A 72,089-nucleotide genomic window follows, 5' to 3' on the forward strand; every position below is an offset into this window, starting at 1 on the left:
TGCCGGAACCACCTCTCAGATATGCCAGAGCCACGTGCCACTGACCCCGGAAGCACCTGCCGAGCACGCCGGAACCACCTGCTCGACTCGCCAGAACCACCTGCCGATCACGCAAAAAACACCTGCCGGCTACGCCACAACCAGTTGGTGAACACTTTGGAATCACCTGCCAGGCTTGCTGGAACCACCTGCCGGTCATGCCAAAATCACCTGCCAACTACACCAGAACCGCTTGGCGGACGCTGCGGAAACACCTGTCGGGCCGGCCGGAACCACATCTCAGACGTGCCAGAACCATGTGCATGAGATGCTGGAACCACACCCCGAACAGACGGAAAACACCTGCCAGACCCGTCTGAACAACCTGCCGAGCACGCCGGAGCCACCTGCTCGACTCGCCGGAACCACCTACCTGACATGCCAAAATCACCAGCCGGGTATGCCAGAACCACTTGGCGGACACTCCGGAATCATCTGCCGGACATGCCGGAATCAGCTCTAAGACACACCAGAACCACGTGACGGAGACGCCGGAATCACCTGCCGAGCATGCCGGAGCCACCTGCTCGACTCGCCAGAAACACCTGCCGGACACGCCAAAATAACCTGCCAGGTACGCCAGAACCACCCGGCGGACACTCCGAAATCACCTGTCGCACATGCCGGAACCACCTCTCAGTCGTGCCGGAAGCACGTGCCGGACACCCCGGAATCACCTACCGGACAGACCGGAACCACCTGCCGAGGACGCCGGAGCCACCTGTTCAACTCGCTGGAACCACCTGCCGGACAGGCCAATATTAAATGCTGGCTATGCCAGAACCACCTGGGGGACGGTCCAGAATCACCTGCCAGCCATGGCGGAACCACCTCTCAGACGTACCAGAACCACCTGCCGGAGAAGCTGGAAACACGTCCTGGACAGTCTGGAACCACCTGCCGGCCAAGCCTGAACCACCTGCCAAGCACAACGGAACAACCTGCCAGACACGCCAAAATCACCTGCATGTTATGCCAGAACCACTTGGAGGAATCTCTGGGATGACCTGCCGGGCATGCCGGAACCACCTCTCAGACGTGCCAGAACCATGTGGCGGACAGTCCGGAATCACCTGTTGGGCATGCGCAACCACCTCTGAGACGTACCAGAACCACATGCCGTGCAGGCTGGAACCACCTACCGGACAGACCGGAATCACCTTTCGGGCATGCCGGAACCACCTGTCAGATGTGCCAGAAACACGTGCCGGAGACGCCGGAAGCACCTGCCAAGCACGTTGGAACCACCTGCTCAACTCGCCTGAACCACCTGCCGGACATGCCAAAATCACCTGCCGACTATGCCAGAAGCACTTGGCGAACACTCCGGAATCACTTGCCGGGCATGCAGGAACCACCTCTCAGACATGCCAGAACCCCGTGCCAATGACCCCGGAAGCACCAGCCGAGCACGCCGGAACCACCTGCTCGACTCGCCAGAACCACCTGCCGATCACGCAAAAATCACCTGCCGCCTACGCCACAACCAGTTGGTGAACACTTTGGAATCACCTGCCAGGCTTGCTGGAACCACCTGCCGGTCATGCCAAAATCACCTGCCAACTACGCCAGAACCGCTTGGCGGACGCTGCGGAAACACCTGTCGGGCCGGCCGGAACCACATCTCAGACGTGCCAGAAACGTGTTCAAGAGATGCCGGAACCACACCCCGAACAGACGGATACCACCTGCCAGAACCGCCTGAACCACCTGCCGAGCACGCCGGAACCACCTGCTCGACTCACCGGTACCACCTCCCTGACACGCCAAAATCACCTGCTGGGTATGCCAGAACCACTTGGCGGACACTCCGGAATCATCTGCCGGACATGCCGGAACCAGCTCTCAGACACAGCAGAACCAAGTGCCGGAGACGCCGGAAGCACCTGCCGAGCATGCCGGAGCCACCTGCTCGACTCGCCAGAACCACCTGCCGGACACGCCAAAATCACCTGCCCGCAACACCAGCACCAATTCGGGGACAAGCCGGAATCACGTGAGGGGCATGCCGGCACAGCCTCTCAGACTGAACCTCGTGCCGGACACCACAGAACCACCTGCCGGACAGACCGGAACCACCTGCCGGACACGCCGGAAACACCGGCTCGACCCGCCGGAACGACCGCTGGACATGCAAAATCACCTGCCGGCTACGCCGGAAACACTTGGCGAACACTCCGGAATCACCTGCCGGGCATGCCGGAACCACCGCTCAGATATGCCAGAACCACGTGCCAATGACCTCGGAAGCACGTGCCGAGCACGCCGGAACCACCTGCTCGACTCGCCAGAACCACCTGCCGGACACGCAAAAATCACCTGCCGGCTACGCCACAACCAGTTGGGGAACACTTCGGAATCACCTGCCGGGCTTGCTGGAACCACCTGCCGGTCATGCCAAAATCACCTGCCAACTACGCCAGTACCACTTGGCGGACACTCTGGAAACACCTGTCGGGCCGGCCGGAACCACATCTCAGACGTGCCAGAACCATGTGCATGAGATGGTGGAACCACAACGCGAACAGACGGAAAACACCTGCCAGACCCGTCTGAACAACCTGCCGAGCACGCCGGAGTCACCTGCTCGACTCGCCGGAACCACCTACCTGACATGCCAAAATCACCAGCCGGGTATGCCAGAACCACTTGGCGGACACTCCGGAATCATCTGCCGGACATGCCGGAACCAGCTCTCAGACACACCAGAACCACGTGCCGGAGACGCCGGAAGCACCTGCCGAGCATGCCGGAGCCACCTGCTCGACTCGCCAGAAACACCTGCCGGACACGCCAAAATCACCTGCCGGGTACGCCAGAACCACCTGGCGGACACTCCGAAATCACCTGTCGCGCATGCCGGAACCACATCTCAGACGTGCCGGAAGCACGTGCCGGACACGCCGGAATCACCTACCGGACAGACCGGAACCACCTGCTGAGCACGCCGGAGCCACCTGTTCGACTCGCTGGAACCACCTGCCGGACAGGCCAATATAAACTGCTGGCTATGCCAGAACCACCTGGGGGACGGTCCGGAATCACCTGCCAGCCATGGCGGAACCACCTCTCAGACGTACCAGAACCACCTGCCAGAGACGCCGGAAACACGTCCTGGACAGTCTGGAACCACCTGCCGGCCAAACCTGAACCACCTGCCAAGCACAACGGAACAACCTGCCAGACACGCCAAAATCACCTGCGTGTTAGGCCAGAACCACTTGGAGGACTCTCTGGGATGACCTGCCGGGCATGCCGGAACCACCTCTCAGACGTGCCAGAACCATGTGGCGGACAGTCCGGAATCACCTGTTGGGCATGCGCAACCACCTCTGAGACGTACCAGAACCACATGCCGTGCAGGCTGGAACCACCTACCGGACAGACCGGAATCACCTTTCGGGCATGCCGGAACCACCTGTCAGATGTGCCAGAAACACGTGCCGGAGACGCCGGAAGCACCTGCAAAGCACGTTGGAACCACCAGCTCAACTCGCCTGAACCACCTGCCGGACACGCCAAAATCACCTGCCCGCTACACCAGCACCACTTCGGGGACAAGCCGGAATCACGTGAGGGGCATGCCGGCACAGCCTCTCAGACTGAACCTCGTGCCGGACACCACAGAACCACCTGCCGGACAGACCGGAACCACCTGCCGGACACGCCGGAACCACCTCTCAGATATGCCAGAACCACGTGCCAATGACCCCGGAAGCACCTGCCGAGCACGCCGGAACCACCTGCTCGACTCGCCAGAACCACCTGCCGGACACGCAAAAATCACCTGCCGGCTACGCCACAACCAGTTGGGGAACACTTCGGAATCACCTGCCGGGCTTGCTGGAACCACCTGCCGGTCATGCCAAAATCACCTGCCAACTACGCCAGTACCACTTGGCGGACACTGTGGAAACACCTGTCGGGCCGGCCGGAACCACATCTCAGACGTGCCAGAACCATGTGCATGAGATGCTGGAACCACACCCCGAACAGACGGAAAACACCTGCCAGACCCGTCTGAACAACCTGCCGAGCACGCCGGAGCCACCTGCTCGACTCGCCGGAACCACCTACCTGACATGCCAAAATCACCAGCCGGGTATGCCAGAACCACTTGGCGGACACTCCGGAATCATCTGCCGGACATGCCGGAACCAGCTCTCAGACACACCAGAACCACGTGCCGGAGACGCCGGAAGCACCTGCCGAGCATGCCGGAGCCACCTGCTCGACTCGCCAGAAACACCTGCCGGACACGCCAAAATCACCTGCCGGGTACGCCAGAACCACCTGGCGGACACTCCGAAATCACCTGTCGCGCATGCCGGAACCACATCTCAGACGTGCCGGAAGCACGTGCCGGACACGCCGGAATCACCTACCGGACAGACCGGAACCACCTGCTGAGCACGCCGGAGCCACCTGTTCGACTCGCTGGAACCACCTGCCGGACAGGCCAATATCAACTGCTGGCTATGCCAGAACCACCTGGGGGACGGTCCGGAATCACCTGCCAGCCATGGCGGAACCACCTCTCAGACGTACCAGAACCACCTGCCAGAGACGCCGGAAACACGTCCTGGACAGTCTGGAACCACCTGCCGGCCAAACCTGAACCACCTGCCAAGCACAACGGAACAACCTGCCAGACACGCCAAAATCACCTGCGTGTTAGGCCAGAACCACTTGGAGGACTCTCTGGGATGACCTGCCGGGCATGCCGGAACCACCTCTCAGACGTGCCAGAACCATGTGGCGGACAGTCCGGAATCACCTGTTGGGCATGCGCAACCACCTCTGAGACGTACCAGAACCACATGCCGTGCAGGCTGGAACCACCTACCGGACAGACCGGAATCACCTTTCGGGCATGCCGGAACCACCTGTCAGATGTGCAAGAAACACGTGCCGGAGACGCCGGAAGCACCTGCAAAGCACGTTGGAACCACCTGCTCAACTCGCCTGAACCACCTGCCGGACACGCCAAAATCACCTGCCCGCTACACCAGCACCACTTCGGGGACAAGCCTGAATCACGTGAGGGGCATGCCGACACAGCCTCTCAGACTGAACCTCGTGCCGGACACCACAGAACCACCTGCCGGACAGACCGGAACCACCTGCCGGACACGCCGGAACCACCGGCTCGACCCACCGGAACGACCGCTGGACATGCAAAATCACCTGCCGGCTACGCCGGAAACACTTGGCGAACACTCCGGAATCACCTGCCGGGCATGCCAGAACCACCTCTCAGATATGCCAGAGCCACGTGCCACTGACCCCGGAAGCACCTGCCGAGCACGCCGGAACCACCTGCTCGACTCGCCAGAACCACCTGCCGATCACGCAAAAAACACCTGCCGGCTACGCCACAACCAGTTGGTGAACACTTTGGAATCAACTGCCAGGCTTGCTGGAACCACCTGCCGGTCATGCCAAAATCACCTGCCAACTACACCAGAACCGCTTGGCGGACCCTGCGGAATCACCTGTCGGGCCGGCCGGAACCACATCTCAGACGTGCCAGAACCATGTGCATGAGATGCTGGAACCACACCCCGAACAGACGGAAAACACCTGCCAGACCCGTCTGAACAACCTGCCGAGCACGCCGGAGCCACCTGCTCGACTCGCCGGAACCACCTACCTGACATGCCAAAATCACCAGCCGGGTATGCCAGAACCACTTGGCGGACACTCCGGAATCATCTGCCGGACATGCCGGAACCAGCTCTAAGACACACCAGAACCACGTGACGGAGACGCCGGAATCACCTGCCGAGCATGCCGGAGCCACCTGCTCGACTCGCCAGAAACACCTGCCGGACACGCCAAAATAACCTGCCAGGTACGCCAGAACCACCCGGCGGACACTCCGAAATCACCTGTCGCACATGCCGGAACCACCTCTCAGTCGTGCCGGAAGCACGTGCCGGACACCCCGGAATCACCTACCGGACAGACCGGAACCACCTGCCGAGGACGCCGGAGCCACCTGTTCAACTCGCTGGAACCACCTGCCGGACAGGCCAATATTAAATGCTGGCTATGCCAGAACCACCTGGGGGACGGTCCAGAATCACCTGCCAGCCATGGCGGAACCACCTCTCAGACGTACCAGAACCACCTGCCGGAGAAGCTGGAAACACGTCCTGGACAGTCTGGAACCACCTGCCGGCCAAGCCTGAACCACCTGCCAAGCACAACGGAACAACCTGCCAGACACGCCAAAATCACCTGCGTGTTATGCCAGAACCACTTGGAGGAATCTCTGGGATGACCTGCCGGGCATGCCGGAACCACCTCTCAGACGTGCCAGAACCATGTGGCGGACAGTCCGGAATCACCTGTTGGGCATGCGCAACCACCTCTGAGACGTACCAGAACCACATGCCGTGCAGGCTGGAACCACCTACCGGACAGACCGGAATCACCTTTCGGGCATGCCGGAACCACCTGTCAGATGTGCCAGAAACACGTGCCGGAGACGCCGGAAGCACCTGCCAAGCACGTTGGAACCACCTGCTCAACTCGCCTGAACCACCTGCCGGACATGCCAAAATCACCTGCCGACTATGCCAGAACCACTTGGCGAACACTCCGGAATCACTTGCCGGGCATGCAGGAACCACCTCTCAGACATGCCAGAACCCCGTGCCAATGACCCCGGAAGCACCAGCCGAGCACGCCGGAACCACCTGCTCGACTCGCCAGAACCACCTGCCGATCACGCAAAAATCACCTGCCGGCTACGCCACAACCAGTTGGTGAACACTTTGGAATCACCTGCCAGGCTTGCTGGAACCACCTGCCGGTCATGCCAAAATCACCTGCCAACTACGCCAGAACCGCTTGGCGGACGCTGCGGAAACACCTGTCGGGCCGGCCGGAACCACATCTCAGACGTGCCAGAAACGTGTTCAAGAGATGCCGGAACCACACCCCGAACAGACGGATACCACCTGCCAGAACCGCCTGAACCACCTGCCGAGCACGCCGGAACCACCTGCTCGACTCACCGGTACCACCTCCCTGACACGCCAAAATCACCTGCTGGGTATGCCAGAACCACTTGGCGGACACTCCGGAATCATCTGCCGGACATGCCGGAACCAGCTCTCAGACACAGCAGAACCAAGTGCCGGAGACGCCGGAAGCACCTGCCAAGCATGCCGGAGCCACCTGCTCGACTCGCCAGAACCACCTGCCGGACACGCCAAAATCACCTGCCCGCAACACCAGCACCAATTCGGGGACAAGCCGGAATCACGTGAGGGGCATGCCGGCACAGCCTCTCAGACTGAACCTCGTGCCGGACACCACAGAACCACCTGCCGGACAGACCGGAACCACCTGCCGGACACGCCGGAAACACCGGCTCGACCCGCCGGAACGACCGCTGGACATGCAAAATCACCTGCCGGCTACGCCGGAAACACTTGGCGAACACTCCGGAATCACCTGCCGGGCATGCCGGAACCACCGCTCAGATATGCCAGAACCACGTGCCAATGACCCCGGAAGCACGTGCCGAGCACGCCGGAACCACCTGCTCGACTCGCCAGAACCACCTGCCGGACACGCAAAAATCACCTGCCGGCTACGCCACAACCAGTTGGGGAACACTTCGGAATCACCTGCCGGGCTTGCTGGAACCACCTGCCGGTCATGCCAAAATCACCTGCCAACTACGCCAGTACCACTTGGCGGACACTCTGGAAACACCTGTCGGGCCGGCCGGAACCACATCTCAGACGTGCCAGAACCATGTGCATGAGATGGTGGAACCACAACGCGAACAGACGGAAAACACCTGCCAGACCCGTCTGAACAACCTGCCGAGCACGCCGGAGTCACCTGCTCGACTCGCCGGAACCACCTACCTGACATGCCAAAATCACCAGCCGGGTATGCCAGAACCACTTGGCGGACACTCCGGAATCATCTGCCGGACATGCCGGAACCAGCTCTCAGACACACCAGAACCACGTGCCGGAGACGCCGGAAGCACCTGCCGAGCATGCCGGAGCCACCTGCTCGACTCGCCAGAAACACCTGCCGGACACGCCAAAATCACCTGCCGGGTACGCCAGAACCACCTGGCGGACACTCCGAAATCACCTGTCGCGCATGCCGGAACCACATCTCAGACGTGCCGGAAGCACGTGCCGGACACGCCGGAATCACCTACCGGACAGACCGGAACCACCTGCTGAGCACGCCGGAGCCACCTGTTCGACTCGCTGGAACCACCTGCCGGACAGGCCAATATAAACTGCTGGCTATGCCAGAACCACCTGGGGGACGGTCCGGAATCACCTGCCAGCCATGGCGGAACCACCTCTCAGACGTACCAGAACCACCTGCCAGAGACGCCGGAAACACGTCCTGGACAGTCTGGAACCACCTGCCGGCCAAACCTGAACCACCTGCCAAGCACAACGGAACAACCTGCCAGACACGCCAAAATCACCTGCGTGTTAGGCCAGAACCACTTGGAGGACTCTCTGGGATGACCTGCCGGGCATGCCGGAACCACCTCTCAGACGTGCCAGAACCATGTGGCGGACAGTCCGGAATCACCTGTTGGGCATGCGCAACCACCTCTGAGACGTACCAGAACCACATGCCGTGCAGGCTGGAACCACCTACCGGACAGACCGGAATCACCTTTCGGGCATGCCGGAACCACCTGTCAGATGTGCCAGAAACACGTGCCGGAGACGCCGGAAGCACCTGCAAAGCACGTTGGAACCACCAGCTCAACTCGCCTGAACCACCTGCCGGACACGCCAAAATCACCTGCCCGCTACACCAGCACCACTTCGGGGACAAGCCTGAATCACGTGAGGGGCATGCCGGCACAGCCTCTCAGACTGAACCTCGTGCCGGACACCACAGAACCACCTGCCGGACAGACCGGAACCACCTGCCGGACACGCCGGAACCACCTCTCAGATATGCCAGAACCACGTGCCAATGACCCCGGAAGCACCTGCCGAGCACGCCGGAACCACCTGCTCGACTCGCCAGAACCACCTGCCGGACACGCAAAAATCACCTGCCGGCTACGCCACAACCAGTTGGGGAACACTTCGGAATCACCTGCCGGGCTTGCTGGAACCACCTGCCGGTCATGCCAAAATCACCTGCCAACTACGCCAGTACCACTTGGCGGACACTGTGGAAACACCTGTCGGGCCGGCCGGAACCACATCTCAGACGTGCCAGAACCATGTGCATGAGATGCTGGAACCACACCCCGAACAGACGGAAAACACCTGCCAGACCCGTCTGAACAACCTGCCGAGCACGCCGGAGCCACCTGCTCGACTCGCCGGAACCACCTACCTGACATGCCAAAATCACCAGCCGGGTATGCCAGAACCACTTGGCGGACACTCCGGAATCATCTGCCGGACATGCCGGAACCAGCTCTCAGACACACCAGAACCACGTGCCGGAGACGCCGGAAGCACCTGCCGAGCATGCCGGAGCCACCTGCTCGACTCGCCAGAAACACCTGCCGGACACGCCAAAATCACCTGCCGGGTACGCCAGAACCACCTGGCGGACACTCCGAAATCACCTGTCGCGCATGCCGGAACCACATCTCAGACGTGCCGGAAGCACGTGCCGGACACGCCGGAATCACCTACCGGACAGACCGGAACCACCTGCCGAGCACTCCGGAGCCACCTGTTCGACTTGCTGGAACCACCTGCCGGACAGGCCAATATCAACTGCTGGCTATGCCAGAACCACCTGGGGGACGGTCCGGAATCACCTGCCAGCCATGGCGGAACCACCTCTCAGACGTTCCAGAACCACCTGCTGGAGACGCCGGAAACACGTCCTGGACAGTCTGGAACCACCTGCCGGCCAAGCCTGAACCACCTGCCAAGCACAACGGAACAACCTGCCAGACACGCCAAAATCACCTGCGTGTTATGCCAGAACCACTTGGAGGACTCTCTGGGATGACCTGCCGGGCATGCCGGAACCACCTCTCAGACGTGCCAGAACCATGTGGCGGACAGTCCGGAATCACCTGTTGGGCATGCGCAACCACCTCTGAGACGTACCAGAACCACATGCCGTGCAGGCTGGAACCACCTACCGGACAGACCGGAATCACCTTTCGGGCATGCCGGAACCACCTGTCAGATGTGCCAGAAACACGTGCCGGAGACGCCGGAAGCACCTGCCAAGCACGTTGGAACCACCTGCTCAACTCGCCTGAACCACCTGCCGGACATGCCAAAATCACCTGCCGACTATGCCAGAACCACTTGGCGAACACTCCGGAATCACTTGCCGGGCATGCAGGAACCACCTCTCAGACATGCCAGAACCCCGTGCCAATGACCCCGGAAGCACCAGCCGAGCACGCCGGAACCACCTGCTCGACTCGCCAGAACCACCTGCCGATCACGCAAAAATCACCTGCCGGCTACGCCACAACCAGTTGGTGAACACTTTGGAATCACCTGCCAGGCTTGCTGGAACCACCTGCCGGTCATGCCAAAATCACCTGCCAACTACGCCAGAACCACTTGGCGGACCCTCGGAAACACCTGTCGGGCCGGCCGGAACCACATCTCAGACGTGCCAGAAACGTGTTCATGAGATGCTGGAACCACACCCCGAGCAAACGGATACCACCTGCCAGAACCGCCTGAACCACCTGCTGAGCACGCCGGAACCACCTGCTCGACTCACCGGTACCACCTCCCTGACACGCCAAAATCACCTGCTGGGTATGCCAGAACCACATGGGGGACACTCCGGAATCATCTGCCGTGCATGCCGGAACCAGCTCTCAGACACACCAGAACCAAGTGCCGGAGACGCCGGAAGCACCTGCCGAGCATGCCGGAGCCACCTGCTCGACTCGCCAGAAACACCTGCCGGACACGCCAAAATCAGCTGCCGGGTATGCCAGAACCACCTGGCGGACACTACGGAATCACCTGCCGCGCATGCCGGAACCACCTCTCAGACGTGCCGGAAGCACGTGCCAGACACGCCAGAAACACCTACTGGACAGACCGGAACCACCTGCCAAGAACGCCGGAGCCACCTGTTCGACTCGCTGGAATCACCTGCCGGACAGGCCAATATCAACTGCTGGCTATGCCAGAACCACCTGGGGGACAGTCCGGGATCACCTGCCAGCCATGGCGGAACCACCTCTCAGACGTACCAGAACCACCTGCCGGAGAAGCTGGAAACACGTCCTGGACAGACTGGAACCACGTGACGGCCATGCCTGAACCACCTGCCGAGCACGGAGGAACCACCTGCCGGACACGCCAAAATCACCTGCGGGCTACGCCAGAACCACTTGGACGACTCTCCGAAATGACCTGCCGGGCAAGTTGGAACCACCTCTCAGACGTGCCAGAAGCACGTGGCGGACAGTCCGGAATCACCTGTTGGGCATACGCAACCACCTCTGAGACGTACCAGAACCACGTGCCGTACACGCCGGAACCACCTACCGGAAAGACCGGAATCAACTTTTGGGCATGCCGGAACCACCAGTCAGATGTGCCAGAAACACGTGCCGGAGACGCCGGAAGCACCTGCCGAGCACGTCGCAACCACCTGCTCAACTCGCCGGAACCACCTGCCGGACAGGCCAAAATCACCTGCCCGCAACACCAGCACCAATTCGGGGACAAGCCGGAATCACGTGAGGGGCATGCCGGCACAGCCTCTCAGACTGAACCTCGTGCCGGACACCACAGAACCACCTGCCGGACAGACCGGAACCACCTGCCGGACACGCCGGAACCACCGGCTCGACCCGCCGGAACGACCGCTGGACATGCAAAATCACCTGCCGGCTACGCCGGAAACACTTGGCGAACACTCCGGAATCACCTGCCGGGCATGCCGGAACCACCTCTCAGACATGCCACAACCACGTGCCAATGACCCCGGAAGCACCTGCCGAGCACGCCGGAACCACCTGCTCGACTCGCCAGAACCACCTGTCGGACACGCAAAAATCACCTGCCGGCTACGCCACAACCAGTTGGGGAACACTTCGGAATCACCTGCCGGGCTTGCTGGAACCACCTGCCGGTCATGCCAAAATCACCTGCCAACTACGCCAGTACCACTTGGCGGACACTCTGGAAACACCTGTCGGGCCGGCCGGAACCACATCTCAGACGTGCCAGAACCATGTGCATGAGATGCTGGAACCACACCCCGAAGAGACGGAAAACACCTGCCAGACCCGTCTGAACAACCTGCCGAGCACGCCGGAGCCACCTGCTCGACTCGCCGGAACCACCTACCTGACATGCCAAAATCACCAGCCGGGTATGCCAGAACCACTTGGCGGACACTCCGGAATCATCTGCCGGACATGCCGGAACCAGCTCTCAGACACACCAGAACCACGTGCCGGAGACGCCGGAAGCACCTGCCGAGCATGCCGGAGCCACCTGCTCGACTCGCCAGAAACACCTGCCGGACACGCCAAAATCACCTGCCGGGTACGCCAGAACCACCTGGCGGACACTCCGAAATCACCTGTCGCGCATGCCGGAACCACCTCTCAGACGTGCCGGAAGCACGTGCCGGACACGCCGGAATCACCTACCGGACAGACCGGAACCACCTGCCGAGCACGCCGGAGCCACCTGTTCGACTCGCTGGAACCACCTGCCGGACAGGCCAATATCAACTGCTGGCTATGCCAGAACCACCTGGGGGACGGACCGGAATCACCTGCCAGCCATGGCGGAACCACTTCTCAGACGTACCAGAACCACCTGCCGGAGAAGCTGGAAACACGTCCTGGACAGACTGCAACCACGTGACGGCCATGCCTGAACCACCTTCCGAGCACTGCGGAACCACCTGCCGGACACGCCAAAATCACCTGCGGGCTACGCCAGAACCACTTGGACGACTCTCCGAAATGACCTGCAGGGCATGTTGGAACCACCTCTCAGACGTGCCAGAAGCACCTGCCGGACAAGCTGGAAACACGTCCTGGACAGTCTGGAACCACCTGCCGGCCAAGCCTGAACCACCTGCCAAGCACAACGGAACAACCTGCCAGACACGCCAAAATCACCTGCGTGTTATGCCAGAACCACTTGGAGGACTCTCTGGGATGACCTGCCGGGCATGCCGGAACCACCTCTCAGACGTGCCAGAACCATGTGGCGGACAGTCCGGAATCACCTGTTGGGCATGCGCAACCACCTCTGAGACGTACCAGAACCACATGCCGTGCAGGCTGGAACCACCTACCGGACAGACGGGAATCACCTTTCGGGCATGCCGGAACCACCTGTCAGATGTGCCAGAAACACGTGCCGGAGACGCCGGAAGCACCTGCCAAGCACGTTGGAACCACCTGCTCACTCGCCTGAACCACCTGCCGGACATGCCAAAATCACCTGCCGACTATGCCAGAACCACTTGGCGAACACTCCGGAATCACTTGCCGGGCATGCAGGAACCACCTCTCAGACATGCCAGAACCCCGGGCCAATGACCCCGGAAGCACCAGCCGAGCACGCCGGAACCACCTGCTCGACTCGCCAGAACCACCTGCCGATCACGCAAAAATCACCTGCCGGCTACGCCACAACCAGTTAGTGAACACTTTGGAATCACCTGCCAGGCTTGCTGGAACCACCTGCCGGTCATGCCAAAATCACCTGACAACTACGCCAGAACCGCTTGGCGGACACTGCGGAAACACCTGTCGGGCCGGCCGGAACCACATCTCAGACGTGCCAGAAACGTGTTCATGAGATGCTGGAACCACACCCCGAACAGACGGATACCACCTGCCAGAACCGCCTGAACCACCTGCTGAGCACGCCGGAACCACCTGCTCGACTCACCGGTACCAGCTCCCTGAAACGCCAAACTCACCTGCTGGGTATGCCAGAACCACTTGGCGGACACTGCGGAATCATCTGCCGGACATGCCGGAACCAGCTCTCAGACACACCAGAATCAAGTGCCGGAGACGCCGGAAGCACCTGCCGAGCATGCCGGAGCCACCTGCTCGACTCGCCAGAAACACCTGCCGGACACGCAAAAATCAGCTGCCGGGTATGCCAGAACCACCTGGCGGACACTACGGAATCACCTGCCGCGCATGACGGAACCACCTCTCAGACGTGCCGGAAGCACGTGCCAGACACGCCGGAAACATCTACCGGACAGACCGGAACCACCTGCCAAGAACGCCGGAGCCACCTGTTTGACTCGCTGGAACCACCTGCCGGACAGGCCAATATCAACTGCTGGCTATGCCAGAACCACCTGGGGGACAGTCCGGGATCACCTGCCAGCCATGGCGGAACCACCTCTCAGACGTACCAGAACCACCTGCCGGAGAAGCTGGAAACACGTCCTGGACAGACTGGAACCACGTGACGGCCATGCCTGAACCACCTGCCGAGCACGGCGGAACCACCTGCCGGACACGCCAAAATCACCTGCGGGCTACGCCAGAACCACTTGGACGACTCTCCGAAATGACCTGCCGGGCATGTTGGAACCACCTCTCAGACGTGCCAGAAGCACGTGGCGGACAGTCCAGAATCACCTGTTGGGCATACGCAACCACCTCTGAGACGTACCAGAACCACGTGCCGTGCACGCCGGAACCACCTACCGGACAGACCGGAATCAACTTTTGGGCATGCCGGAACCACCAGTCAGATGTGCCAGAAACACATGCCGGAGACGCCGGAAGCACCTGCCGAGCACGTCGCAACCACCTGCTCAACTCGCCTGAACCACCTGCCGGACACGCCAAAATCACCTGCCCGCTACACCAGCACCACTTCGGGGACAAGCCGGAATCACGTGAGGGGCATGCCGGCACAGCCTCTCAGACTGAACCTCGTGCCGGACACCACAGAACCACCTGCCGGACAGACCGGAACCACCTGCCGGACACGCCGGAAACACCGGCTCATATCCGCCGGAACGACCGCTGGACATGCAAATTCACCTGCCGGCTACGCCGGAAACACTTGGCGAACACTCCGGAATCACCTGCCGGGCATGCCGGAACCACCTCTCAGATATGCCAGAACCACGTGCCAATGACCCCGGAAGCACCTGCCGAGCACGCCGGAACCACCTGCTCGACTCGCCAGAACCACCTGCCGGACACGCAAAAATCACCTGCCGGCTACGCCACAACCAGTTGGGGAACACTTCGGAATCACCTGCCGGGCTTGCTGGAACCACCTGCCGGTCATGCCAAAATCACCTGCCAACTACGCCAGTACCACTTGGCGGACACTGTGGAAACACCTGTCGGGCCGGCCGGAACCACATCTCAGACGTGCCAGAACCATGTGCATGAGATGCTGGAACCACACCCCGAACAGACGGAAAACACCTGCCAGACCCGCCTGAACAACCTGCCGAGCACGCCGGAGCCACCTGCTCGACTCGCCGGAACCACCTACCTGACATGCCAAAATCACCAGCCGGGTATGCCAGAACCACTTGGCGGACACTCCGGAATCATCTGCCGGACATGCCGGAACCAGCTCTCAGACACACCAGAACCACGTGCCGGAGACGCCGGAAGCACCTGCCGAGCATGCCGGAGCCACCTGCTCGACTCGCCAGAAACACCTGCCGGACACGCCAAAATCACCTGCCGGGTATGCCAGAACCACCTGGCGGACTCAACGGAATCACCTGCCGCGCATGCCGGAACCACCTCTCAGACGTTCTGGAAGCACGTGCCAGACACGCCGGAACCACCTACCGGACAGACCGGAATCAACTTTTGGGCATGCCGGGACCACCAGTCAGATGTGCCAGAAACACGTGCCGGAGACGCCGGAAGCACCTGCCGAGCACGTCGCAACCACCTGCTCAACTCGCCTGAACCACCTGCCGGACACGCCAAAATCACCTGCCCGCTACACCAGCACCACTTCGGGGACAAGCCGGAATCACGTGAGGGGCATGCCGGCACAGCCTCTCAGACTGAACCTCGTGCCGGACACCACAGAACCACCTGCCGGACAGACCGGAACCACCTGCCGGACACGCCGGAACTACCGGCTCGACCCGCCGGAACGACCGCTGGGCATGCAAAATCACCTGCCGGCTACGCCGGAAACACTTGGCGAACACTCCGGAATCACCTGCCGGGCATGCCGGAACCACCTGCTCGACTCGCCAGAACCACCTGCCGGACACGCCAAAATCACCTGCCCCCTACACCAGCACCACTTCGGGGACAAGCCGGAATCACGTGAGGGGCATGCCGGCACAGCCTTTCAGACTGAACCTCGTGCCGGACACCACAGAACCACCTGCCGGACAGACCGGAACCACCTGCCGGACATGCCAAAATCACCTGCCGACTATGCCAGAACCACTTGGCGAACACTCTGGAATCACTTGCCGGGCATGCAGGAACCACCTCTCAGACATGCCAGAACCCCGTGCCAATGACCCCGGAAGCACCAGCCGAGCACGCCGGAACCACCTGCTCGACTCGCCAGAACCACCTGCCGATCACGCAAAAATCACCTGCCGGCTACGCCACAACCAGTTGGGGAACACTTCGGAATCACCAGCCGGGCTTGCTGGAACCACCTCCCGGTCATGCCAAAATCACCTGCCAACTACGCCAGTACCGCTTGGCGGACACTGTGGAAACACCTGTCGGGCCGGCCGCAACCACATCTCAGACGTGCCAGAAACATGTTCATGAGATGCTGGAACCACACTCCGAACAGACGGATACCACCTGCCAGAACCGCCTGAACCACCAGCTGAGCACGCCGGAACCACCTGCTCGACTCACCGGTACCACCTCCCTGACACGCCAAAATCACCTGCTGGGTATGCCAGAACCACTTGGCGGACACTCCGGAATCATCTGCCGGACATGCCGGAACCAGCTCTCAGACACACCAGAACCACGTGCCGTAGACGTGGGAAGCACCTGCCGAGCATGCCGGAGCCACCTGCTCGACTCGCCAGAAACACCTGCCGGACACGCCAAAATCACCTGCCGGGTATGCCAGAACCACCTGGCGGACACTACGGAATCACCTGCCGCGCATGCCGGAACCACCTCTCAGACGTGCCGGAAGCACGTGCCAGACACGCCGGAAACACCTACCGGACAGACCTGAACCACCTGCCGAGAACGCCGGAGCCACCTGTTCGACTCGCTGGAACCACCTGCCGGACAGGCCAATATCAACTGCTGGCTATGCCAGAACCACCTGGGGGACAGTCCGGGATCACCTGCCAGCCATGGCGGAACCACCTCTCAGACGTACCAGAACCACCTGCAGGAGAACCTGGAAACACGTCCTGGACAGACTGGAACCACGTGACGGCCATGCCTGAACCACCTGCCGAGCACGGCGGAACCACCTGCCGGACACGCCAAAATCACCTGCGGGCTACGCCAGAACCACTTGGACGACTCTCCGAAATGACCTGCCGGGCATGTTGGAACCACCTCTCAGACGTGCCAGAAGCACGTGGCGGAGAGTTCGGAATCACCTGTTGGGCATACGCAACCACCTCTGAGACGTACCAGAACCACGTGCCGTGCACGCCGGAACCACCTACCGGACAGACCGGAATCAACTTTTGGGCATGCCGGAACCACCAGTCAGATGTGCCAGAAACACGTGCCGGAGACGCCGGAAGCACCTGCCGAGCACGTCGCGACCACCTGCTCAACTCGCCTGAACCACCTGCCGGACACGCCAAAATCACCTGCCCTCTACGCCAGCACCACTTCGGGGACAAGACGGAATCACGTGAGGGGCATGCCGGCACAGCCTCTCAGACTGAACCTCGTGCCGGACACCACAGAACCACCTGCCGGACAGACCGGAACCACCTGCCGGACACGCCGGAACCACCGGCTCAACCCGCCGGAACGACCGCTGGACATGCAAAATCACCTGCCGGCTACGCCGGAAACACTTGGCGAACACTCCGGAATCACCTGCCGGGCATGCCGGAACCACCTCTCAGATATGCCAGAACCACGTGCCAATGACCCCGGAAGCACCTGCCGAGCACGCCGGAACCACCTGCTCGACTCGCCAGAACCACCTGCCGGACACGCAAAAATCACCTGCCGGCTACGCCACAACCAGTTGGGGAACACTTCGGAATCACCTGCCGGGCTTGCTGGAACCACCTGCCGGTCATGCCAAAATCAGCTGCCAACTACGCCAGTACCACTTGGCGGACACTGTGGAAACACCTGTCGGGCCGGCCGGAACCACATCTCAGACGTGCCAGAACCATGTGCATGAGATGCTGGAACCACACCCCGAACAGACGGAAAACACCTGCCAGACCCGTCTGAACAACCTGCCGAGCACGCCGGAGCCACCTGCTCGACTCGCCGGAACCACCTACCTGACATGCCAAAATCACCAGCCGGGTATGCCAGAACCACTTGGCGGACACTCCGGAATCATCTGCCGGACATGCCGGAACCAGCTCTCAGACACACCAGAACCACGTGCCGGAGACGCCGGAAGCACCTGCCGAGCATGCCGGAGCCACCTGCTCGACTCGCCAGAAACACCTGCCGGACACGCCAAAATCACCTGCCGGGTACGCCAGAACCACCTGGCGGACACTCCGAAATCACCTGTCGCGCATGCCGGAACCACCTCTCAGACGTGCCGGAAGCACGTGCCGGACACGCCGGAATCACCTACCGGACAGACCGGAACCACCTGCCGAGCACGCCGGAGCCACCTGTTCGACTCGCTGGAACCACCTGCCGGACAGGCCAATATCAACTGCTGGCTATGCCAGAACCACCTGGGGGACGGTCCGGAATCACCTGCCAGCCATGGCGGAACCACCTCTCAGACGTACCAGAACCACCTGCCGGACAAGCTGGAAACACGTCCTGGACAGTCTGGAACCACCTGCCGGCCAAGCCTGAACCACCTGCCAAGCACAACGGAACAACCTGCCAGACACGCCAAAATCACCTGCGTGTTATGCCAGAACCACTTGGAGGACTCTCTGGGATGACCTGCCGGGCATGCCGGAACCACCTCTCAGACGTGCCAGAACCATGTGGCGGACAGTCCGGAATCACCTGTTGGGCATGCGCAACCACCTCTGAGACGTACCAGAACCACATGCCGTGCAGGCTGGAACCACCTACCGGACAGACCGGAATCACCTTTCGGGCATGCCGGAACCACCTGTCAGATGTGCCAGAAACACGTGCCGGAGACGCCGGAAGCACCTGCCAAGCACGTTGGAACCACCTGCTCAACTCGCCTGAACCACCTGCCGGACATGCCAAAATCACCTGCCGACTATGCCAGAACCACTTGGCGAACACTCCGGAATCAGTTGCCGGGCATGCAGGAACCACCTCTCAGACATGCCAGAACCCCGTGCCAATGACCCCGGAAGCACCAGCCGAGCACGCCGGAACCACCTGCTCGACTCGCCAGAACCACCTGCCGATCACGCAAAAATCACCTGCCGGCTACGCCACAACCAGTTGCTGAACACTTTGGAATCACCTGCCAGGCTTGATGGAACCGCCCGCCGGTCATGCCAAAATCACCTTCCAACTATGCCAGAACCGCTTGGCGGACACTGCGGAAACACCTGTCGGGCCGGCTGGAACCACATCTCAGACGTGCCAGAAACGTGTTCATGAGATGCTGGAACCACACCCCGAACAGTTCAGATACCACCTGCCAGAACCACCTGAACCGCCTGTTGAGCACGCCGGAAAAACCTGCTCGACTCACCGGGACCACCTCCCTGACACGCCAAAATCTCCTGCTGGGTATGCCAGAACCACTTGGCGGACACTGCGGAATCATCTGCCGGACATGCCGGAACCAGCTCTCAGACACACCAGAACCACGTGACGGAGACACCGGAAGCACCTGCCGAGCATGCCGGAGCCACCTGCTCGACTCGCCAGAAACACCTGCCGGACACGCCAAAATCACCTACAGGGTATGCCAGAACCACCTGGCGGACACTACGGAATCACCTGTCGCGCATGCCGGAACCACCTCTCAGACGTGCCGGAAGCACGTGCCAGACACGCCGGAAACACCTACCGGACAGACCGGAATCAACTTTTGGGCATGCCGGAACCACCAGTCAGATGTGCCAGAAACACGTGCCGGAGACGCCGGAAGCACCTGCCGAGCACGTCGCAACCACCTGCTCAACTCGCCTGAACCACCTGCCGGACACGCCAAAATCACCTGCCCGCTACACCAGCACCACTTCGGGAACAAGCCGGAATCACGTGAGGGGCATGGTGGCACAGCCTCTCAGACTGAACCTCGTGCCGCACACCACAGAACCATCTGCCGGACAGACTGGAACCACCTGCCGGACATGCCAAAATCACCTGCCGACTATGCCAGAACCACTTGGCGAACACTCCGGAATCACTTGCCGGGCATGCAGGAACCACCTCTCAGACATGCCAGAACCCCGTGCCAATGACCCCGGAAGCACCAGCCGAGCACGCCGGAGCCACCTGTTCGACTCGCTGGAACCACCTCCCGGACAGGCCAATATCAACTGCTGGCTATGCCAGAACCACCTGGGGGACAGTCCGGGATCACCTGCCAGCCATGGCGGAACCACCTCTCAGACGTACCAGAACCACCTGCCGGAGAAGCTGGAAACACGTCCTGGACAGTCTGGAACCACGTGACAGCCATGCCTGAACCACCTGCCGACCATGGCGGAACCACCTGCTGGACACGCCAAAATCACCTGCGGGCTACGCCAGAACCACTTGGACGACTCTCCGAAATGACCTGCCGGGCATGTTGGAACCACCTCTCAGACGTGCCAGAAGCACGTGGCGGACAGTCTGGAATCACCTGTTGGGCATACGCAACCACCTCTGAGACGTACCAGAACCACGTGCCGTGCACGCCGGAACCACCTACCGGACAGACCGGAATCAACTTTTGGGCATGCCGGAACCACCAGTCAGATGTGCCAGAAACACGTGCCGGAGACGCCGGAAGCACCTGCCGAGCACGTCGCAACCACCTGCTCAACTCGCCTGAACCACCTGCCGGACACGCCAAAATCACCTGCCCGCAACACCAGCACCACTTCGGGGACAAGCCTGAATCACGTGAGGGGCATGCCGGCACAGCCTCTCAGACTGAACCTCGTGCCGGACACCACAGAACCACCTGCCGGACAGACCGGAACCACCTGCCGGACACGCCGGAACCACCGGCTCGACCCGCCGGAACGACCGCTGGACATGCAAAATCACCTGCCGGCTACGCCGGAAACACTTGGCGAACACTCCGGAATCACCTGCCGGGCATGCCGGAACCACCTCTCAGATATGCCAGAACCACGTGCCAATGACCCCGGAAGCACCTGCCGAGCACGCCGGAACCACCTGCTCGACTCGCCAGAACCACCTGCCGGACACGCAAAAATCACCTGCCGGCTACCCCACAACCAGTTGGGGAACACTTCGGAATCACCTGCCGGGCTTGCTGGAACCACCTGCCGGTCATGCCAAAATCAGCTGCCAACTACGCCAGTACCACTTGGCGGACACTGTGGAAACACCTGTCGGGCCGGCCGGAACCACATCTCAGACGTGCCAGAACCATGTGCATGAGATGCTGGAACCACACCCCGAACAGACGGAAAACACCTGCCAGACCCGTCTGAACAACCTGCCGAGCACGCCGGAGCCACCTGCTCGACTCGCCGGAACCACCTACCTGACATGCCAAAATCACCAGCCGGGTATGCCAGAACCACTTGGCGGACACTCCGGAATCATCTGCCGGACATGCCGGAACCAGCTCTCAGACACACCAGAACCACGTGCCGGAGACGCCGGAAGCACCTGCCGAGCATGCCGGAGCCACCTGCTCGACTCGCCAGAAACACCTGCCGGACACGCCAAAATCACCTGCCGGGTACGCCAGAACCACCTGGCGGACACTCCGAAATCACCTGTCGCGCATGCCGGAACCACCTCTGAGACGTGCCGGAAGCACGTGCCGGACACGCCGGAATCACCTACCGGACAGACCGGAACCACCTGCCGAGCACGCCGGAGCCACCTGTTCGACTCGCTGGAACCACCTGCCGGACAGGCCAATATCAACTGCTGGCTATGCCAGAACCACCTGGGTGACGGTCCGGAATCACCTGCCAGCCATGGCGGAACCACCTCTCAGACGTACCAGAACCACCTGCCGGAGAAGCTGGAAACACGTCCTGGACAGACTGGAACCACGTGACGGCCATGCCTGAACCACCTTCCGAGCACTGCGGAACCCCCTGCCGGACACGCCAAAATCACCTGCGGGCTACGCCAGAACCACTTTGACGACTCTCCGAAATGACCTGCAGGGCATGTTGGAACCACCTCTCAGACGTGCCAGAAGCACCTGCTGGACAAGCTGGAAACACGTCCTGGACAGTCTGGAACCACCTGCCGGCCAAGCCTGAACCACCTGCCAAGCACAACGGAACAACCTGCCAGACACGCCAAAATCACCTGCGTGTTATGCCAGAACCACTTGGAGGACTCTCTGGGATGACCTGCCGGGCATGCCGGAACCACCTCTCAGACGTGCCAGAACCATGTGGCGGACAGTCCGGAATCACCTGTTGGGCATGCGCAACCACCTCTGAGACGTACCAGAACCACATGCCGTGCAGGCTGGAACCACCTACCGGACAGACGGCAATCACCTTTCGGGCATGCCGGAACCACCTGTCAGATGTGCCAGAAACACGTGCCGGAGACGCCGGAAGCTCCTGCCAAGCACGTTGGAACCACCTGCTCACTCGCCTGAACCACCTGCGGGAAATGCCAAAATCACCTGCCGACTATGCCAGAACCACTTGGCGAACACTCCGGAATCACTTGCCGGGCATGCAGGAACCACCTCTCAGACATGCCAGAACCCCGTGCCAATGACCCCGGAAGCACCAGCCGAGCACGCCGGAACCACCTGCTCGACTCGCCAGAACCACCTGCCGATCACGCAAAAATCACCTGCCGGCTACGCCACAACCAGTTAGTGAACACTTTGGAATCACCTGCCAGGCTTGCTGGAACCACCTGCCGGTCATGCCAAAATCACCTGACAACTACGCCAGAACCGCTTGGCGGACACTGCGGAAACACCTGTCGGGCCGGCCGGAACCACATCTCAGACGTGCCAGAAACGTGTTCATGAGATGCTGGAACCACACCCCGAACAGACGGATACCACCTGCCAGAACCGCCTGAACCACCTGCTGAGCACGCCGGAACCACCTGCTCGACTCACCGGTACCAGCTCCCTGACACGCCAAAATCACCTGCTGGGTATGCCAGAACCACTTGGCGGACACTGCGGAATCATCTGCCGGACATGCCGGAACCAGCTCTCAGACACACCAGAATCAAGTGCCGGAGACGCCGGAAGCACCTGCCGAGCATGCCGGAGCCACCTGCTCGACTCGCCAGAAACACCTGCGGGACACGCCAAAATCACCTGCCGGCTGTGACAGAACCACCTGGCGGACACTACGGAATCACCTGCCCCGCATGCCGGAACCACCTCTCAGACGTGCCGGAAGCACGTGCCAGACACGCCGGAAACACATACCGGACAGACCGGAATCACCTGCCAAGAACGCCGGAACCACCTGTTCGACTCCCTGGAACCACCTGCCGGACAGGCCAATATAAACTGCTGGCTATGCCAGAACCACCTGGGGGACAGTCCGGGATCACCTGCCAGCCATGGCGGAACCACCTCTCAGACGTACCAGAACCACCTGCCGGAGAAGCTGGAAACACGTCCTGGACAGACTGGAACCACGTGACGGCCATGCCTGAACCACCTGCCGAGCACGGCGGAACCACCTGCCGGACACGCCAAAATCACCTGCGGGCTACGCCAGAACCACTTGGACGACTCTCCGAAATGACCTGCAGGGCATGTTGGAACCACCTCTCAGACGTGCCAGAAGCACGTGGCGGACAGTCCGGAATCACCTGTTGGGCATACGCAACCACCTCTGAGACGTACCAGAACCACGTGCCGAGCACGCCGGAACCACCTGCTCGACTCGCCAGAACCACCTGCCGGCCACGCAAAAATCACCTGCGGGCTACGCCACAACCAGTTGGGGAACACTTCGGAATCACCTGCCGGGCTTGCTGGAACCACCTGCCAGTCATGCCAAAATCACCTGCCAACTACGCCAGTACCACTTGGCGGACACTGTGGAAACACCTGTCGGGCCGGCCGGAACCACATCTCAGACGTGCCAGAACCATGTGCATGAGATGCTGGAACCACACCCCGAACAGACGGAAAACACCTGCCAGACCCGTCTGAACAACCTGCCGAGCACGCCGGAGCCACCTGCTCGACTCGCCGGAACCACCTACCTGACATGCCAAAATCACCAGCCGGGTATGCCAGAACCACTTGGCGGACACTCCGGAATCATCTGCCGGACATGCCGGAACCAGCTCTCAGACACACCAGAACCACGTGCCGGAGACGCCGGAAGCACCTGCCGAGCATGCCGGAGCCACCTGCTCGACTCGCCAGAAACACCTGCCGGACACGCCAAAATCACCTGCCGGGTACGCCAGCACCACCTGGCGGACACTCCGAAATCACCTGTCGCGCATGCCGGAACCACCTCTCAGACGTGCCGGAAGCACGTGCCGGACACGCCGGAATCACCTACCGGACAGACCGGAACCACCTGCCGAGCACGCCGGAGCCACCTGTTCGACTCGCTGGAACCACCTGCCGGACAGGCCAATATCAACTGCTGGCTATGCCAGAACCACCTGGGGGATGGTCCGGAATCACCTGCCAGCCATGGCGGAACCACCTCTCAGACGTACCAGAACCACCTGCCGGAGAATCTGGAAACACGTCCTGGACAGTCTGGAACCACCTGCCGGCCAAGCCTGAACCACCTGCCAAGCACAACGGAACAACCTGCCAGACACGCCCAAATCACCTGCGTGTTAGGCCAGAACCACTTGGAGGACTCTCTGGGATGACCTGCCGGGCATGCCGGAACCACCTCTCAGACGTGCCAGAACCATGTGGCGGACAGTCCGGAATCACCTGTTGGGCATGCGCAACCACCTCTGAGACGTACCAGAACCACATGCCGTGCAGGCTGGAACCACCTACCGGACAGACCGGAATCAACTTTTGGGCATGCCGGAACCACCAGTCAGATGTGCCAGAAACACGTGCCGGAGACGCCGGAAGCACCTGCCGAGCACGTCGCGACCACCTGCTCAACTCGCCTGAACCACCTGCCGGACACGCCAAAATCACCTGCCCTCTACGCCAGCACCACTTCGGGGACAAGACGGAATCACGTGAGGGGCATGCCGGCACAGCCTCTCAGACTGAACCTCGTGCCGGACACCACAGAACCACCTGCCGGACAGACCGGAACCACCTGCCGGACACGCCGGAACCACCGGCTCAACCCGCCGGAACGACCGCTGGACATGCAAAATCACCTGCCGGCTACGCCGGAAACACTTGGCGAACACTCCGGAATCACCTGCCGGGCATGCCGGAACCACCTCTCAGATATGCCAGAACCACGTGCCAATGACCCCGGAAGCACCTGCCGAGCACGCCGGAACCACCTGCTCGACTCGCCAGAACCACCTGCCGGACACACAAAAATCACCTGCCGGCTACGCCACAACCAGTTGGGGAACACTTCGGAATCACCTGCCGGGCTTGCTGGAACCACCTGCCGGTCATGCCAAAATCACCTGCCAACTACGCCAGTACCACTTGGCGGACACTGTGGAAACACCTGTCGGGCCGGCCGGAACCACATCTCAGACGTGCCAGAACCATGTGCATGAGATGCTGGAACCACACCCCGAACAGACGGAAAACACCTGCCAGACCCGTCTGAACAACCTGCCGAGCACGCCGGAGCCACCTGCTCGACTCGCCGGAACCACCTACCTGACATGCCAAAATCAACAGCTGGGTATGCCAGAACCACTTGGCGGACACTCCGGAATCATCTGCCGGACATGCCGGAACCAGCTCTCAGACACACCAGAACCACGTGCCGGAGATGCCGGAAGCACCTGCCGAGCATGCCGGAGCCACCTGCTCGACTCGCCAGAAACACCTGCCGGACACGCCAAAATCACCTGCCGGGTACGCCAGAACCACCTGGCGGACACTCCGAAATCACCTGTCGCGCATGCCGGAACCACCTCTCAGACGTGCCGGAAGCACGTGCCGGACACGCCGGAATCACCTACCGGACAGACCGGAACCACCTGCCGAGCACGCCGGAGCCACCTGTTCGACTCGCTGGAACCACCTGCCGGACAGGCCAATATCAACTGCTGGCTATGCCAGAACCACCTGGGGGACGGTCCGGAATCACCTGCCAGCCATGGCGGAACCACCTCTCAGACGTACCAGAAGCACCTGCCGGACAAGCTGGAAACACGTCCTGGACAGTCTGGAACCACCTGCCGGCCAAGCCTGAACCACCTGCCAAGCACAACGGAACAACCTGCCAGACACGCCAAAATCACCTGCGTGTTATGCCAGAACCACTTGGAGGACTCTCTGGGATGACCTGCCGGGCATGCCGGAACCACCTCTCAGACGTGCCAGAACCATGTGGCGGACAGTCCGGAATCACCTGTTGGGCATGCGCAACCACCTCTGAGACGTACCAGAACCACATGCCGTGCAGGCTGGAACCACCTACCGGACAGACCGGAATCACCTTTCGGGCATGCCGGAACCACCTGTCAGATGTGCCAGAAACACGTGCCGGAGACGCCGGAAGCACCTGCCAAGCACGTTGGAACCACCTGCTCAACTCGCCTGAACCACCTGCCGGACATGCCAAAATCACCTGCCGACTATGCCAGAACCACTTGGCGAACACTCCGGAATCACTTGCCGGGCATGCAGGAACCACCTCTCAGACATGCCAGAACCCCGTGCCAATGACCCCGGAAGCACCAGCCGAGCACGCCGGAACCACCTGCTCGACTCGCCAGAACCACCTGCCAATCACGCAAAAATCACCTGCCGGCTACGCCACAACCAGTTGCTGAACACTTTGGAATCACCTGCCAGGCTTGATGGAACCGCCCGCCGGTCATGCCAAAATCACCTTCCAACTATGCCAGAACCGCTTGGCGGACACTGCGGAAACACCTGTCGGGCCGGCTGGAACCACATCTCAGACGTGCCAGAAACGTGTTCATGAGATGCTGGAACCACACCCCGAACAGTTCAGATACCACCTGCCAGAACCACCTGAACCGCCTGTTGAGCACGCCGGAAAAACCTGCTCGACTCACCGGGACCACCTCCCTGACATGCCAAAATCTCCTGCTGGGTATGCCAGAACCACTTGGCGGACACTGCGGAATCATCTGCCGGACATGCCGGAACCAGCTCTCAGACACACCAGAACCACGTGACGGAGACACCGGAAGCACCTGCCGAGCATGCCGGAGCCACCTGCTCGACTCGCCAGAAACACCTGCCGGACACGCCAAAATCACCTACAGGGTATGCCAGAACCACCTGGCGGACACTACGGAATCACCTGTCGCGCATGCCGGAACCACCTCTCAGACGTGCCGGAAGCACGTGCCAGACACGCCGGAAACACCTACCGGACAGACCGGAATCAACTTTTGGGCATGCCGGAACCACCAGTCAGATGTGCCAGAAACACGTGCCGGAGACGCCGGAAGCACCTGCCGAGCACGTCGCAACCACCTGCTCAACTCGCCTGAACCACCTGCCGGACACGCCAAAATCACCTGCCCGCTACACCAGCACCACTTCGGGAACAAGCCGGAATCACGTGAGGGGCATGGTGGCACAGCCTCTCAGACTGAACCTCGTGCCGCACACCACAGAACCATCTGCCGGACAGACTGGAACCACCTGCCGGACATGCCAAAATCACCTGCCGACTATGCCAGAACCACTTGGCGAACACTCCGGAATCACTTGCCGGGCATGCAGGAACCACCTCTCAGACATGCCAGAACCCCGTGCCAATGACCCCGGAAGCACCAGCCGAGCACGCCGGAGCCACCTGTTCGACTCGCTGGAACCACCTCCCGGACAGGCCAATATCAACTGCTGGCTATGCCAGAACCACCTGGGGGACAGTCCGGGATCACCTGCCAGCCATGGCGGAACCACCTCTCAGACGTACCAGAACCACCTGCCGGAGAAGCTGGAAACACGTCCTGGACAGTCTGGAACCACGTGACAGCCATGCCTGAACCACCTGCCGACCATGGCGGAACCACCTGCTGGACACGCCAAAATCACCTGCGGGCTACGCCAGAACCACTTGGACGACTCTCCGAAATGACCTGCCGGGCATGTTGGAACCACCTCTCAGACGTGCCAGAAGCACGTGGCGGACAGTCTGGAATCACCTGTTGGGCATACGCAACCACCTCTGAGACGTACCAGAACCACGTGCCGTGCACGCCGGAACCACCTACCGGACAGACCGGAATCAACTTTTGGGCATGCCGGAACCACCAGTCAGATGTGCCAGAAACACGTGCCGGAGACGCCGGAAGCACCTGCCGAGCACGTCGCAACCACCTGCTCAACTCGCCTGAACCACCTGCCGGACACGCCAAAATCACCTGCCCGCAACACCAGCACCACTTCGGGGACAAGCCTGAATCACGTGAGGGGCATGCCGGCACAGCCTCTCAGACTGAACCTCGTGCCGGACACCACAGAACCACCTGCCGGACAGACCGGAACCACCTGCCGGACACGCCGGAACCACCGGCTCGACCCGCCGGAACGACCGCTGGACATGCAAAATCACCTGCCGGCTACGCCGGAAACACTTGGCGAACACTCCGGAATCACCTGCCGGGCATGCCGGAACCACCTCTCAGATATGCCAGAACCACGTGCCAATGACCCCGGAAGCACCTGCCGAGCACGCCGGAACCACCTGCTCGACTCGCCAGAACCACCTGCCGGACACGCAAAAATCACCTGCCGGCTACGCCACAACCAGTTGGGGAACACTTCGGAATCACCTGCCGGGCTTGCTGGAACCACCTGCCGGTCATGCCAAAATCAGCTGCCAACTACGCCAGTACCACTTGGCGGACACTGTGGAAACACCTGTCGGGCCGGCCGGAACCACATCTCAGACGTGCCAGAACCATGTGCATGAGATGCTGGAACCACACCCCGAACAGACGGAAAACACCTGCCAGACCCGTCTGAACAACCTGCCGAGCACGCCGGAGCCACCTGCTCGACTCGCCGGAACCACCTACCTGACATGCCAAAATCACCAGCCGGGTATGCCAGAACCACTTGGCGGACACTCCGGAATCATCTGCCGGACATGCCGGAACCAGCTCTCAGACACACCAGAACCACGTGCCGGAGACGCCGGAAGCACCTGCCGAGCATGCCGGAGCCACCTGCTCGACTCGCCAGAAACACCTGCCGGACACGCCAAAATCACCTGCCGGGTACGCCAGAACCACCTGGCGGACACTCCGAAATCACCTGTCGCGCATGCCGGAACCACCTCTGAGACGTGCCGGAAGCACGTGCCGGACACGCCGGAATCACCTACCGGACAGACCGGAACCACCTGCCGAGCACGCCGGAGCCACCTGTTCGACTCGCTGGAACCACCTGCCGGACAGGCCAATATCAACTGCTGGCTATGCCAGAACCACCTGGGTGACGGTCCGGAATCACCTGCCAGCCATGGCGGAACCACCTCTCAGACGTACCAGAACCACCTGCCGGAGAAGCTGGAAACACGTCCTGGACAGACTGGAACCACGTGACGGCCATGCCTGAACCACCTTCCGAGCACTGCGGAACCCCCTGCCGGACACGCCAAAATCACCTGCGGGCTACGCCAGAACCACTTTGACGACTCTCCGAAATGACCTGCAGGGCATGTTGGAACCACCTCTCAGACGTGCCAGAAGCACCTGCTGGACAAGCTGGAAACACGTCCTGGACAGTCTGGAACCACCTGCCGGCCAAGCCTGAACCACCTGCCAAGCACAACGGAACAACCTGCCAGACACGCCAAAATCACCTGCGTGTTATGCCAGAACCACTTGGAGGACTCTCTGGGATGACCTGCCGGGCATGCCGGAACCACCTCTCAGACGTGCCAGAACCATGTGGCGGACAGTCCGGAATCACCTGTTGGGCATGCGCAACCACCTCTGAGACGTACCAGAACCACATGCCGTGCAGGCTGGAACCACCTACCGGACAGACGGCAATCACCTTTCGGGCATGCCGGAACCACCTGTCAGATGTGCCAGAAACACGTGCCGGAGACGCCGGAAGCTCCTGCCAAGCACGTTGGAACCACCTGCTCACTCGCCTGAACCACCTGCCGGACATGCCAAAATCACCTGCCGACTATGCCAGAACCACTTGGCGAACACTCCGGAATCACTTGCCGGGCATGCAGGAACCACCTCTCAGACATGCCAGAACCCCGGGCCAATGACCCCGGAAGCACCAGCCGAGCACGCCGGAACCACCTGCTCGACTCGCCAGAACCACCTGCCGATCACGCAAAAATCACCTGCCGGCTACGCCACAACCAGTTGGTGAACACTTTGGAATCACCTGCCAGGCTTGCTGGAACCACCTGCCGGTCATGCCAAAATCACCTGCCAACTACGCCAGAACCGCTTGGCGGACACTGCGGAAACACCTGTCGGGCCGGCTGGAACCACATCTCAGACGTGCCAGAAACGTGTTCATGAGATCCTGGATCCACACCCCGAAAAGACGGATACCACCTGCCAGAACCGCCTGAACCACCTGCTGAGCACGCCGGAACCACCTGCTCGACTCACCGGTACCACCTCCCTGACACGCCAAAATCACCTGCTGGGTATGCCAGAACCACTTGGCGGACACTGCGGAATCATCTGCCGGACATGCCGGAACCAGCTCTCAGACACACCAGAATCAAGTGCCGGAGACGCCGGAAGCACCTGCCGAGCATGCCGGAGCCACCTGCTCGACTCGCCAGAAACACCTGCCGGACACGCCAAAATCACCTGCCGGGTACGCCAGAACCACCTGGCGGACACTACGGAATCACCTGCCCCGCATGCCGGAACCACCTCTCAGACGTGCCGGAAGCACGTGCCAGACACGCCGGAAACACATACCGGACAGACCGGAATCACCTGCCAAGAACGCCGGAACCACCTGTTCGACTCCCTGGAACCACCTGCCGGACAGGCCAATATAAACTGCTGGCTATGCCAGAACCACCTGGGGGACAGTCCGGGATCACCTGCCAGCCATGGCGGAACCACCTCTCAGACGTACCAGAACCACCTGCCGGAGAAGCTGGAAACACGTCCTGGACAGACTGGAACCACGTGACGGCCATGCCTGAACCACCTGCCGAGCACGGCGGAACCACCTGCCGGACACGCCAAAATCACCTGCGGGCTACGCCAGAACCACTTGGACGACTCTCCGAAATGACCTGCAGGGCATGTTGGAACCACCTCTCAGACGTGCCAGAAGCACGTGGCGGACAGTCCGGAATCACCTGTTGGGCATACGCAACCACCTCTGAGACGTACCAGAACCACGTGCCGAGCACGCCGGAACCACCTGCTCGACTCGCCAGAACCACCTGCCGGCCACGCAAAAATCACCTGCGGGCTACGCCACAACCAGTTGGGGAACACTTCGGAATCACCTGCCGGGCTTGCTGGAACCACCTGCCAGTCATGCCAAAATCACCTGCCAACTACGCCAGTACCACTTGGCGGACACTGTGGAAACACCTGTCGGGCCGGCCGGAACCACATCTCAGACGTGCCAGAACCATGTGCATGAGATGCTGGAACCACACCCCGAACAGACGGAAAACACCTGCCAGACCCGTCTGAACAACCTGCCGAGCACGCCGGAGCCACCTGCTCGACTCGCCGGAACCACCTACCTGACATGCCAAAATCACCAGCCGGGTATGCCAGAACCACTTGGCGGACACTCCGGAATCATCTGCCGGACATGCCGGAACCAGCTCTCAGACACACCAGAACCACGTGCCGGAGACGCCGGAAGCACCTGCCGAGCATGCCGGAGCCACCTGCTCGACTCGCCAGAAACACCTGCCGGACACGCCAAAATCACCTGCCGGGTACGCCAGAACCACCTGGCGGACACTCCGAAATCACCTGTCGCGCATGCCGGAACCACCTCTCAGACGTGCCGGAAGCACGTGCCGGACACGCCGGAATCACCTACCGGACAGACCGGAACCACCTGCCGAGCACGCCGGAGCCACCTGTTCGACTCGCTGGAACCACCTGCCGGACAGGCCAATATCAACTGCTGGCTATGCCAGAACCACCTGGGGGATGGTCCGGAATCACCTGCCAGCCATGGCGGAACCACCTCTCAGACGTACCAGAACCACCTGCCGGAGAATCTGGAAACACGTCCTGGACAGTCTGGAACCACCTGCCGGCCAAGCCTGAACCACCTGCCAAGCACAACGGAACAACCTGCCAGACACGCCCAAATCACCTGCGTGTTAGGCCAGAACCACTTGGAGGACTCTCTGGGATGACCTGCCGGGCATGCCGGAACCACCTCTCAGACGTGCCAGAACCATGTGGCGGACAGTCCGGAATCACCTGTTGGGCATGCGCAACCACCTCTGAGACGTACCAGAACCACATGCCGTGCAGGCTGGAACCACCTACCGGACAGACCGGAATCACCTTTCGGGCATGCCGGAACCACCTGTCAGATGTGCCAGAAACACGTGCCGGAGACGCCGGAAGCACCTGAGAAGCACGTTGGAACCACCTGCTCAACTCGCCTGAACCACCTGCCGGACATGCCAAAATCACCTGCCGACTATGCCAGAACCACTTGGCGAACTCTCCGGAATCACTTGCCGGGCATGCAGGAACCACCTCTCAGACATGCCAGAACCCCGTGCCACTGACCCCGGAAGCACCAGCCGAGCACGCCGGAACCACCTGCTCGACTCGCCAGAACCACCTGCCGATCACGCAAAAATCACCTGCCGGCTACGCCACAACCAGTTGGTGAACACTTTGGAATCACCTGCCAGGCTTGCTGGAACCACCTGCCGGTCATGCCAAAATCACCTGCCAACTACGCCAGAACCGCTTGGCGGACCCTGCGGAAACACCTGTCGGGCCGGCCAGAACCACATCTCAGACGTGCCAGAAAAGTGTTCATGAGATGCTGGAACCACACCCCGAACAGACGGATACCACCTGCCAGAACCGCCTGAACCACCTGCTGAGCACGCCGGAACCACCTGCTCGACTCACCGGGACCACCTCCCTGACACGCCAAAATAACCTGCTGTGTATGCCAGAACCACTTGGCGGACACTCCGGAATCATCTGCCGGACATGCCGGAACCAGCTCTCAGACACACCAGAACCCAGTGCCGGAGACGCCGGAAGCACCTGCCGAGCATGCCGGAGCCACCTGCTCGACTCGCCAGAAACACCTGCCGGACACGCCAAAATCAGCTGCCGGGTATGCCAGAACCACCTGGCGGACACTACGGAATCACCTGCCGCGCATGCCGGAACCACCTCTCACACGTGCCGGAAGCACGTGCCAGACACGCCGGAAACACCTACCGGACAGACCGGAACCACGTGCCAAGAACGCCAGAGCCACCTGTTCGACTCGCTGGAACCACCTGCCGGACAGGCCAATATCAACTGCTGGCTATGCCAGAACCACCTGGGGGACAGTCCGGGATCACCTGCCAGCCATGGCGGAACCACCTCTCAGACGTACCAGAACCACCTGCCGGAGAAGCTGGAAACACGTCCTGGACAGACTGGAACCACGTGACGGCCATGCCTGAACCACCTGCCGAGCACGGCGGAACCACCTGCCGGACACGCCAAAATCACCTGCGGGCTACGCCAGAACCACTTGGACGACTCTCCGAAATGACCTGCCGGGCATGTTGGAACCACCTCTCAGACGTGCCAGAAGCACGTGGCGGACAGTCCGGAATCACCTGTTGGGCATACGCAACCACCTCTGAGACGTACCAGAACCACGTGACGTGCACGCCGGAACCACCTACCGGACAGACCGGAATCAACTGTTGGGCATGCCGGAACCACCAGTCAGATGTGCCAGAAACACGTGCCGGAGACGCCGGAAGCACCTGCCGAGCACGTCGCAACCACCTGCTCAACTCGCCTGAACCACCTGTCGGACACGCCAAAATCACCTGCCCGCTACACCAGCACCACTTCGGGGACAAGCCGGAATCATGCGAGGGGCATGCCGGCACAGCCTCTCAGACTGAACCTCGTGCCGGACACCACAGAACCACCTGCCGGACAGACCGGAACCACCTGCCGGACACGCCGGAACCACCGGCTCGACCCGCCGGAACGACCGCTGGACATGCAAAATCACCTGCCGGCTACGCCGGAAACACTTGGCGAACACTCCGGAATCACCTGCCGGGCATGCCGGAACCACCTCTCAGATATGCCAGAACCACGTGCCAATGACCCCGGAAGCACCTGCCGAGCACGCCGGAACCACCTGCTCGACTCGCCAGAACCACCTGCCGGACACGCAAAAATCACCTGCCGGCTACGCCACAACCAGTTGGGGAACACTTCGGAATCACCTGCCGGGCTCGCTGGAACCACCTGCCGGTCATGCCAAAATCACCTGCCAACTACGCCAGTACCACTTGGCGGAAACTGTGGAAACACCTGTCGGGCCAGCCGGAACCACATCTCAGACGTGCCAGAACCATGTGCATGAGATGCTGGAACCACACCCCGAACAGACGGAAAACACCTGCCAGACCCGACTGAACAACCTGCCGAGCACGCCGGAGCCACCTGCTCGACTCGCCGGAACCACCTACCTGACATGCCAAAATCACCAGCCGGGTATGCCAGAACCACTTGGCGGACACTCCGGAATCATCTGCCGGACATGCCGAAACCAGCTCTCAGACACACCAGAACCAAGTGCCGGAGACGCCGGAAGCACCTGCCGAGCATGCCGGAGCCGCCTGCTCGACTCGCCAGAAACACCTGCCGGACACGCCAAAATCACCTGCCGGGTACGCCAGAACCACCTGGCGGACACTCCGAAATCACCTGTCGCGCATGCCGGAACCACCTCTCAGACGTGCCGGAAGCACGTGCCAGACACGCCGGAATCACCTACCGGACAGACCGGAACCACCTGCCGAGCACGCCGGAGCCACCTGTTCGACTCGCTGGAACCACCTGCCGGACAGGCCAATATCAACTGCTGGCTATGCCAGAACCACCTGGGGCGCGGTCCGGAATCACCTGCCAGCCATGGCGGAACCACCTCTCAGACGTACCAGAACCACCTGCCAGACAAGCTGGAAACACGTCCTGGACAGTCTGGAACCACCTGCCGGCCAAGCCTGAACCACCTGCCAAGCACAACGGAACAACCTGCCAGACACGCCAAAATCACCTGCGTGTTAGGCCAGAACCACTTGGAGGACTCTCTGGGATGACCTAGCTGGCATGCCGGAACCACCTCTCAGACGTGCCAGAACCGTGTGGCGGACAGTCCGGAATCACTTGTTGGGCATGCGCAACCACCTCTGAGACGTACCAGAACCACATGCCGTGCAGGCTGGAACCACCTACCGGACAGACCGGAATCACCTTTCGGGCATGCTGGAACCACCTGTCAGATGTGCCAGAAACACGTGCCGGAGACGCCGGAAGCACCTGCCAAGCACGTTGGAACCACCTGCTCAACTCGCCTGAACCACCTGCCGGACATGCCAAAATCACCTGCCGACTATGCCAGAACCACTTGGCGAACACTCCGGAATCACTTGCCGGGCATGCAGGAACCACCTCTCAGACATGCCAGAACCCCGTGCCAATGACCCCGGAAGCACCAGCCGAGCACGCCGGAACCACCTGCTCGACTCGCCAGAACCACCTGCCGATCACGCAAAAATCACCTGCCGCCTACGCCACAACCAGTTGGTGAACACTTTGGAATCACCTGCCAGGCTTGCTGGAACCACCTGCCTGTCATGCCAAAATCACCTGCCAACTACGCCAGAACCGCTTGGCGGACACTGCGGAAACACCTGTCGGGCCGGCCGGAACCACATCTCAGACGTGCCAGAAACGTGTTCAAGAGATGCCGGAACCACACCCCGAACAGACGGATACCACCTGCCAGAACCGCCTGAACCACCTGCTGAGCACGCCGGAACCACCTGCTCGACTCACCGGTACCACCTCCCTGACACGCCAAAATCACCTGCCCGGTATGCCAGAACCACCTGGCGGACCCTACGGAATCACCTGCCGCGCATGCCGGAACCACCTCTCAGACGTGCCGGAAGCACGTGCCAGACACGCCGGAAACACCTACCGGACAGACCGGAATCCACTTTTGGGCATGCCGGAACCACCAGTCAGATGTGCCAGAAACACGTGCCGGAGACGCCGGAAGCACCTGCCGAGCACGTCGCAACCACCTGCTCAACTCGCCTGAACCACCTGCCGGACACGCCAAAATCACCTGCCCGCTACACCAGCACCACTTCGGGGACAAGCCGGAATCACGTGAGGGGCATGCCGGCACAGCCTCTGACTGAACCTCGTGCCGGACACCACAGAACCACCTGCCGGACAGACCGGAACCACCTGCCGGACACGCCGGAACCACCGGCTCGACCCGCCGGAACGACCGCTGGACATGCAAAATCACCTGCCGGCTACGCCGGAAACACTTGGCGAACACTCCGGAATCACCTGCCGGGCATGCCGGAACCACCTCTCAGATATGCCAGAACCACGTGCCAATGACCCCGGAAGCACCTGCCGAGCACGCCGGAACCACCTGCTCGACTCGCCAGAACCACCTGCCGGACACGCAAAAATCACCTGCCGGCTACGCCACAACCAGTTGGGGAACACTTCGGAATCACCTGCCGGGCTTGCTGGAACCACCTGCCGGTCATGCCAAAATCACCTGCCAACTACGCCAGTACCACTTGGCGGACACTGTGGAAACACCTGTCGGGCCGGCCGGAACCACATCTCAGACGTGCCAGAACCATGTGCATGAGATGCTGGAACCACACCCCGAACAGACGGAAAACACCTGCCAGACCCGTCTGAACAACCTGCCGAGCACGCCGGAGCCACCTGCTCGACTCGCCGGAACCACCTACCTGACATGCCAAAATCACCAGCCGGGTATGCCAGAACCACTTGGCGGACACTCCGGAATCATCTGCCGGACATGCCGGAACCAGCTCTCAGACACACCAGAACCACGTGCCGGAGACGCCGGAAGCACCTGCCGAGCATGCCGGAGCCACCTGCTCGACTCGCCAGAAACACCTGCCGGACACGCCAAAATCACCTGCCGGGTACGCCAGAACCACCTGGCGGACACTCCGAAATCACCTGTCGCGCATGCCGGAACCACCTCTCAGACGTGCCGGAAGCACGTGCCGGACACGCCGGAATCACCTACCGGACAGACCGGAACCACCTGCCGAGCACTCCGGAGCCACCTGTTCGACTTGCTGGAACCACCTGCCGGACAGGCCAATATCAACTGCTGGCTATGCCAGAACCACCTGGGGGACGGCCCGGAATCACCTGCCAGCCATGGCGGAACCACCTCTCAGACGTACCAGAACCACCTGCCGGAGAAGCTGGAAACACGTCCTGGACAGACTGGAACCACGTGACGGCCATGCCTGAACCACCTGCCGAGCACGGCGGAACCACCTGCCGGACACGCCAAAATCACCTGCGGGCTACGCCAGAACCACTTGGACGACTCTCCGAAATGACCTGCCGGGCATGTTGGAACCACCTCTCAGACGTGCCAGAAGCACGTGGCGGACAGTCCAGAATCGCCTGTTGGGCATACGCAACCACCTCTGAGACGTACCAGAACCACGTGCCGTGCACGCCGGAACCACCTACCGGACAGACCGGAATCAACTGTTGGGCATGCCGGAACCACCAGTCAGATGTGCCAGAAACACGTGCCGGAGACGCCGGAAGCACCTGCCGAGCACGTCGCAACCACCTGCTCAACTCGCCTGAACCACCAGCCGGACACGCCAAAATCACCTGCCCGCTACACCAGCACCACTTCGCGGACAAGCCGGAATCACGTGAGGGGCATGCCGGCACAGCCTCTCAGACTGAACCTCGTGCCGGACACCACAGAACCACCTGCCGGACAGACCGGAACCACCTGCCGGACACGCCGGAACCACCGGCTCATATCCGCCGGAACGACCGCTGGACATGCAAATTCACCTGCCGGCTACGCCGGAAACACTTGGCGAACACTCCGGAATCACCTGCCGGGCATGCCGGAACCACCTCTCAGATATGCCAGAACCACGTGCCAATGACCCCGGAAGCACCTGCCGAGCACGCCGGAACCACCTGCTCGACTCGCCAGAACCACCTGCCGGACACGCAAAAATCACCTGCCGGCTACGCCACAACCTGTTGGGGAACACTTCGGAATCACCTGCCGGGCTTGCTGGAACCACCTGCCGGTCATGCCAAAATCAGCTGCCAACTACGCCAGTACCACTTGGCGGACACTGTGGAAACACCTGTCGGGCCGGCCGGAACCACATCTCAGACGTGCCAGAACCATGTGCATGAGATGCTGGAACCACACCCCGAACAGACGGAAAACACTTGCCAGACCCGTCTGAACAACCTGCCGAGCACGCCGGAGCCACCTGCTCAACTCGCCGGAACCACCTACCTGACATGCCAAAATCACCAGCTGGGTATGCCAGAACCACTTGGCGGACACTCCGGAATCATCTGCCGGACATGCCGGAACCAGCTCTCAGACACACCAGAACCACGTGCCGGAGACGCCGGAAGCACCTGCCGAGCATGCCGGAGCCACCTGCTCGACTCGCCAGAAACACCTGCCGGACACGCCAAAATCACCTGCCGGGTATGCCAGAACCACCTGGCGGACTCAACGGAATCACCTGCCGCGCATGGCGGAACCACCTCTCAGACGTTCTGGAAGCACGTGCCCGACACGCAGGAACCACCTACCGGACAGACCGGAATCAACTTTTGGGCATGCCGGGACCACCAGTCAGATGTGCCAGAAACACGTGCCGGAGACGCCGGAAGCACCTGCCGAGCACGTCGCAACCACCTGCTCAACTCGCCTGAACCACCTGTCGGACACGCCAAAATCACCTGCCGGGTACGCCAGAACCACCTGGCGGACACTCCGAAATCACCTGTCGCGCATGCCGGAACCACATCTCAGACGTGCCGGAAGCACGTGCCGGACACGCCGGAATCACCTACCGGACAGACCGGAACCACCTGCCGAGCACTCCGGAGCCACCTGTTCGACTTGCTGGAACCACCTGCCGGACAGGCCAATATCAACTGCTGGCTATGCCAGAACCACCTGTGGGACGGTCCGGAATCACCTGCCAGCCATGGCGGAACCACCTCTCAGACGTTCCAGAACCACCTGCTGGAGACGCCGGAAACACGTCCTGTACAGTCTGGAACCACCTGCCGGCCAAGCCTGAACCACCTGCCAAGCACAACGGAACAACCTGCCAGACACGCCAAAATCACCTGCGTGTTACGCCAGAACAACTTGGAGGACTCTCTGGGATGACCTGCCGGGCATGCCGGAACCACCTCTCAGACGTGCCAGAACCATGTGGCGGACAGTCCGGAATCACCTGTTGGGCATGCGCAACCACCTCTGAGACGTACCAGAACCACATGCCGTGCAGGCTGGAACCACCTACCGGACAGACCGGAATCACTTTCGGGCATGCCGGAACCACCTGTCAGATGTGCCAGAAACACGTGCCGGAGACGCCGGAAGCACCTGCCAAGCACGTTGGAACCACCTGCTCAACTCGCCTGAACCACCTGCCGGACATGCCAAAATCACCTGCCGACTATGCCAGAACCACTTGGCGAACACTCCGGAATCACTTGCCGGGCATGCAGGAACCACCTCTCAGACATGCCAGAACCCCGTGCCAATGACCCCGGAAGCACCAGCCGAGCACGCCGGAACCACCTGCTCGACTCGCCAGAACCACCTGCCGATCACGCAAAAATCACCTGCCGGCTACGCCACAACCAGTTGGTGAACACTTTGGAATCACCTGCCAGGCTTGCTGGAACCACCTGCCGGTCATGCCAAAATCACCTGCCAACTACGCCAGAACCACTTGGCGGACCCTCGGAAACACCTGTCGGGCCGGCCGGAACCACATCTCAGACGTGCCAGAAACGTGTTCATGAGATGCTGGAACCACACCCCGAACAAACGGATACCACCTGCCAGAACCGCCTGAACCACCTGCTGAGCACGCCGGAACCACCTGCTCGACTCACCGGTACCACCTCCCTGACACGCCAAAATCACCTGCTGGGTATGCCAGAACCACTTGGGGGACACTCCGGAATCATCTGCCGTGCATGCCGGAACCAGCTCTCAGACACACCAGAACCACGTGCCGGAGACGCCGGAAGCACCTGCCGAGCATGCCGGAGCCACCTGCTCGACTCGCCAGAAACACCTGCCGGACACGCCAAAATCAGCTGCCGGGTATGCCAGAACCACCTGGCGGACACTACGGAATCACCTGCCGCGCATGCAGGAACCACCTCTCAGACGTGCCGGAAGCACGTGCCAGACACGCCAGAAACACCTACTGGACAGACCGGAACCACCTGCCAAGAACGCCGGAGGCACCTGTTCGACTCGCTGGAATCACCTGCCGAACAGGCCAATATCAACTGCTGGCTATGCCAGAACCACCTGGGGGACAGTCCGGGATCACCTGCCAGCCATGGCGGAACCACCTCTCAGACGTACCAGAACCACCTGCCAGAGAAGCTGGAAACACGTCCTGGACAGACTGGAACCACGTGACGGCCATGCCTGAACCACCTGCCGAGCACGGCGGAACCACCTGCCGGACACGCCAAAATCACCTGCGGGCTACGCCAGAACCACTTGGACGACTCTCCGAAATGACCTGCCGGGCAAGTTGGAACCACCTCTCAGACGTGCCAGAAGCACGTGGCGGACAGTCCGGAATCACCTGTTGGGCATACGCAACCACCTCTGAGACGTACCAGAACCACGTGCCGTACACGCCGGAACCACCTACCGGAAAGACCGGAATCAACTTTTGGGCATGCCGGAACCACCAGTCAGATGTGCCAGAAACACGTGCCGGAGACGCCGGAAGCACCTGCCGAGCACGTCGCAACCACCTGCTCAACTCGCCTGAACCACCTGCCGGACACGCCAAAATCACCTGCCCGCTACACCAGCACCACTTCGGGTACAAGCCGGAATCACGTGAGGGGCATGGTGGCACAGCCTCTCAGACTGAACCTCGTGCCGCACACCACAGAACCACCTGCCGGACAGACCGGAACCACCTGCCGGACATGCCAAAATCACCTGCCGACTATGCCAGAACCACTTGGCGAACACTCCGGAATCACTTGCCGGGCAAGCAGGAACCACCTCTCAGACATGCCAGAACCCCGTGCCAATGACCCCGGAAGCACCAGCCGAGCACGCCGGAGCCACCTGTTCGACTCGCTGGAACCACCTCCCGGACAGGCCAATATCAACTGCTGGCTATGCCAGAACCACCTGGGGGACAGTCCGGGATCACCTGCCAGCCATGGCGGAACCACCTCTCAGACGTACCAGAACCACCTGCCGGAGAAGCTGGAAACACGTCCTGGACAGTCTGGAACCACGTGACGGCCATGCCTGAACCACCTGCCGACCATGGCGGAACCACCTGCTGGACACGCCAAAATCACCTGCGGGCTACGCCAGAACCACTTGGACGACTCTCCGAAATGACCTGCCGGGCATGTTGGAACCACCTCTCAGACGTGCCAGAAGCACGTGGCAGACAGTCTGGAATCACCTGTTGGGCATACGCAACCACCTCTGAGACGTACCAGAACCACGTGCCGTGCACGCCGGAACCACCTACCGGACAGACCGGAATCAACTTTTGGGCATGCCGGAACCACCAGTCAGATGTGCCAGAAACACGTGCCGGAGACGCCGGAAGCACCTGCCGAGCACGTCGCAACCACCTGCCCAACTCGCCTGAACCACCTGCCGGACACGCCAAAATCACCTGCCCGCTACACCAGCACCACTTCGGGGACAAGCCGGAATCACGTGAGGGGCATGCCGGCACAGCCTCTCAGACTGAACCTCGTGCCGGACACCACAGAACCACCTGCGGGACAGACCGGAACCACCTGCCGGACACGCCGGAACCACCGGCTCGACCCGCCGGAACGACCGCTGGACATGCAAAATCACCTGCTGGCTACGCCGGAAACACTTGGCGAACACTCCGGAATCACCTGCCGGGCATGCCGGAACCACCTCTCAGATACGCCACAACCACGTGCCAATGACCCCGGAAGCACCTGCCGAGCACGCCGGAACCACCTGCTCGACTCGCCAGAACCACCTGCCGGACACGCAAAAATCACCTGCCGGCTACGCCACAACCAGTTGGGGAACACTTCGGAATCACCTGCCGGGCTTGCTGGAACCACCTGCCGGTCATGCCAAAATCACCTGCCAACTACGCCAGTACCACTTGGCGGACACTGTGGAAACACCTGTCGGGCCGGCCGGAACCACTTCTCAGACGTGCCAGAACCATGTGCATGAGATGCTGGAACCACACCCCGAACAGACGGAAAACACCTGCCAGACCCGTCTGAACAACCTGCCGAGCACGCCGGAGCCACCTGCTCGACTCGCCGGAACCACCTACCTGACATGCCAAAATCACCAGCCGGGTATGCCAGAACCACTTGGCGGACACTCCGGAATCATCTGCCGGACATGCCGGAACCAGCTCTCAGACACACCAGAACCACGTGCCGGAGACGCCGGAAGCACCTGCCGAGCATGCCGGAGCCACCTGCTCGACTCGCCAGAAACACCTGCCGGACACGCCAAAATCACCTGCCGGGTACGCCAGAACCACCTGGCGGACACTCCGAAATCACCTGCCGCGCATGCCGGAACCACCTCTCAGACGTGCCGGAAGCACGTGCCGGACACGCCGGAATCACCTACCGGACAGACCGGAACCACCTGCCGAGCACGCCGGAGACACCTGTACGACTCGCTGGAACCAGCTGCCGGACAGGCCAATATCAACTGCTGGCTATGCCAGAACCACCTGGGGGACGGCCCGGAATCACCTGCCAGCCATGGCGGAACCACCTCTCAGACGTACCAGAACCACCTGCCGGAGAAGCTGGAAACACGTCCTGGACAGACTGGAACCACGTGACGGCCATGCCTGAACCACCTTCCGAGCACTGCGGAACCACCTGCCGGACACGCCAAAATCACCTGCGGGCTACGCCAGAACCACTTGGACGACTCTCCGAAATGACCTGCAGGGCATGTTGGAACCACCTCTCAGACGTGCCAGAAGCACGTGGCGGACAGTCCGGAATCACCTGTAGGGCATACGCAACCACCTCTGAAACGTACCAGAACCACGTGCCGAGCACGCCGGAACCACCTGCTCGACTCGCCAGAACCACCTGCCGGACACGCAAAAATCACCTGCCGGCTACGCCACAACCAGTTGGGGAACACTTCGGAATCACCTGCCGGGCTTGCTGGAACCACCTGCCAGTCATGCCAAAATCACCTGCCAACTACGCCAGTACCACTTGGCGGACACTGTGGAAACACCTGTCGGGCCGGCCGGAACCACATCTCAGACGTGCCAGAACCATGTGCATGAGATGCTGGAACCACACCCCGAACAGACGGAAAACACCTGCCAGACCCGTCTGAACAACCTGCCGAGCACGCCGGAGCCACCTGCTCGACTCGCCGGAACCACCTACCTGACATGCCAAAATCACCAGCCGGGTATGCCAGAACCACTTGGCGGACACTCCGGAATCATCTGCCGGACATGCCGGAACCAGCTCTCAGACACACCAGAACCACGTGCCGGAGACGCCGGAAGCACCTGCCGAGCATGCCGGAGCCACCTGCTCGACTCGCCAGAAACACCTGCCGGACGCGCCAAAATCACCTGCCGGGTACGCCAGCACCACCTGGCGGACACTCCGAAATCACCTGTCGCGCATGCCGGAACCACCTCTCAGACGTGCCGGAAGCACGTGCCGGACACGCCGGAATCACCTACCGGACAGACCGGAAGCACCTGCCGAGCACGCCGGAGCCACCTGTTCGACTCGCTGGAACCACCTGCCGGACAGGCCAATATCAACTGCTGGCTATGCCAGAACCACCTGGGGGACGGTCCGGAATCACCTGCCAGCCATGGCGGAACCACCTCTCAGACGTTCCAGAACCACCTGCCGGAGAATCTGGAAACACGTCCTGGACAGTCTGGAACCACCTGCCGGCCAAGCCTGAACCACCTGCCAAGCACAACGGAACAACCTGCCAGACACGCCCAAATCACCTGCGTGTTATGCCAGAACCACTTGGAGGACTCTCTGGGATGACCTGCCGGACATGCCGGAACCACCTGTCAGATGTGCCAGAAACACGTGCCGGAGACGCCGGAAGCACCTGCCAAGCACGTTGGAACCACCTGCTCAACTCGCCTGAACCACCTGCCAGACATGCCAAAATCACCTGCCGACTATGCCAGAACCACTTGGCGAACTCTCCGGAATCACTTGCCGGGCATGCAGGAACCACCTCTCAGACATGCCAGAACCCCGTGCCAATGACCCCGGAAGCACCAGCCGAGCACGCCGGAACCACCTGCTCGACTCGCCAGAACCACCTGCCGATCACGCAAAAATCACCTGCCGGCTACGCCACAACCAGTTGGTGAACACTTTGGAATCACCTGCCAGGCTTGCTGGAACCACCTGCCGGTCATGCCAAAATCACCTGACAACTACGCCAGAACCGCTTGGCGGACACTGCGGAAACACCTGTCGGGCCGGCCGGAACCACATATCAGACGTGCCAGAAACGTGTTCATGAGATGCTGGAACCACACCCCGAACAGACGGATACCACCTGCCAGAACCGCCTGAACCACCTGCTGAGCACGCCGGAACCACCTGCTCGACTCACCGGTACCAGCTCCCTGACACGCCAAAATCACCTGCTGGGTATGCCAGAACCACTTGGCGGACACTGCGGAATCATCTGCCGGACATGCCGGAACCAGCTCTCAGACACACCAGAATCAAGTGCCGGAGACGCCGGAAGCACCTGCCGAGCATGCCGGAGCCACCTGCTCGACTCGCCAGAAACACCTGCTGGACACGCCAAAATCACCTGCCGGCTGTGCCAGAACCACCTGGCGGACACTACGGAATCACCTGCCCCGCATGCCGGAACCACCTCTCAGACGTGCCGGAAGCACGTGCCAGACACGCCGGAAACACCTACCGGACAGACCGGAATCACCTGCCAAGAACGCCGGAAACACCTGTTCGACTCGCTGGAACCACCTGCCGGACAGGCCAATATCAACTGCTGGCTATGCCAGAACCACCTGGGGGACGGCCCGGAATCACCTGCCAGCCATGGCGGAACCACCTCTCAGACGTACCAGAACCACCTGCCGGAGAAGCTGGAAACACGTCCTGGACAGACTGGAACCACGTGACGGCCATGCCTGAACCACCTTCCGAGCACTGCGGAACCACCTGCCGGACACGCCAAAATCACCTGCGGGCTACGCCAGAACCACTTGGACGACTCTCCGAAATGACCTGCAGGGCATGTTGGAACCACCTCTCAGACGTGCCAGAAGCACGTGGCGGACAGTCCGGAATCACCTGTTGGGCATACGCAACCACCTCTGAAACGTACCAGAACCACGTGCCGAGCACGCCGGAACCACCTGCTCGACTCTCCAGAACCACCTGCCGGACACGCCAAAATCACCTGCGGGCTACGCCAGAACCACTTGGACAACTCTCCGAAATGACCTGCCGGGAATGTTGGAACCACCTCTCAGACGTGCCAGAAGCACGTGGCGGACAGTCCGGAATCACCTGTTGGGCATACGCAACCACCTCTGAGACGTACCAGAACCACGTGCCGTGCACGCCGGAACCACCTACTGGACAGACCGGAATCAACTTTTGGGCATGCCGGAACCACCAGTCAGATGTGCCAGAAACACGTGCCGGAGACGCCGGAAGCACCTGCCGAGCACGTCGCAACCACCTGCTCAACTCGCCTGAACCACCTGCCGGACACGCCAAAATCACCTGCCCGCTACACCAGCACCACTTCGGGGACAAGCCGGAATCACGTGAGGGGCATGCCGGCACAGCCTCTCAGACTGAACCTCGTGCCGGACACCACAGAACCACCTGGCGGACAGACCGGAACCACCTGCCGGACACGCCGGAACCACCGGCTCGACCCGCCGGAACGACCGCTGGACATGCAAAATCACCTGCCGGCTACGCCGGAAACACTTGGCGAACACTCCGGAATCACCTGCCGGGCATGCCGGAACCACCTCTCAGATATGCCAGAACCACGTGCCAATGACCCCGGAAGCACCTGCCGAGCACGCCGGAACCACCTGCTCGACTCGCCAGAACCACCTGCCGGACACGCAAAAATCACCTGCCGGCTACGCCACAACCAGTTGGGGAACACTTCGGAATCACCTGCCGGGCTTGCTGGAACCACCTGCCGGTCATGCCAAAATCACCTGCCAACTACGCCAGTACCTCTTGGCGGACACTGTGGAAACACCTGTCGGGCCGGCCGGAACCACATCTCAGACGTGCCAGAACCATGTGCATGAGATGCTGGAACCACACCCCGAACAGACGGAAAACACCTGCCAGACCCGTCTGAACAACCTGCCGAGCACGCCGGAGCCACCTGCTCGACTTGCCGAAACCACCTACCTGACATGCCAAAATCACCAGCCGGGTATGCCAGAACCACTTGGCGGACACTCCGGAATCATCTGCCGGACATGCCGGAACCAGCTCTCAGACACACCAGAACCACGTGCCGGAGACGCCGGAAGCACCTGCCGAGCATGCCGGAGCCACCTGCTCGACTCGCCAGAAACACCTGCCGGACACGCCAAAATCAGTTGCCGGGTATGCCAGAACCACCTGGCGGACTCAACGGAATCACCTGCCGCGCATGCCGGAACCACCTCTCAGACGTTCTGGAAGCACGTGCCAGGCACGCCGGAACCACCTACCGGACAGACCGGAATCAACTTTTGGGCATGCCGGGACCACCAGTCAGATGTGCCAGAAACACGTGCCGGAGACGCCGGAAGCACCTGCCGAGCACGTCGCAACCACCTGCTCAACTCGCCTGAACCACCTGCCGGACACGCCAAAATCACCTGCCCGCTACACCAGCACCACTTTGGGGACAAGCCGGAATCACGTGAGGGGCATGCCGGCACAGCCTCTCAGACTGAACCTCGTGCCGGACACCACAGAACCACCTGCCGGACATACCGGAACCACCTGCCGGACACGCCGGAACCACCGGCTCGACCCGCCGGAACGACCGCTGGACATGCAAAATCACCTGCCGGCTACGCCGGAAACACTTGGCGAACACTCCGGAATCACCTGCCGGGCATGCCGGAAACACCTCTCAGATATGCCAGAACCACGTGCCAATGACCCCGGAAGCACCTGCCGAGCACGCCGGAACCACCTGCTCGACTCGCCAGAACCACCTGCCGGACACGCAAAAATCACCTGCCGGCTACGCCACAACCAGTTGGGGAACACTTCGGAATCACCTGCCGGGCTTGCTGGAACCACCTGCCGGTCATGCCAAAATCACCTGCCAACTACGCCAGAACCGCTTGGCGGACACTGTGGAAACACCTGTCGGGCCGGCTGGAACCACATCTCAGACGTGCCAGAAACGTGTTCATGAGATGCTGGAACCACACCCCGAACAGACGGATACCACCTGCCAGAACCGCCTGAACCACCTGCTGAGCACGCCGGAACCACCTGCTCGACTCACCGGTACCACCTCCCTGACACGCCAAAATCTCCTGCTGGGTATGCCAGAACCACTTGGCGGACACTGCGGAATCATCTGCCGGACATGCCGTAACCAGCTCTCAGACACAACAGAACCACGTGCCGGAGACACCGGAAGCACCTGCCGAACATGCCGGAGCCACCTGCTCGACTCGCCAGAAACACCTGCCGGACACGCCAAAATCACCTGCCCGGTATGCCAGAACCACCTGGCGGACCCTACGGAATCACCTTCCGCGCATGCCGGAACCACCTCTCAGACGTACCGGAAGCACGTGCCAGACACGCCGGAAACACCTACCGGACAGACCGGAATCAACTTTTGGGCATGCCGGAACCACCAGTCAGATGTGCCAGAAACACGTGCCGGAGACGCCGGAAGCACCTGCCGAGCACGTCGCAACCACCTGCTCAACTCGCCTGAACCACCTGCCGGACACGCCAAAATCACCTGCCCGCTACACCAGCACCACTTCGGGGACAAGCCGGAATCACGTGAGGGGCATGCCGGCACAGCCTCTCAGACTGAACCTCGTGCCGGACACCACAGAACCACCTGCCGGACAGACCGGAACCACCTGCCGGACACGCCGGAACCACCGGCTCGACCCGCCGGAACGACCGCTGGACATGCAAATTCACCTGCCGGCTACGCCGGAAACACTTGGCGAACACTCCGGAATCACCTGCCGGGCATGCCGGAACCACCTCTCAGATATGCCAGAACCACGTGCCAATGACCCCGGAAGCACCTGCCGAGCACGCCGGAACCACCTGCTCGACTCACCAGAACCACCTGCCGGACACGCAAAAATCACCTGCCGGCTACGCCACAACCAGTTGGGGAACACTTCGGAATCACCTGCCGGGCTTGCTGGAACCACCTGCCGGTCATGCCAAAATCAGCTGCCAACTACGCCAGTACCACTTGGCGGACACTGTGGAAACACCTGTCGGGCCGGCCGGAACCACATCTCAGACGTGCCAGAACCATGTGCATGAGATGCTGGAACCACACCCCGAACAGACGGAAAACACCTGCCAGACCCGTCTGAACAACCTGCCGAGCACGCCGGAGCCACCTGCTCGACTCGCCGGAACCACCTACCTGACATGCCAAAATCACCAGCCGGGTATGCCAGAACCACTTGGCGGACACTCCGGAATCATCTGCCGGACATGCCGGAACCAGCTCTCAGACACACCAGAACCACGTGCCGGAGACGCCGGAAGCACCTGCCGAGCATGCCGGAGCCACCTGCTCGACTCGCCAGAAACACCTGCCGGACACGCCAAAATCACCTGCCGGGTACGCTAGAACCACCTGGCGGACACTCCGAAATCACCTGTCGCGCATGCCGGAACCACCTCTCAGACGTGCCGGAAGCACGTGCCGGACACGCCGGAATCACCTACCGGACAGACCGGAACCACCTGCCGAGCACGCCGGAGCCACCTGTTCGACTCGCTGGAACCAGCTGCCGGACAGGCCAATATCAACTGCTGGCTATGCCAGAACCACCTGGGGGACGGCCCGGAATCACCTGCCAGCCATGGCGGAACCACCTCTCAGACGTACCAGAACCACCTGCCGGAGAAGCTGGAAACACGTCCTGGACAGACTGGAACCACGTGACGGCCATGCCTGAACCACCTTCCGAGAACTGCGGAACCACCTGCCGGACACGCCAAAATCACCTGCGGGCTACGCCAGAACCACTTGGACAACTCTCCGAAATGACCTGCAGGGCATGTTGGAACCACCTCTCAGACGTGCCAGAAGCACCTGCCGGACAAGCTGGAAACACGTCCTGGACAGTCTGGAACCACCTGCCGGCCAAGCCTGAACCACCTGCCAAGCACAACGGAACAACCAGCCAGACACGCCAAAATCACCTGCGTGTTATGCCAGAACCACTTGGAGGACTCTCTGGGATGACCTGCCGGGCATGCCGGAACCACCTCTCAGACGTGCCAGAACCATGTGGCGGACAGTCCGGAATCACCTGTTGGGCATGCGCAACCACCTCTGAGACGTACCAGAACCACATGCCGTGCAGGCTGGAACCACCTACCGGACAGACGGGAATCACCTTTCGGGCATGCCGGAACCACCTGTCAGATGTGCCAGAAACACGTGCCGGAGACGCCGGAAGCACCTGCCAAGCACGTTGGAACCACCTGCTCACTCGCCTGAACCACCTGCCGGACATGCCAAAATCACCTGCCGACTATGCCAGAACCACTTGGCGAACACTCCGGAATCACTTGCCGGGCATGCAGGAACCACCTCTCAGATATGCCAGAACCCCGGGCCAATGACCCCGGAAGCACCAGCCGAGCACGCCGGAACCACCTGCTCGACTCGCCAGAACCACCTGCCGATCACGCAAAAATCACCTGCCGGCTACACCACAACCAGTTGGTGAACACTTTGGAATCACCTGCCAGGCTTGCTGGAACCACCTGCCGGTCATGCCAAACTCACCTGCCAACTACGCCAGAACCGCTTGGCGGACCCTGCGGAAACACCTGTCGGGCCGGCCGGAACCACATCTCAGACGTGCCAGAAACGTGTTCATGAGATGCTGGAACCACACCCCGAACAGACGGATACCACCTGCCAGAACCGCCTGAACCACCTGCTGAGCACGCCGGAACCACCTGCTCGACTCACCGGTACCACCTCCCTGACACGCCAAAATCACCTGCTGGGTATGCCAGAACCACATGGCGGACACTCCGGAATCATCTGCCGGACATGCCGGAACCAGCTCTCAGACACACCAGAACCAAGTGCCGGAGACGCCGGAAGCACCTGCCGAGCATGCCGGAGCCACCTGCTCGACTCGCCAGAAACACCTGCCGGACACGCCAAAATCAGCTGCCGGGTATGCCAGAACCACCTGGCGGACACTACGGAATCACCTGCCGCGCATGCCGGAACCACCTCTCAGACGTGCCGGAAGCACGTGCCAGACACGCCGGAAACACCTACCGGAAAGACCGGAACCACCTGCCAGGAACGCCGGAGCCACCTGTTCGACTCGCTGGAACCACCTGCCGGACAGGCCAATATCAACTGCTGGCTATGCCAGAACCACCTGGGGGACAGTCCGGGATCACCTGCCAGCCATGGCGGAACCACCCCTCAGACGTACCAGAACCACCTGCCGGAGAAGCTGGAAACACGTCCTGGACAGACTGGAACCACGTGACGGCCATGCCTGAACCACCTGCCGAGCACGGCGGAACCACCTGCCGGACACGCCAAAATCACCTGCGGGCTACGCCAGAACCACTTGGACAACTCTCCGAAATGACCTGCCGGGAATGTTGGAACCACCTCTCAGACGTGCCAGAAGCACGTGGCGGACAGTCCGGAATCACCTGTTGGGCATACGCAACCACCTCTGAGACGTACCAGAACCATGTGCCGTGCACGCCGGAACCACCTACCCGACAGACCGGAATCAACTTTTGGGCATGCCGGAACCACCAGTCAGATGTGCCAGAAACACGTGCCGGAGACGCCGGAAGCACCTGCCGAGCACGTCGCAACCACCTGCTCAACTCGCCTGAACCACCTGCCGGACACGCCAAAATCACCTGCCCGCTACACCAGCACCACTTCGGGGACAAGCCGGAATCACGTGAGGGGCATGCCGGCACAGCCTCTCAGACTGAACCTCGTGCCGGACACCACAGAACCACCTGGCGGACAGACCGGAACCACCTGCCGGACACGCCGGAACCACCGGCTCGACCCGCCGGAACGACCGCTGGACATGCAAAATCACCTGCCGGCTACGCCGGAAACACTTGGCGAACACTCCGGAATCACCTGCCGGGCATGCCGGAACCACCTCTCAGATATGCCAGAACCACGTGCCAATGACCCCGGAAGCACCTGCCGAGCACGCCGGAACCACCTGCTCGACTCGCCAGAACCACCTGCCGGACACGCAAAAATCACCTGCCGGCTACGCCACAACCAGTTGGGGAACACTTCGGAATCACCTGCCGGGCTTGCTGGAACCACCTGCCGGTCATGCCAAAATCACCTGCCAACTACGCCAGTACCTCTTGGCGGACACTCTGGAAACACCTGTCGGGCCGGCCGGAACCACATCTCAGACGTGCCAGAACCATGTGCATGAGATGCTGGAACCACACCCCGAACAGACGGAAAACACCTGCCAGACCCGTCTGAACAACCTGCCGAGCACGCCGGAGCCACCTGCTCGACTTGCCGAAACCACCTACCTGACATGCCAAAATCACCAGCCGGGTATGCCAGAACCACTTGGCGGACACTCCGGAATCATCTGCCGGACATGCCGGAACCAGCTCTCAGACACACCAGAACCACGTGCCGGAGACGCCGGAAGCACCTGCCGAGCATGCCGGAGCCACCTGCTCGACTCGCCAGAAACACCTGCCGGACACGCCAAAATCAGTTGCCGGGTATGCCAGAACCACCTGGCGGACTCAACGGAATCACCTGCCGCGCATGCCGGAACCACCTCTCAGACGTTCTGGAAGCACGTGCCAGGCACGCCGGAACCACCTACCGGACAGACCGGAATCAACTTTTGGGCATGCCGGGACCACCAGTCAGATGTGCCAGAAACACGTGCCGGAGACGCCGGAAGCACCTGCCGAGCACGTCGCAACCACCTGCTCAACTCGCCTGAACCACCTGCCGGACACGCCAAAATCACCTGCCCGCTACACCAGCACCACTTTGGGGACAAGCCGGAATCACGTGAGGGGCATGCCGGCACAGCCTCTCAGACTGAACCTCGTGCCGGACACCACAGAACCACCTGCCGGACATACCGGAACCACCTGCCGGACACGCCGGAACCACCGGCTCGACCCGCCGGAACGACCGCTGGACATGCAAAATCACCTGCCGGCTACGCCGGAAACACTTGGCGAACACTCCGGAATCACCTGCCGGGCATGCCGGAAACACCTCTCAGATATGCCAGAACCACGTGCCAATGACCCCGGAAGCACCTGCCGAGCACGCCGGAACCACCTGCTCGACTCGCCAGAACCACCTGCCGGACACGCAAAAATCACCTGCCGGCTACGCCACAACCAGTTGGGGAACACTTCGGAATCACCTGCCGGGCTTGCTGGAACCACCTGCCGGTCATGCCAAAATCACCTGCCAACTACGCCAGAACCGCTTGGCGGACACTGTGGAAACACCTGTCGGGCCGGCTGGAACCACATCTCAGACGTGCCAGAAACGTGTTCATGAGATGCTGGAACCACACCCCGAACAGACGGATACCACCTGCCAGAACCGCCTGAACCACCTGCTGAGCACGCCGGAACCACCTGCTCGACTCACCGGTACCACCTCCCTGACACGCCAAAATCTCCTGCTGGGTATGCCAGAACCACTTGGCGGACACTGCGGAATCATCTGCCGGACATGCCGGAACCAGCTCTCAGACACAACAGAACCACGTGCCGGAGACACCGGAAGCACCTGCCGAACATGCCGGAGCCACCTGCTCGACTCGCCAGAAACACCTGCCGGACACGCCAAAATCACCTGCCCGGTATGCCAGAACCACCTGGCGGACCCTACGGAATCACCTTCCGCGCATGCCGGAACCACCTCTCAGACGTGCCGGAAGCACGTGCCAGACACGCCGGAAACACCTACCGGACAGACCGGAATCAACTTTTGGGCATGCCGGAACCACCAGTCAGATGTGCCAGAAACACGTGCCGGAGACGCCGGAAGCACCTGCCGAGCACGTCGCAACCACCTGCTCAACTCGCCTGAACCACCTGCCGGACACGCCAAAATCACCTGCCCGCTACACCAGCACCACTTCGGGGACAAGCTGGAATCATGTGAGGGGCATGCTGGCACAGCCTCTCAGACTGAATCTCGTGCCGCACACCACAGAACCACCTGCCGGACAGACCGGAACCACCTGCCGGACATGCCAAAATCACCTGCCGACTATGCCAGAACCACTTGGCGAACACTCCGGAATCACTTGCCGGGCATGCAGGAACCACCTCTCAGACATGCCAGAACCCCGTGCCAATGACCCCGGAAGCACCAGCCGAGCACGCCGGAACCACCTGCTCGACTCGCCAGAACAACCTGCCGATCACGCAAAAATCACCTGCCGGCAACGCCACAACCAGTTGGGGAACACTTCGGAATCACCTGCCGGGCTTGCTGGAACCACCTGCCGGTCATGCCAAAATCACCTGCCAACTACGCCAGTACCACTTGGCGGACACTGTGGAAACACCTGTCGGGCCGGCCGGAACCACATCTCAGACGTGCCAGAACCATGTGCATGAGATGCTGGAACCACACCCCGAAGAGACGGAAAACACCTGCCAGACCCGTCTGAACAACCTGCCGAGCACGCCGGAGCCACCTGCTCGACTCGCCGGAACCACCTACCTGACATGCCAAAATCACCAGCCGGGTATGCCAGAACCACTTGGCGGACACTCCGGAATCATCTGCCGGACATGCCGGAACCAGCTCTCAGACACACCAGAACCACGTGCCGGAGATGCCGGAAGCACCTGCCGAGCATGCCGGAGCCACCTGCTCGACTTGCCAGAAACACCTGCCGGACACGCCAAAATCACCTGCCGGGTACGCCAGAACCACCTGGCGGACACTCCGAAATCACCTGTCGCGCATGCCGGAACCACATCTCAGACGTGCCGGAAGCACGTGCCGGACACGCCGGAATCACCTACCGGACAGACCGGAACCACCTGCCGAGCACGCCGGAGCCACCTGTTCGACTCGCTGGAACCAGCTGCCGGACAGGCCAATATCAACTGCTGGCTATGCCAGAACCACCTGGGGGACGGCCCGGAATCACCTGCCAGCCATGGCGGAACCACCTCTCAGACGTACCAGAACCACCTGCCGGAGAAGCTGGAAACACGTCCTGGACAGACTGGAACCACGTGACGGCCATGCCTGAACCACCTTCCGAGCACTGCGGAACCACCTGCCGGACACGCCAAAATCACCTGCGGGCTATGCCAGAACCACTTGGACTACTCTCCGAAATGACCTGCAGGGCATGTTGGAACCACCTCTCAGACGTGCCAGAAGCACCTGCCGGACAAGCTGGAAACACGTCCTGGACAGTCTGGAACCACCTGCCGGCCAAGCCTGAACCACCTGCCAAGCACAACGGAACAACCAGCCAGACACGCCAAAATCACCTGCGTGTTATGCCAGAACCACTTGGAGGACTCTCTGGGATGACCTGCCGGGCATGCCGGAACCACCTCTCAGACGTGCCAGAACCATGTGGCGGACAGTCCGGAATCACCTGTTGGGCATGCGCAACCACCTCTGAGACGTACCAGAACCACATGCCGTGCAGGCTGGAACCACCTACCGGACAGACGGGAATCACCTTTCGGGCATGCCGGAACCACCTGTCAGATGTGCCAGAAACACGTGCCGGAGACGCCGGAAGCACCTGCCAAGCACGTTGGAACCACCTGCTCACTCGCCTGAACCACCTGCCGGACATGCCAAAATCACCTGCCGACTATGCCAGAACCACTTGGCGAACACTCCGGAATCACTTGCCGGGCATGCAGGAACCACCTCTCAGATATGCCAGAACCCCGGGCCAATGACCCCGGAAGCACCAGCCGAGCACGCCGGAACCACCTGCTCGACTCGCCAGAACCACCTGCCGATCACGCAAAAATCACCTGCCGGCTACACCACAACCAGTTGGTGAACACTTTGGAATCACCTGCCAGGCTTGCTGGAACCACCTGCCGGTCATGCCAAACTCACCTGCCAACTACGCCAGAACCGCTTGGCGGACCCTGCGGAAACACCTGTCGGGCCGGCCGGAACCACATCTCAGACGTGCCAGAAACGTGTTCATGAGATGCTGGAACCACACCCCGAACAGACGGATACCACCTGCCAGAACCGCCTGAACCACCTGCTGAGCACGCCGGAACCACCTGCTCGACTCACCGGTACCACCTCCCTGACACGCCAAAATCACCTGCTGGGTATGCCAGAACCACATGGCGGACACTCCGGAATCATCTGCCGGACATGCCGGAACCAGCTCTCAGACACACCAGAACCAAGTGCCGGAGACGCCGGAAGCACCTGCCAAGCATGCCGGAGCCACCTGCTCGACTCGCCAGAAACACCTGCCGGACACGCCAAAATCAGCTGCCGGGTATGCCAGAACCACCTGGCGGACACTACGGAATCACCTGCCGCGCATGCCGGAACCACCTCTCAGACGTGCCGGAAGCACGTGCCAGACACGCCGGAAACACCTACCGGAAAGACCGGAACCACCTGCCAGGAACGCCGGAGCCACCTGTTCGACTCGCTGGAACCACCTGCCGGACAGGCCAATATCAACTGCTGGCTATGCCAGAACCACCTGGGGGACAGTCCGGGATCACCTGCCAGCCATGGCGGAACCACCCCTCATACGTACCAGAACCACCTGCCGGAGAAGCTGGAAACACGTCCTGGACAGACTGGAACCACGTGACGGCCATGCCTGAACCACCTGCCGAGCACGGCGGAACCACCTGCCGGACACGCCAAAATCACCTGCGGGCTACGCCAGAACCACTTGGACAACTCTCCGAAATGACCTGCCGGGAATGTTGGAACCACCTCTCAGACGTGCCAGAAGCACGTGGCGGACAGTCCGGAATCACCTGTTGGGCATACGCAACCACCTCTGAGACGTACCAGAACCATGTGCCGTGCACGCCGGAACCACCTACCCGACAGACCGGAATCAACTTTTGGGCATGCCGGAACCACCAGTCAGATGTGCCAGAAACACGTGCCGGAGACGCCGGAAGCACCTGCCGAGCACGTCGCAACCACCTGCTCAACTCGCCTGAACCACCTGCCGGACACGCCAAAATCACCTGCCCGCTACACCAGCACCACTTCGGGGACAAGCCGGAATCACGTGAGGGGCATGCCGGCACAGCCTCTCAGACTGAACCTCGTGCCGGACACCACAGAACCACCTGGCGGACAGACCGGAACCACCTGCCGGACACGCCGGAACCACCGGCTCGACCCGCCGGAACGACCGCTGGACATGCAAAATCACCTGCCGGCTACGCCGGAAACACTTGGCGAACACTCCGGAATCACCTGCCGGGCATGCCGGAACCACCTCTCAGATATGCCAGAACCACGTGCCAATGACCCCGGAAGCACCTGCCGAGCACGCCGGAACCACCTGCTCGACTCGCCAGAACCACCTGCCGGACACGCAAAAATCACCTGCCGGCTACGCCACAACCAGTTGGGGAACACTTCGGAATCACCTGCCGGGCTTGCTGGAACCACCTGCCGGTCATGCCAAAATCACCTGCCAACTACGCCAGTACCTCTTGGCGGACACTCTGGAAACACCTGTCGGGCCGGCCGGAACCACATCTCAGACGTGCCAGAACCATGTGCATGAGATGCTGGAACCACACCCCGAACAGACGGAAAACACCTGCCAGACCCGTCTGAACAACCTGCCGAGCACGCCGGAGCCACCTGCTCGACTTGCCGAAACCACCTACCTGACATGCCAAAATCACCAGCCGGGTATGCCAGAACCACTTGGCGGACACTCCGGAATCATCTGCCGGACATGCCGGAACCAGCTCTCAGACACACCAGAACCACGTGCCGGAGACGCCGGAAGCACCTGCCGAGCATGCCGGAGCCACCTGCTCTACTCGCCAGAAACACCTGCCGGACACGCCAAAATCAGTTGCCGGGTATGCCAGAACCACCTGGCGGACTCAACGGAATCACCTGCCGCGCATGCCGGAACCACCTCTCAGACGTTCTGGAAGCACGTGCCAGGCACGCCGGAACCACCTACCGGACAGACCGGAATCAACTTTTGGGCATGCCGGGACCACCAGTCAGATGTGCCAGAAACACGTGCCGGAGACGCCGGAAGCACCTGCCGAGCACGTCGCAACCACCTGCTCAACTCGCCTGAACCACCTGCCGGACACGCCAAAATCACCTGCCCGCTACACCAGCACCACTTTGGGGACAAGCCGGAATCACGTGAGGGGCATGCCGGCACAGCCTCTCAGACTGAACCTCGTGCCGGACACCACAGAACCACCTGCAGGACATACCGGAACCACCTGCCGGACACGCCGGAACCACCGGCTCGACCCGCCGGAACGACCGCTGGACATGCAAAATCACCTGCCGGCTACGCCGGAAACACTTGGCGAACACTCCGGAATCACCTGCCGGGCATGCCGGAAACACCTCTCAGATATGCCAGAACCACGTGCCAATGACCCCGGAAGCACCTGCCGAGCACGCCGGAACCACCTGCTCGACTCGCCAGAACCACCTGCCGGACACGCAAAAATCACCTGCCGGCTACGCCACAACCAGTTGGGGAACACTTCGGAATCACCTGCCGGGCTTGCTGGAACCACCTGCCGGTCATGCCAAAATCACCTGCCAACTACGCCAGTACCTCTTGGCGGACACTCTGGAAACACCTGTCGGGCCGGCCGGAACCACATCTCAGACGTGCCAGAACCATGTGCATGAGATGCTGGAACCACACCCCGAACAGACGGAAAACACCTGCCAGACCCGTCTGAACAACCTGCCGAGCACGCCGGAGCCACCTGCTCGACTTGCCGAAACCACCTACCTGACATGCCAAAATCACCAGCCGGGTATGCCAGAACCACTTGGCGGACACTCCGGAATCATCTGCCGGACATGCCGGAACCAGCTCTCAGACACACCAGAACCACGTGCCGGAGACGCCGGAAGCACCTGCCGAGCATGCCGGAGCCACCTGCTCTACTCGCCAGAAACACCTGCCGGACACGCCAAAATCAGTTGCCGGGTATGCCAGAACCACCTGGCGGACTCAACGGAATCACCTGCCGCGCATGCCGGAACCACCTCTCAGACGTTCTGGAAGCACGTGCCAGGCACGCCGGAACCACCTACCGGACAGACCGGAATCAACTTTTGGGCATGCCGGGACCACCAGTCAGATGTGCCAGAAACACGTGCCGGAGACGCCGGAAGCACCTGCCGAGCACGTCGCAACCACCTGCTCAACTCGCCTGAACCACCTGCCGGACACGCCAAAATCACCTGCCCGCTACACCAGCACCACTTTGGGGACAAGCCGGAATCACGTGAGGGGCATGCCGGCACAGCCTCTCAGACTGAACCTCGTGCCGGACACCACAGAACCACCTGCAGGACATACCGGAACCACCTGCCGGACACGCCGGAACCACCGGCTCGACCCGCCGGAACGACCGCTGGACATGCAAAATCACCTGCCGGCTACGCCGGAAACACTTGGCGAACACTCCGGAATCACCTGCCGGGCATGCCGGAAACACCTCTCAGATATGCCAGAACCACGTGCCAATGACCCCGGAAGCACCTGCCGAGCACGCCGGAACCACCTGCTCGACTCGCCAGAACCACCTGCCGGACACGCAAAAATCACCTGCCGGCTACGCCACAACCAGTTGGGGAACACTTCGGAATCACCTGCCGGGCTTGCTGGAACCACCTGCCGGTCATGCCAAAATCACCTGCCAACTACGCCAGAACCGCTTGGCGGACACTGTGGAAACACCTGTCGGGCCGGCTGGAACCACATCTCAGACGTGCCAGAAACGTGTTCATGAGATGCTGGAACCACACCCCGAACAGACGGATACCACCTGCCAGAACCGCCTGAACCACCTGCTGAGCACGCCGGAACCACCTGCTCGACTCACCGGTACCACCTCCCTGACACGCCAAAATCTCCTGCTGGGTATGCCAGAACCACTTGGCGGACACTGCGGAATCATCTGCCGGACATGCCGGAACCAGCTCTCAGACACACCAGAACCACGTGCCGGAGACACCGGAAGCACCTGCCGAACATGCCGGAGCCACCTGCTCGACTCGCCAGAAACACCTGCCGGACACGCCAAAATCACCTGCCCGGTATGCCAGAACCACCTGGCGGACCCTACGGAATCACCTTCCGCGCATGCCGGAACCACCTCTCAGACGTGCCGGAAGCACGTGCCAGACACGCCGGAAACACCTACCGGACAGACCGGAATCAACTTTTGGGCATGCCGGAACCACCAGTCAGATGTGCCAGAAACACGTGCCGGAGACGCCGGAAGCACCTGCCGAGCACGTCGCAACCACCTGCTCAACTCGCCTGAACCACCTGCCGGACACGCCAAAATCACCTGCCCGCTACACCAGCACCACTTCGGGGACAAGCCGGAATCACGTGAGGGGCATGCCGGCACAGCCTCTCAGACTGAACCTCGTGCCGGACACCACAGAACCACCTGGCGGACAGACCGGAACCACCTGCCGGACACGCCGGAACCACCGGCTCGACCCGCCGGAACGACCGCTGGACATGCAAAATCACCTGCCGGCTACGCCGGAAACACTTGGCGAACACTCCGGAATCACCTGCCGGGCATGCCGGAACCACCTCTCAGATACGCCACAACCACGTGCCAATGACCCCGGAAGCACCTGCCGAGCACGCCGGAACCACCTGCTCGACTCGCCAGAACCACCTGCCGGACACGCAAAAATCACCTGCCGGCTACGCCACAACCAGTTGGGGAACACTTCGGAATCACCTGCCGGGCTTGCTGGAACCACCTGCCGGTCATGCCAAAATCACCTGCCAACTACGCCAGTACCACTTGGCGGACACTGTGGAAACACCTGTCGGGCCGGCCGGAACCACATCTCAGACGTGCCAGAACCATGTGCATGAGATGCTGGAACCACACCCCGAACAGACGGAAAACACCTGCCAGACCCGTCTGAACAACCTGCCGAGCACGCCGGAGCCACCTGCTCGACTCGCCGGAACCACCTACCTGACATGCCAAAATCACCAGCCGGGTATGCCAGAACCACTTGGCGGACACTCCGGAATCATCTGCCGGACATGCCGGATCCAGCTCTCAGACACACCAGAACCACGTGCCGGAGACGCCGGAAGCACCTGCCGAGCATGCCGGAGCCACCTGCTCGACTCGCCAGAAACACCTGCCGGACACGCCAAAATCACCTGCCGGGTACGCCAGAACCACCTGGCGGACACTCCGAAATCACCTGTCGCGCATGCCGGAACCACCTCTCAGACGTGCCGGAAGCACGTGCCGGACACGCCGGAATCACCTACCGGACAGACCGGAACCACCTGCCGAGCACGCCGGAGCCACCTGTTCGACTCGCTGGAACCAGCTGCCGGACAGGCCAATATCAACTGCTGGCTATGCCAGAACCACCTGGGGGACGGCCCGGAATCACCTGCCAGCCATGGCGGAACCACCTCTCAGACGTACCAGAACCACCTGCCGGAGAAGCTGGAAACACGTCCTGGACAGACTGGAACCACGTGACGGCCATGCCTGAACCACCTTCCGAGCACTGCGGAACCACCTGCCGGACACGCCAAAATCACCTGCGGGCTACGCCAGAACCACTTGGACGACTCTCCGAAATGACCTGCAGGGCATGTTGGAACCACCTCTCAGACGTGCCAGAAGCACCTGCCGGACAAGCTGGAAACACGTCCTGGACAGTCTGGAACCACCTGCCGGCCAAGCCTGAACCACCTGCCAAGCACAACGGAACAACCTGCCAGACACGCCAAAATCACCTGCGTGTTATGCCAGAACCACTTGGAGGACTCTCTGGGATGACCTGCCGGGCATGCCGGAACCACCTCTCAGACGTGCCGGAAGCACGTGCCAGACACGCCGGAAACACCTACCGGACAGACCGGAATCACCTGCCAAGAACGCCGGAACCATCTGTTCGACTCGCTGGAACCACCTGCCGGACAGGCCAATATCAACTGCTGGCTATGCCAGAACCACCTGGGGGACAGTCCGGGATCACCTGCCAGCCATGGCGGAACCACCTCTCAGACGTACCAGAACCACCTGCCGGAGAAGCTGGAAACACGTCCTGGACAGACTGGAACCACGTGACGGCCATGCCTGAACCACCTGCCGAGCACGGCGGAACCACCTGCCCGACACACCAAAATCACCTGCGGGCTACGCCAGAACCACTTGGACGACTCTCCGAAATAACCTGCAGGGCATGTTGGAACCACCTCTCAGACGTGCCAGAAGCACGTGGCGGACAGTCCGGAATCACCTGTTGGGCATACGCAACCACCTCTGAGACGTACCAGAACCACGTGCCGAGCACGCCGGAACCACCTGCTCGACTCGCCAGAACCACCTGCCGGACACGCAAAAATCACCTGCCGGCTACGCCACAACCAGTTGGGGAACACTTCGGAATCACCTGCCGGGCTTGCTGGAACCACCTGCCAGTCATGCCAAAATCACCTGCCAACTACGCCAGAACCGCTTGGCGGACACTGCGGAAACACCTGTCGGGCCGGCCGGAACCACATCTCAGACGTGCCAGAAACGTGTTCATGAGATGCTGGAACCACACCCCGAACAGACGGATACCACCTGCCAGAACCGCCTGAACCACCTGCTGAGCACGCCGGAACCACCTGCTCGACTCACCGGTACCACCTCCCTGACACGCCAAAATCACCTGCTGGGTATGCCAGAACCACATGGCGGACACTCCGGAATCATCTGCCGGACATGCCGGAACCAGCTCTCAGACACACCAGAACCAAGTGCCGGAGACGCCGGAAGCACCTGCCGAGCATGCCGGAGCCACCTGCTCGACTCGCCAGAAACACCTGCCGGACACGCCAAAATCAGCTGCCGGGTATGCCAGAACCACCTGGCGGACACTACGGAATCACCTGCCGCGCATGCCGGAACCACCTCTCAGACGTGCCGGAAGCACGTGCCAGACACGCCGGAAACACCTACCGGAAAGACCGGAACCACCTGCCAGGAACGCCGGAGCCACCTGTTCGACTCGCTGGAACCACCTGCCGGACAGGCCAATATCAACTGCTGGCTATGCCAGAACCACCTGGGGGACAGTCCGGGATCACCTGCCAGCCATGGCGGAACCACCCCTCATACGTACCAGAACCACCTGCCGGAGAAGCTGGAAACACGTCCTGGACAGACTGGAACCACGTGACGGCCATGCCTGAACCACCTGCCGAGCACGGCGGAACCACCTGCCGGACACGCCAAAATCACCTGCGGGCTACGCCAGAACCACTTGGACAACTCTCCGAAATGACCTGCCGGGAATGTTGGAACCACCTCTCAGACGTGCCAGAAGCACGTGGCGGACAGTCCGGAATCACCTGTTGGGCATACGCAACCACCTCTGAGACGTACCAGAACCATGTGCCGTGCACGCCGGAACCACATACCCGACAGACCGGAATCAACTTTTGGGCATGCCGGAACCACCAGTCAGATGTGCCAGAAACACGTGCCGGAGACGCCGGAAGCACCTGCCGAGCACGTCGCAACCACCTGCTCAACTCGCCTGAACCACCTGCCGGACACGCCAAAATCACCTGCCCGCTACACCAGCACCACTTCGGGGACAAGCCGGAATCACGTGAGGGGCATGCCGGCACAGCCTCTCAGACTGAACCTCGTGCCGGACACCACAGAACCACCTGGCGGACAGACCGGAACCACCTGCCGGACACGCCGGAACCACCGGCTCGACCCGCCGGAACGACCGCTGGACATGCAAAATCACCTGCCGGCTACGCCGGAAACACTTGGCGAACACTCCGGAATCACCTGCCGGGCATGCCGGAACCACCTCTCAGATATGCCAGAACCACGTGCCAATGACCCCGGAAGCACCTGCCGAGCACGCCGGAACCACCTGCTCGACTCGCCAGAACCACCTGCCGGACACGCAAAAATCACCTGCCGGCTACGCCACAACCAGTTGGGGAACACTTCGGAATCACCTGCCGGGCTTGCTGGAACCACCTGCCGGTCATGCCAAAATCACCTGCCAACTACGCCAGTACCTCTTGGCGGACACTCTGGAAACACCTGTCGGGCCGGCCGGAACCACATCTCAGACGTGCCAGAACCATGTGCATGAGATGCTGGAACCACACCCCGAACAGACGGAAAACACCTGCCAGACCCGTCTGAACAACCTGCCGAGCACGCCGGAGCCACCTGCTCGACTTGCCGAAACCACCTACCTGACATGCCAAAATCACCAGCCGGGTATGCCAGAACCACTTGGCGGACACTCCGGAATCATCTGCCGGACATGCCGGAACCAGCTCTCAGACACACCAGAACCACGTGCCGGAGACGCCGGAAGCACCTGCCGAGCATGCCGGAGCCACCTGCTCTACTCGCCAGAAACACCTGCCGGACACGCCAAAATCAGTTGCCGGGTATGCCAGAACCACCTGGCGGACTCAACGGAATCACCTGCCGCGCATGCCGGAACCACCTCTCAGACGTTCTGGAAGCACGTGCCAGGCACGCCGGAACCACCTACCGGACAGACCGGAATCAACTTTTGGGCATGCCGGGACCACCAGTCAGATGTGCCAGAAACACGTGCCGGAGACGCCGGAAGCACCTGCCGAGCACGTCGCAACCACCTGCTCAACTCGCCTGAACCACCTGCCGGACACGCCAAAATCACCTGCCCGCTACACCAGCACCACTTTGGGGACAAGCCGGAATCACGTGAGGGGCATGCCGGCACAGCCTCTCAGACTGAACCTCGTGCCGGACACCACAGAACCACCTGCCGGACATACCGGAACCACCTGCCGGACACGCCGGAACCACCGGCTCGACCCGCCGGAACGACCGCTGGACATGCAAAATCACCTGCCGGCTACGCCGGAAACACTTGGCGAACACTCCGGAATCACCTGCCGGGCATGCCGGAAACACCTCTCAGATATGCCAGAACCACGTGCCAATGACCCCGGAAGCACCTGCCGAGCACGCCGGAACCACCTGCTCGACTCGCCAGAACCACCTGCCGGACACGCAAAAATCACCTGCCGGCTACGCCACAACCAGTTGGGGAACACTTCGGAATCACCTGCCGGGCTTGCTGGAACCACCTGCCGGTCATGCCAAAATCACCTGCCAACTACGCCAGAACCGCTTGGCGGACACTGTGGAAACACCTGTCGGGCTGGCTGGAACCACATCTCAGACGTGCCAGAAACGTGTTCATGAGATGCTGGAGCCACACCCCGAACAGACGGATACCACCTGCCAGAACCGCCTGAACCACCTGCTGAGCACGCCGGAACCACCTGCTCGACTCACCGGTACCACCTCCCTGACACGCCAAAATCTCCTGCTGGGTATGCCAGAACCACTTGGCGGACACTGCGGAATCATCTGCCGGACATGCCGGAACCAGCTCTCAGACACAACAGAACCACGTGCCGGAGACACCGGAAGCACCTGCCGAACATGCCGGAGCCACCTGCTCGACTCGCCAGAAACACCTGCCGGACACGCCAAAATCACCTGCCCGGTATGCCAGAACCACCTGGCGGACCCTACGGAATCACCTTCCGCGCATGCCGGAACCACCTCTCAGACGTGCCGGAAGCACGTGCCAGACACGCCGGAAACACCTACCGGACAGACCGGAATCAACTTTTGGGCATGCCGGAACCACCAGTCAGATGTGCCAGAAACACGTGCCGGAGACGCCGGAAGCACCTGCCGAGCACGTCGCAACCACCTGCTCAACTCGCCTGAACCACCTGCCGGACACGCCAAAATCACCTGCCCGCTACACCAGCACCACTTCGGGGACAAGCTGGAATCATGTGAGGGGCATGCTGGCACAGCCTCTCAGACTGAATCTCGTGCCGCACACCACAGAACCACCTGCCGGACAGACCGGAACCACCTGCCGGACATGCCAAAATCACCTGCCGACTATGCCAGAACCACTTGGCGAACACTCCGGAATCACTTGCCGGGCATGCAGGAACCACCTCTCAGACATGCCAGAACCCCGTGCCAATGACCCCGGAAGCACCAGCCGAGCACGCCGGAACCACCTGCTCGACTCGCCAGAACAACCTGCCGATCACGCAAAAATCACCTGCCGGCAACGCCACAACCAGTTGGGGAACACTTCGGAATCACCTGCCGGGCTTGCTGGAACCACCTGCCGGTCATGCCAAAATCACCTGCCAACTACGCCAGTACCACTTGGCGGACACTGTGGAAACACCTGTCGGGCCGGCCGGAACCACATCTCAGACGTGCCAGAACCATGTGCATGAGATGCTGGAACCACACCCCGAAGAGACGGAAAACACCTGCCAGACCCGTCTGAACAACCTGCCGAGCACGCCGGAGCCACCTGCTCGACTCGCCGGAACCACCTACCTGACATGCCAAAATCACCAGCCGGGTATGCCAGAACCACTTGGCGGACACTCCGGAATCATCTGCCGGACATGCCGGAACCAGCTCTCAGACACACCAGAACCACGTGCCGGAGATGCCGGAAGCACCTGCCGAGCATGCCGGAGCCACCTGCTCGACTCGCCAGAAACACCTGCCGGACACGCCAAAATCACCTGCCGGGTACGCCAGAACCACCTGGCGGACACTCCGAAATCACCTGTCGCGCATGCCGGAACCACATCTCAGACGTGCCGGAAGCACGTGCCGGACACGCCGGAATCACCTACCGGACAGACCGGAACCACCTGCCGAGCACGCCGGAGCCACCTGTTCGACTCGCTGGAACCAGCTGCCGGACAGGCCAATATCAACTGCTGGCTATGCCAGAACCACCTGGGGGACGGTCCGGAATCACCTGCCAGCCATGGCGGAACCACCTCTCAGACGTACCAGAACCACCTGCCGGACAAGCTGGAAACACGTCCTGGACAGTCTGGAACCACCTGCCGGCCAAGCCTGAACCACCTGCCAAGCACAACGGAACAACCTGCCAGACACGCCAAAATCACCTGCGTGTTATGCCAGAACCACTTGGAGGACTCTCTGGGATGACCTGCCGGGCATGCCGGAACCACCTCTCAGACGTGCCAGAACCATGTGGCGGACAGTCCGGAATCACCTGTTGGGCATGCGCAACCACCTCTGAGACGTACCAGAACCACATGCCGTGCAGGCTGGAACCACCTACCGGACAGACCGGAATCACCTTTCGGGCATGCTGGAACCACCTGTCAGATGTGCCAGAAACACGTGCCGGAGACGCCGGAAGCACCTGCCAAGCACGTTGGAACCACCTGCTCAACTCGCCTGAACCACCTGCCAGACATGCCAAAATCACCTGCCGACTATGCCAGAACCACTTGGTGAACACTCCGGAATCACTTGCCGGGCATGCAGGAACCACCTCTCAGACATGCCAGAACCCCGTGCCACTGACCCCGGAAGCACCAGCCGAGCACGCCGGAACCACCTGCTCGACTCGCCAGAACCACCTGCCGATCACGCAAAAATCACCTGCCGGCTACGCCACAACCAGTTGGTGAAAACTTTGGAATCACCTGCCAGGCTTGCTGGAACCACCTGCCGGTCATGCCAAACTCACCTGCCAACTACGCCAGAACCGCTTGGCGGACCCTGCGGAAACACCTGTCGGGCCGGCCGGAACCACATCTCAGACGTGCCAGAAACGTGTTCATGAGATGCTGGAACCACACCCCGAACAGACGGATACCACCTGCCAGAACCGCCTGAACCACCTGCTGAGCACGCCGGAACCACCTGCTCGACTCACCGGTACCACCTCCCTGACACGCCAAAATCACCTGCTGGGTATGCCAGAACCACATGGCGGACACTCCGGAATCATCTGCCGGACATGCCGGAACCAGCTCTCAGACACACCAGAACCAAGTGCCGGAGACGCCGGAAGCACCTGCCGAGCATGCCGGAGCCACCTGCTCGACTCGCCAGAAACACCTGCCGGACACGCCAAAATCAGCTGCCGGGTATGCCAGAACCACCTGGCGGACACTACGGAATCACCTGCCGCGCATGCCGGAACCACCTCTCAGACGTGCCGGAAGCACGTGCCAGACACGCCGGAAACACCTACCGGAAAGACCGGAACCACCTGCCAGGAACGCCGGAGCCACCTGTTCGACTCGCTGGAACCACCTGCCGGACAGGCCAATATCAACTGCTGGCTATGCCAGAACCACCTGGGGGACAGTCCGGGATCACCTGCCAGCCATGGCGGAACCACCCCTCAGACGTACCAGAACCACCTGCCGGAGAAGCTGGAAACACGTCCTGGACAGACTGGAACCACGTGACGGCCATGCCTGAACCACCTGCCGAGCACGGCGGAACCACCTGCCGGACACGCCAAAATCACCTGCGGGCTACGCCAGAACCACTTGGACAACTCTCCGAAATGACCTGCCGGGAATGTTGGAACCACCTCTCAGACGTGCCAGAAGCACGTGGCGGACAGTCCGGAATCACCTGTTGGGCATACGCAACCACCTCTGAGACGTACCAGAACCACGTGCCGTGCACGCCGGAACCACCTACTGGACAGACCGGAATCAACTTTTGGGCATGCCGGAACCACCAGTCAGATGTGCCAGAAACACGTGCCGGAGACGCCGGAAGCACCTGCCGAGCACGTCGCAACCACCTGCTCAACTCGCCTGAACCACCTGCCGGACACGCCAAAATCACCTGCCCGCTACACCAGCACCACTTCGGGGACAAGCCGGAATCACGTGAGGGGCATGCCGGCACAGCCTCTCAGACTGAACCTCGTGCCGGACACCACAGAACCACCTGCCGGACAGACCGGAACCACCTGCCGGACACGCCGGAACCACCGGCTCGACCCGCCGGAACGACCGCTGGACATGCAAAATCACCTGCCGGCTACGCCGGAAACACTTGGCGAACACTCCGGAATCACCTGCCGGGCATGCCGGAAACACCTCTCAGATATGCCAGAACCACGTGCCAATGACCCCGGAAGCACCTGCCGAGCACGCCGGAACCACCTGCTCGACTCACCAGAACCACCTGCCGGACACGCAAAAATCACCTGCCGGCTACGCCACAACCAGTTGGGGAACACTTCGGAATCACCTGCCGGGCTTGCTGGAACCACCTGCCGGTCATGCCAAAATCACCTGCCAACTACGCCAGTACCTCTTGGCGGACACTCTGGAAACACCTGTCGGGCCGGCCGGAACCACATCTCAGACGTGCCAGAACCATGTGCATGAGATGCTGGAACCACACCCCGAACAGACGGAAAACACCTGCCAGACCCGTCTGAACAACCTGCCGAGCACGCCGGAGCCACCTGCTCGACTTGCCGAAACCACCTACCTGACATGCCAAAATCACCAGCCGGGTATGCCAGAACCACTTGGCGGACACTCCGGAATCATCTGCCGGACATGCCGGAACCAGCTCTCAGACACACCAGAACCACGTGCCGGAGACGCCGGAAGCACCTGCCGAGCATGCCGGAGCCACCTGCTCGACTCGCCAGAAACACCTGCCGGACACGCCAAAATCAGTTGCCGGGTATGCCAGAACCACCTGGCGGACTCAACGGAATCACCTGCCGCGCATGCCGGAACCACCTCTCAGACGTTCTGGAAGCACGTGCCAGGCACGCCGGAACCACCTACCGGACAGACCGGAATCAACTTTTGGGCATGCCGGGACCACCAGTCAGATGTGCCAGAAACACGTGCCGGAGACGCCGGAAGCACCTGCCGAGCACGTCGCAACCACCTGCTCAACTCGCCTGAACCACCTGCCGGACACGCCAAAATCACCTGCCCGCTACACCAGCACCACTTTGGGGACAAGCCGGAATCACGTGAGGGGCATGCCGGCACAGCCTCTCAGACTGAACCTCGTGCCGGACACCACAGAACCACCTGCAGGACATACCGGAACCACCTGCCGGACACGCCGGAACCACCGGCTCGACCCGCCGGAACGACCGCTGGACATGCAAAATCACCTGCCGGCTACGCCGGAAACACTTGGCGAACACTCCGGAATCACCTGCCGGGCATGCCGGAAACACCTCTCAGATATGCCAGAACCACGTGCCAATGACCCCGGAAGCACCTGCCGAGCACGCCGGAACCACCTGCTCGACTCGCCAGAACCACCTGCCGGACACGCAAAAATCACCTGCCGGCTACGCCACAACCAGTTGGGGAACACTTCGGAATCACCTGCCGGGCTTGCTGGAACCACCTGCCGGTCATGCCAAAATCACCTGCCAACTACGCCAGAACCGCTTGGCGGACACTGTGGAAACACCTGTCGGGCCGGCTGGAACCACATCTCAGACGTGCCAGAAACGTGTTCATGAGATGCTGGAACCACACCCCGAACAGACGGATACCACCTGCCAGAACCGCCTGAACCACCTGCTGAGCACGCCGGAACCACCTGCTCGACTCACCGGTACCACCTCCCTGACACGCCAAAATCTCCTGCTGGGTATGCCAGAACCACTTGGCGGACACTGCGGAATCATCTGCCGGACATGCCGGAACCAGCTCTCAGACACAACAGAACCACGTGCCGGAGACACCGGAAGCACCTGCCGAACATGCCGGAGCCACCTGCTCGACTCGCCAGAAACACCTGCCGGACACGCCAAAATCACCTGCCCGGTATGCCAGAACCACCTGGCGGACCCTACGGAATCACCTTCCGCGCATGCCGGAACCACCTCTCAGACGTGCCGGAAGCATGTGCCAGACACGCCGGAAACACCTACCGGACAGACCGGAATCAACTTTTGGGCATGCCGGAACCACCAGTCAGATGTGCCAGAAACACGTGCCGGAGACGCCGGAAGCACCTGCCGAGCACGTCGCAACCACCTGCTCAACTCGCCTGAACCACCTGCCGGACACGCCAAAATCACCTGCCCGCTACACCAGCACCACTTCGGGGACAAGCCGGAATCACGTGAGGGGCATGCCGGCACAGCCTCTCAGACTGAACCTCGTGCCGGACACCACAGAACCACCTGGCGGACAGACCGGAACCACCTGCCAGACACGCCGGAACCACCGGCTCGACCCGCCGGAACGACCGCTGGACATGCAAAATCACCTGCCGGCTACGCCGGAAACACTTGGCGAACACTCCGGAATCACCTGCCGGGCATGCCGGAACCACCTCTCAGATATGCCAGAACCACGTGCCAATGACCCCGGAAGCACCTGCCGAGCACGCCGGAACCACCTGCTCGACTCGCCAGAACCACCTGCCGGACACGCCAAAATCACCTGCCGGGTACGCCAGAACCACCTGGTGGACACTCCGAAATCACCTGTCGCGCATGCCGGAACCACATCTCAGACGTGCCGGAAGCACGTGCCGGACACGCCGGAATCACCTACCGGACAGACCGGAACCACCTGCCGAGCACGCCGGAGCCACCTGTTCGACTCGCTGGAACCACCTGCCGGACAGGCCAATATCAACTGCTGGCTATGCCAGAACCACCTGGGGGACGGTCCGGAATCACCTGCCAGCCATGGCGGAACCACCTCTCAGACGTTCCAGAACCACCTGCCGGAGAATCTGGAAACACGTCCTGGACAGTCTGGAACCACCTGCCGGCCAAGCCTGAACCACCTGCCAAGCACAACGGAACAACCTGCCAGACACGCCAAAATCACCTGCGTGTTATGCCAGAACCACTTGGAGGACTCTCTGGGATGACCTGCAGGACATGCCGGAACCACCTGTCAGATGTGCCAGAAAC

The sequence above is a fragment of the Equus caballus genome, chromosome 8 (genome assembly GCF_041296265.1).
Source record: "Equus caballus isolate H_3958 breed thoroughbred chromosome 8, TB-T2T, whole genome shotgun sequence".
Taxonomy (NCBI): Eukaryota; Metazoa; Chordata; class Mammalia; order Perissodactyla; family Equidae; genus Equus; species Equus caballus.